We start from the raw sequence: 70,963 nt of genomic DNA, 5'->3' as shown, positions 1-70,963 counted from the left end.
GTGAGTCTGTTTCTGCTTCGTAGATAGGTTTATTTATGTCATATTTTAGATTCCATATATAAGTGATATCATACGGTATTTGTCTTTTTCTTACTGACTTACTTCACTTAGTATGATAATCTCTAGTTGCATCCATGTTGCTGCAAAAGGCATTATTTCATTCTTTTTTATGGCTGAGTAGTATTTCTGTACATATATAAGCACCACATCTTCTTTATCCATTCATCTGTCGATGGACATTTAGGTTGCTTCCATGTCCTGGCTATCGTAAATAGTACTGCAATGAACATAGAGGTGCATGTATCCTTTTTTTTTTTTTTTTTTTAATTAATTTATTTTTGGCTGTGTTGGGTCTTCGTTTCTGTGTGAGGGCTCTCTCTAGTTGTGGCAAGCGGGGGCCACTCTTCATCACGGAGCACGGGCCTCTCACTATCGCAGCCTCTCTTGTTGCAGAGCACAGGCTCCAGACACGCAGGCTCAGTAGTTGTGGCTCACGGGCTTAGTTGCTCTGCGGCATATGGGATCTTCCCAGACCAGGGCTCAAACCCATGTCCCCTGCATTAGCAGGCAGATTCTCAACGACTGCGCCACCACGGAAGCCCGCATGTATCCTTTTGAATTAGAGCTTTGTCTACATATATGCCCAGGAGTGGGATTGCTGGATCATATGGTAATTCTGTTTTTAGTTTTTTCTGAGGAACCTCCATACTGTTCTCCATAGTGGCTGCACCAACTTACCTTCCCACCAACAGTGTAGGAGGGTTCCCTCTTCTCCACACCCTCTCCAGCATTTGTTATTTGTAAACTTTTTAATGATGGCCATTCAGACTGTTGTGGGTTAGTTTTGATTTGCATTTCTCTAAGAGTTAGCAATGTTGAGCATAAGATGTTATTTTAAAGAACACAGTTCAGCAAAGTGTAAAAGAGAGCAAAAGTATGAAAAATAACTCACTATCCTAAATGAAAAAAATTAGGGAACTATGGAGATCCTTTCCATTTTAGCCAAAAAGCCACTGACAGTTAAAGTAACTCAGTGACTTAATCTTAGGTGCCTAATGGAATCCCTAACGTTTTTAAAGGTTTTAAAAAATGATCCTGCTTTAGACATAAAAAGATGTCACAGGACAGCATTCTGGGAAAAGTGAGGACCTGTAGCATACGTCCAAAAACATGCTTCATATTGAATGGAGAAGGAATCCACCAAGGGTTATCCAGGGCTGTATAGACATTGGCTTATGAGCCTTTTCTACATTTGATAAAAAAAAAAAACGTGTCCACCCATTAGAAACACTAAACATTTTGCTCCTTCCCTGTCTTAGGTCAGGTTCTCTGGAAACAGACTCTGAGCTAGAGATCTGAGTGCAGGTTTCCTGGGAAGAGCTCCTGGGGACAGCATCTGTCGGGGAGGGAAGGAGGCAGGATTGGGCAGAGGGAGAAACTGGGCTGCGATGCGGTCACAGCAAAGGCCCAAGCCACCCCACGGGGACTGTGGAGCAGGGATGGCCCTGCAGGCAGCCCCACAGGAGCCAGGGGGGTCAAGGGGACTGGGCAGATTGAGTATTCGCAGCCTACGCGCCTGGCAGCTGGGCGAGGAGAGCCTGGGACTTGAGCGGGACCTGGGAGGCGTGGGGTATCCATGGACTACCTTTCTTCCTCCACACTCTTGCTTTTCTCCTCTCATCCTCTTTCTTCAGCTCCTTTGATTAGAAAACAAATCATGAACATGTTTTCTCTGGCTTCCTCTTTATGTTCTCCTCTGAGGACCTTAACAACTTCAGTGAGAGTATTTCTGACATCTGCATGCCAACTCCACATCCCTGAAATGAAGGGAGCTTTCCGAGTGCCTGGAGGGGTGAGAAAGAGACCTGAGTGGGTGTGATTCCCGTCCCTTCTGAGTGGCTGGGGAAGAGGGGCGTCCCTGCCTGAGGGAGCCCCCAGGGCTGAGTGGAGCCACCGGACAGATATTGAAAACCCCTCAAAACACAAAAAACAACTGAAATCTGAAAGCATCAATTCTTCATGACTATTTTGCTCACAGCCTTAAATTTCTAAGAATGTTTTTCTTTTTTGGCTGTGTTGGGTCTTCGTTGTTGCACATGGGCTTTCTCTAGTTGTGGCGAGCGGGGGATACTCTTTGTCGCAGTGCACGGACTTCTCATTGCAGTGGGTTCTCTTGTTTTGGGGCACGGGCTCTAGGGGCGCAGGCTTCAGTAGTTGCAGCATGCAGGCTCAGTAGTTGTGGCTCACGGGCTCTAGAGCACAGTCTCAGTAGTTGTGGCACACGGGCTAGGTTGCTCTGTGGCATGTGGGATCTTCCTGGACCAGGGCTCAAACCCGTGTCCCTTGCATTGGCAGATAGATTCTTAACCACTGCGCCACCAGGGAAGTCCCTCTGAGAATTTTTGAAAGAGAGAACTGTATTCAGTCTTAGAAAACAATGACTTTTGTACCTTAAGCACATGGATAAAAGTCCACTCCATTGCTTCTATCTTCTGGCATCTGGCTTTGACTGCAAAAAGGAACTGTATCCTTTGAATGCTCAAGTCTCGATTTACACACAATATTCTGAGATGAATATAAACACTTTGGAGTCATGCTCAAGAATGAAAATGTTTTTCGTCTACCCTGAATCAATACCAGCTCCTTAGAAGCTGTTGGTTTATAGCAGATTCTCCCAACCTGTTCCTTTCCCCCCAAAAGGAGCCAGGGAACAGTGGGACTCATACTGCTTCATCCCCTGGTGCTTGTATAACCACCCTTGCTGGGAGTGTGGGATGTGGCAGGCTGACAGGGTTACAGTTGTTTCTTTATAAACAGTTTTAATTGAACAGGTGTCCTCAGGGAGCAGGGAAATTCCTCCTCACTTCACACGTGTCGTGCTGGCAGCTCCCTGCCTTTCCCGGCAGAAGCTGCCTCTCCTCTCATTTTCACTCAGGCTGGGGCTGATTAATTAAAGCACCTCCTCTCCATTTCCAGGCAAAATCCTCATTTGACGCAGGGCAGAATGTTCGATGCTTAAGCCTCTAATTTCCTGGCACCTTCACAGCCTCTTCAAGATGGTGTTTATGAAAGGGGGGCTCTCTTCCCATCTCCCAACTGACAGATTCACAGGTGTTTCTGTCACTGAGACCCCAGCCCCCCACAGACATGTGATCAGGGACTTCAGCCCGGGTCTGAGGGGTCAGGATATCCGTCTGTCATTTGCGGTTTCCACATATTCCTTCCTGATTATGCAAATCCTCCCTCTTTCTATTTGTTCCTCTCCTATTGTCCCCGCAAAGGACATCCAGTGTCCATCATGATGAGAACCTGAATGAGAGGTGGCCAGACAAATAGAAAATACTCCTATTAGTCCCTCTCTCCCTCCCTCTTTTTCTCTTTCTCTCTCTCCCACTTTCTCTCCAGAGCTAAGAACCAACCGTTAGGCATTTAGCTAGACCACGTCAGAAGCTTTGCCTGTTATGTGTCACCCCCTCTCTTGGGGAAAGCAGTCACTTTTAGTTTTTTTCCATGTTTATGGAATTTTTTTAGAGGATAGACTTGCCCTTTCTGCCTAGTCTGCTTTCTCCAGAAGCCCAAGCCCGTCCCTGGCTGCTGGCAGTCAGCTGGCACAACCAGTGGCACTCCCTGGCGGATTCCGGATCCGACAGCACCCCCAGGTCCCTCCCCTGCTCACGGAACCCTGTGGGACAGCTGGCCCGGGGGATGAGCAGATGCAATTCCTCTTCTGGCCTTGTCCTTGCCTCTCACGTACCTGCTCTGCCTTCCAGGCTCCTTAGAGGGCAGGGACTGACACCCTCAGAAGGAAGGTGGTGCTCACACTCATTTGCTCACATTACCTGCTCCGGGGGTCATGCCAGGGGAGGCCACCGCTCGCGGGTCTGTCTCTTCCCCTCAGCCTGGAGGAGGGCATGGGTGGGAAGGAGCCAGAGTGCTGCCTGACATCTTCTAAGAGCCCCAGAAAGGCTCTGGAGCCAATGGCAAAGTGGCAGCAGCCTTCCATACCACGTGTCCCCGAAACAAATGATGTGAGCATTTCCCCTCTTCTGGGGAAAAGCCTGGGCTCTTTTAAAGTTGTCTTGATTAGAGTAGTCTTTTCTTCCAGCATCTTTTTGGGAAACTCCAACTTGACCGACACATGATGTGCAGATATCCGCTACGTCCAGCCATGAGGAGGTCCTGCAGGTCCTCACGCCATGCTTGTCCAAGGGAGTGAGAGTGTGTGTCTCTAGGTCAATTTATGTATTAATTTGTCACTTGGTGCATAATATTTAGCACTGTGATACAAAAAACAAATAAGCCAATCCTATGAGGAATTGATTTTCCCTTCCACATCTGTTCACGGAGACATATATCTAAAGTTTTGCTATTTTAAAAGCCTTCCATACAAACATAATCTAAAATTGCTAGGCTTTGAAGTTTGGGGCTTTTCTGTCGAATGATGTTTATGGACCTGCTCCCTGGAGCCGGGCCACTCATCTTCTGCCTCCAGGCCCCAAAGACATTGATCACCTCTTGAGTCCTTTTCAACTCATTGCAAATTAACATGATGATTTTGAGCACCTTTTGCGCACAAGCTCCATGCTAACCCTCAGCTAAGATGCGAGAGGGACCCTGTCCCCAGGCGTGTGCCGTAGCAGAGGACACAAACTCTGCACAGAAACAGTCCCGATGCAGCCAGAGAGCGATCACGGTCAAAGGTCAAGTGGGCGTGGGAGCGCAGAGGAGAGAGACTGGGCTTTTCAAGTCAAGGGTTGGGCAAGGCCCTTGGAGGAAGTAGAATTTAGGCTGAGCCATGAAGGATGGATGGGATTTGGCCAAAGGAAATAAAAGAGAAGAGCGTTTTAGGGGAAGGGCACAGCAGGAGCAAAGGCCAGATGTGGATGAAGGCAGGCCGACAACGTGACAGCAACCATGACAACAGATCCGGGTTGGCTGCAGCCCAGGACACTTGAGGACAGCTGGGGGGGGGGGGGACCAGGGAGGGTCAAGAAAGTTGTGAGAATGACCGTGAATTTTCCTCATGTCTAGGCTTTGCAGTTTGCGATGCTCTTAACACGTGTGTCCTCTCATCTGATCTTCGCAACAGTCCTATAGGTGGGCAACGGCAAGGATGATGAGGAAGCTGAGACGCAGAGAGCTGAGGCCATCTGCTTTAGGGGACAAAGGAAAATAGCAGAAGAACCAGGGTGAGAGCCCAGGACTTCCCACGCCTGACCGGGGCTTTTCCCCTAAACCAGGCAGTAGTAGGGAGCCTGCAAGGGAACTTGCTCCTCAGTGCCTGATGGTACTGTACGTTCGTGGAACTTTTGTTTGTTGGTTTGCTTTTCAGGTTTAATTCACTGACTTTTCTTGTGTAAAAGCACCATGAGGTGGCCACCCCCGGATACTCTGGTGTGGGTAAGTGAGTTCCTGAATGGGAGACGTAGGGAACAGTCTCTTTCCAGAGGTCACAGCTATGGCTCTTGGGTGTGATATTGAAGGGGCCTCGGCAAAGCTGACAGAGCTGGCAAAGACCTGCCATCAACAGCAGCTTCCTGGACACGGGCCGAGACAATGCCCAGGGCAGGGCGGAGCAGGGCGGGCAGGGATGAGGCTCGTTAGCACAGAGCCGCAGTGTCGTGGCATGTGTGGGGCTTGCTGATCTCCTTCCCCCAGCAATCCCGCCGCACCAGGATTACGAAAACCGTGGTCAGGATGAAGGCCCTGTGGATGGCAGTGGGTACCTCTTGGGCCACCTGACATCCAGCCCGACAGGACTGCTGTAGTCCCCGATGCTTACAATCACCTTGAACATGGTCTACTGGCCAGCCTAGGTCTGCTTTTGAACGAGCATGATCTTTAGAACCTTGTTCTTGAAGGGCATCCCCAGAAAAGTGTCAAAGATCTCAAACTCCTCGAAGGACAGAGAGAAGAGACTTGATGTTCGTGTCCTGGACACAGGCAACCTGGCTTGATGATGTGGACACACTCCTTGTCCTCGATTTGCCTTCACAAGCTCAGGGGCCTTAACCCTGGTGTTGACCACACTGAGACTGCAGCCCAGCTGCTGCCGAAGCCTCCATAGCCTCCCGTTCCAGGACCCCTGGGCCCTCCAGCCCCTCCTGTAGCACCAGCATCAGCTTTTGTCTCGGAGAAGTGTTTGTGCCTTTTTCTATGGCCAAAGTGCCATGCTTGAAATTAATTCTGTGAGCCCATCTCCCCACCCCGAGGAGCTCCGCCTGAGAGCACCTGGGTGGTGGAGGATTGGACGTCTGAGCCATTAGGTGCCGGATAGTCCCATCAGATTTGTTTGCCATCCCGTTTAGCAAATGAGCCAGAAACCAGAGCATGATTGAGTGCATGGAGAGTGAGAGCTTTCAGAACAGGGAAGGAAGTGACTCTTGGCCTCAGGAGGGAAAAAATGAAATAGACTGGGTCCTCAGAAAACGTCACCTGCCGGGCCAAGTCACAGGTCCACTTGAGGCCGGGTCTAGAGATCAGGCCACAACAAGAGAGGGAGACTGTGAGCTTCCTCCAACCATAGGCCAGTCTCGAATCCTGAAGTGTTATCGTGTCACTCGTCAGAGCTAAGAGAAACGACCAGTAATGGGAGCAGAAATTTCTGGGCTATGATCCTGCGGAGGTGCAGGAGACATCGGCCGGGTCAGAGGTCCTACAGTCCTGCAGGCCCAGGTGGCTGCAGCCACTTTAAGCTGGATCCCAGGTGTGACCTGTGAGGTCCGAGTCGAGTCGGCACTCAGAGAGTCAAGGCGTGGTGGTGCGGGTTGCTGGGAGGAGCCGGCCCGGAGACTTTTGGGTTTTCCCTTTTGCATTTGTTTTCTGTTATTCAGGAGAAGGGCGTGAGTGGGTACCACATTCCTATCATGCAAAACTGAGGGCGATGAGTGTGTCAGAGAGCGTGCGATCCAGAAGGCTCCGGGTAAGAGTCGGGCGATTGCTCGTCCTTCCCTGCTTTGGGGGACTCTGCCAGGATTTACGGTGACCTTGACTCAGCCCTGGAGGTGATCCTGGCTCCTGAAAGCCAGTGGCAGCTTCCCCACCCCAGCGTGGAGCCATTCTTTTCAGAGAGAACTTGTGGGGCCTGCAGGTCCCTCCACGGAGCATTTCCTGCCCCGGTCTTTGAGGCCCATGACTGGCTGGTTTGAAGGATGCTACGAGAGGGGACCAGCTGGGGAGAGTTTCTAAGAAAGAGGCTGTTGCCCATGGGCCGGGTAGCCTGTCAGCTGGGGACACCTCTTATTTTAGACCTGGGTTGACAGTTTCATTTCTCATTTTGGTCACAGTGGGTTTCTCCACCATGACGCCATGATGAGGCGCTGAAAGGCTACGGTGAGAAGGCCTGTGTGATGCTTCCTGTTCACTTGATTTCCAAACATGTGAAGTTTGGCACGTTTCCTCTTTTCCTGCAGAGCTTTAATTCTGTGAAGGGGCAGTGTGGGCTCTGTCATAACCTACCCCCCCTACCCCACCTTCTCTCCGGAGAAAAGGCAAACAGGTGGGAACAGCTGTGGGCGAAGGCGAGAGAGAGATGGATAAGGACAAACAAGAGCCACGGCCACAGCATCCAGAATCCCCTTTGCGATGCTGCCATCCACCGACGAAGGGGAGGAAGAGATGGGCCCAGAGTGAGGGGTCTCATTCACCTACTCACAGCCACAAAGAGGGGACCTCCACAAGGCCTCTGCCTGGACTAACCAGCCCTGACCCCAGGGGCACACGCCGGCTGTGTCTGTCGGGTAGATTAACTGCGGTGACAGTTAGCTCCCCAGTCTCAGTGGCTTAACACCATGCAATCCAGGGCAGGTCAGCAGGAAACTCTGCTCCATGCTGTCATCCAGGGACCCAGGCTCCTTCTGTCTTGTGGGCCTTGGAATTCTCCACTGGATCATCTGTGTCCAGCTGGTTGATGGGGGAGGAGAGGGTGTGGAGGATTGTGTGGGAGGTTTTATGGGCCAAACCTGGAGAGAACCTATACCACTTTCCTCCACAATCCCCTGGCCGCACGAAACACCAAGGGAGACTGGGAAATGTGGTCTCCGTGTGTTATAGTTTGAATGGTGTCCCCCTGCAAAAGGTATCTCCAAGTCCTAATGCTCAGTACCTTAGAATGTGACCTTGTTTGGAAATAGGGTCTTTACAGAGGTAATCAAGTTAAAATGAGGTCATTAAGGAGGACCCTAATCCAATATGACCAGCATCCTTATACAAAAGGGAAATTTGGACACAGAGACATGTACACAGAGGGAAGACAATGTGAAGACACGGGGAGAATGCCATCAACAAGCCAAGGATGCCTGAGGCTACCAGAAGCGGGGAGAGGGGCCTGGAGCAGATTCTCCCTCTGAACTCTCAGAAGGAACCAACCCCAACGACACCTTGATTTCAGACTTCCAGCCTCCAGAACTGTGAGACAATACATTTCTATTGTTTAAGCCACCTAGTTTGTGGTGCTTTGTTATAGCAGCCCCAGGAAACAAACACACACCAGATTTGGGGAGCATCCAGCCAGCTCTGCTACGCAATCTTCTTGTTAAAAGGAAGGGGACAGATGGCTCCTAGGGCAACACCTGCCCCCTCACTGGTTCTGCCACTCTCACTAAGCCCCCCTCTGCACGACCCTCTCCCTCTCCTGGGTTTTCTCTCACCTGCTTCCCACTGCTGACACTAATCCCTCCCAGGGGAGACAGAAGGAGCCCCAGTCATTTCTGGCCGGAGTCCCCAAGTGGAGGAGAGAGAGGAATTTTGCTGTTCTCACCTCAATTGCTTTCTCTTCCTTGCTCCACTAACCCTGCCCGCACTTTGCTGAGTGACCTCAAGCAAATCCCCTGACTCTTGTGGGACTCAGTTTCCCTCCCTGTAAAGTGGGAGCAATCACACTGACTTCTCCCTCAACAGAAGAGTCAGTTAGGAAACCGATGCTGTGATACTTGGTGCTGCATCCGCCCAAGAGAGCAATAATCACTGTAGCTCAAGAGGCTATAAATCCTCCCCAGCTGACTGCCAGAGCTGAACAGGACCCAGCACCTGGGAGGCTCGGCTGGGCTGGAGGATGGGGGCCAGCGATAGAGGCACTGCACAGGGGGGAAGGGCCTCTTGGATCCAGCTAGCCTCCCCCCTCCCCCAGACCTGGGGGACTGTGCTGTAGCCACTTGGACCGGGAAGGGATGGACTGAGCTGGAGCCCTGGGCATTAGCAGCCATACCTGCTGCCTTGCTGAGACCTGGCTCAGCTGGGGCAGTGACAGCTGGGAAGATGGAGGGCCATGGGGAATAACAGTGGTGGCAGCGTTAACACTGCCATTTGCCAAGGACTTAGGAGCGCCAGATTCTGGGCAAGTGCTGCTTCTGATCGTCCAACAATCCTGTGAGGTGTGACTGTGGTTGTGCAATCAGTGTGCGAGGTCTGGGAGGGTCGCATCCAGGCTCTCTCGGGCTATCTTGACCTATCTTGGGTTAGTTACTCCACTGCTTTGCACTTTGGGGTCCTCCGTTGTAAAATGGGGAGAAAAATGATCTCACTTCACAACCCAGGGTTGTGGAGCAGAGGACAGGGTTGCAACAAGAGAAGCAGGAAGTGGAGGGGTGGAGCCCTTGCCTCGGGGCATCCCTTGGTGACATTCTCCTTCACTCCGGGAGCTGCTGACAGCCACATTCCCCTGGCTCCTGGCAGAACAGATTCCTGGGCCTGCTCCTGTGGTCTCTGTCTCCTCCTGGCAAACCTTCAGACTCTCCAGGCGATGACTAGGGTGAGGGCGATGGTGAGCATTAAATGGAATAACACTCACGAGGCTCCTGGAACACTGCCCGGCTCAAGGCAAGTACTCAGTAAACATTGGCCTTTATTATTATCCCCATTTTACAGACTGTGAGACCAAGGCTCAGAGATGTTCAGTGAGTGATTGAGCTGGATTTGAACCCAGGACTGACAGAGCTTAAGATCTGTGTGTAGGTGTGTTTGTGTGTGTGTCTGTGTGTCTGTGTGCGCGCGCGCATGTGTATTTATACTAGGCTAGAAGATTTTGGCTCTTTCCTCATCTGGTCCACCAGAATGGGGATATGGTCTTGAACTTTGGAAAATAAACAAGCTTCTTAGGAACCTGGAGCTTGGAAAGGAACCTGAACTATATGGACAAGAGACACCTGTCCTTCTTAGCAGTTCTTTCTTTTCTCCCCATCCCACCCTCTTTTTCCCCTCTACTTAGCCCCTCCCTCCCTCCTCACCCTTCCCCCAAGTGAAAGACTCCTTTCTGCCCACTGGCCAGGCCTTCCCACTGAGGAGAGGGTCCCCTCATCCAGGAGCAAAGGAGGTGGGGGGGCCTGCTCTGGGGTCTGTCTCCACAGGTCCAGGGCCTTTACAGCATCTTTTCCTCAGGTGCTCCCATTCCCATTTCTGAAAATAACCTGAAAACCAAGTTCTCTTAGCGGAAGCTGAGGGTACCCCACTTTAGGGCCATGGGAGAAGCTTTGGGCATAGGGGTTAGCAGCCAGACCCAGAGGTCTGGGCTGAGGAGGAAGGAGCCACAGGGGAGGTGCTCCCAAGACGGGCTGGCAGAGCTGGAGCCTGTCCCCTCTCCTGCACCAGCCTTTGGGGCAGGTGGACCTGGGGTGAAAGCCAGCATTGCTCTCTGAGAAGCTCATTTGTTATCCCTGAGCCTCAGTCTCCTCATTCATAAAACGGGTATAATAGTACTTGGTCATCAGACTTGAGGAGATCAGGGCACACTAAGCATTCGGCAGCACCTGGCCCAGAGAGGGAACTCAGTACGTGGTACTGATAGCTATTGATTTTGTTCATGGTTAGTGTTAGTCTAGAGAGCGGTATTCCAGCCCTTCCATTCCTATCCCTCTGAGGATACAAACTGCATCACCACTTTTTGCCCAGGACCTAGTTCAGTGTGTGGCTCATGGCAGGTGTTCAACTGATATTTATTAAGTGCAATTTGGAGGTTGATAATTTCATGGTAAAGACTCAGTTCTAGCCCCTTATTTTCCTCTCTCCTCTCCTCTTCTCCCCAACCCCCAGCCCTCATATAGCAGAGCCTGCAAGTCATTTGTCTATCTATCTGTCTATCTATCTATCTATCTATCTGGTTATCTGTCTGTCTGTCTGTCTGTCTATCTATCTATCTTGCCTTCTTCTAGAGTAATAAAAGCCCTAATATTTAACCTTGCCAGTGACTGTTTGGAATTAAGGGTACTCTCCCAGCCTCCTTCAAAGCTAACTGTGCCCATGTGTCTGAGTGGGGACCATGGGGTGCGGAATTGATGGCTGCCTCTTTCAGGATGTGTCCTTACTGGTGGAGGTGCACCCATCTTCCCTTTACTCCTTCCTGCTGGCTGGAATTTGAATATCATGGCCAGAGTTGGAGCAGCCACCTTGGATCATTAGATTGAAGCCCTGAACCATGAGAATGGTGGAAACTGAAAGAGCTGGAGACCCTAATGGTCAGGGAGCCTTTGCTCCAGCCCTGGGCTGAACCTCTGGCCTTGCTTTACATAACAGAGCCCTTGGTTATGCCACTGTTATTAGGGGTTTTCTGTCCCTCGAAGCCTAAGTGGCACATAAGGTGACTGTTAGACTGACTTCTGGGTAGAGGAGGGAACAAATGACTCTCAGGTAGTGAGAGGGAGCTTGCAGGACAGGAAGACCTCTCTTGGCAAATGGGAGCCCCTGGTTCCTCCCACTGGAGGCCTCCTCCCCCCTCCCCCTCCCCCTTCCTCCCCTCCTCGGTGCTCTGAGATTTGAGAAGTCCTGTTCTCTCCCTGAGGAGCAGCCACTCCAACAGCTGCTCCCTTTCCCTTTGGAATGGTCCAGACATGCCCCGTGGTAGGTCAAAGCTGAGTGCTGCTGCCCCCCCACTTCCTAATAGTGACATCAAAGTTCTTTTGGGAGAGGGGTGTAATTCCCTTTTCCCACTGGCACTCCACACTGGCTTTACGGAACAGAAAGTCAGTGCCTTCTTAGCACTGTCTTCCACAGCCCGGGTGAGGGTGAACCTGTGTCCCACCCTACTCCCTGGCCTGCACTGCGTTGGGGGTTGAGGGGGGTGTTACAAAGGCAGGTATAATACAGAGCCTCCACGAAGCAGGGAGACAGAGACGCAGGAGGCACAGAGGACAGCCTTGGGCACACGTTATCCCAGGGACACAGGGATTATAAGAGCCCCAGTGATTCAGAGCAGGGGCCACGGGGGCTGCGGGAGTCGGGGGACCTTCTAGACCCTCCCCACCGGCAGGGCTCCATTGATCCATTCATTTGTCATTGTCCCCCCAACCTTGGTTGTCCCAGGGCTGCCTTCGGGACAGAACCCGGGAATGAGGAGAGGTCTTGGGGACCGGGTAACCCCTCCGGGTGGATCTGTCTTACTCGCCACTCGCAGCTCTTGGGGTTACACTTTTCGGAAGGGGTTTGACTGGCGGCGTGACCTTGGCCAAGTCCCGTGCGCTTCTCCACCTCAGTTCCCTACGGGGTATCCTGGACAGCTGGGGGGTGGTTTGGCTTTCTTTAGCGGGGGGATCCGGGAGGAAGGCCGGCTGTGGGGTGGGGGCGGCCCGGGTCCTGCACTGCCCGAACTCGAGCGGCGCCAGTCCGGAGCGCAGGGCCCGGGACCTCCGGTCCGGAGGTGGCCGGGCCCAGGGGCCTCCGCGGGCGGGGGCGGAAAGCCGGGACCCACCCGGCCCCTCCTGCGGGCGGGGCAGCCCAGCGCCGGCTCCTCCCCCGCGCCCGCGCCGCCCCGGCTCAGTGGCGCGCGCGGTGCCGCAGGTGGCAGCGATGGCCCAGTCCTGAAAGCCCCGCCATGGCCGGCGCCCCCGGGCCGCTCCGCCTGGCGCTGCTGCTGCTCGGGGCGGTGGGCAGGGCCGGCCCCCGCCCCCAGGTGAGACCCGCGGGCCCCGGGGCGGGGGAGGCGGCGGCGTGGGCTGCTGCGGGCGCGGCGTCCGGGCAGCGGCGGCCGCGACTTGAGCGAAACTCCGCGACCGCGGGCGGCGGGAACCCAAGCCTCGGGCAGTGGGACCTGGAGACTTGGGTGTTGGAGGTGGGGGCTCGGACGGCGGACGCCTCCCGCAGCCCCAGCCAGGCGCCCCCTTCCTGGCCGCCCGGGCCCCTCTGCCGGGCCACCGGCTGTCCCGCGGCCGCCGTGCGCTGACTTCTGCGCCGCATCTCCCCCCGACCACTTTCCCAACTCCGTATGCCGCAAACCCGTGCCAGCGGCCCGGCCACAGGCCGAGCTCCCCGACCTCCCCTTTTCCACTGTGCCCCAGACCCCTCCCCGCCGTGCCCCGCTCACTATCAAAGACCCCCTGGGAAGGCAGAGAGGCCTGGGCGTGGACCCCCAGCTCTATCCCTCCCCACCAGCCCCCCAGCACAGCCTTTGACTCATAGCCCCAGGTACCCTGCGGTGGCAACTTGCTGTCCTTCCCCCTGACCTCCCAGCTGGAACTCGAGAACCACCCCTGTTCCCAGCTCCGCGCCAAGGCAAACGCTAGAAGGCTCCCTGCTCCTCTAGAAGCAGGCAGGCCTCCCCTCACACACTCGCCTGACACACCCCCATTTTGACCCCCTTGGTGGTCAACATGCACCAGAGCCCATACTGGGACACTTGGAGACACCTTGGCCTCCTGGATGCCCTTGGAGGGCTGACCACAGGTGGACCCCTGCAGCCCCTCTCTGCCTTTCCTGCCTCCAGGCTCCTGGGCTGGGGGCTTTGGTCAGCCTGCTTTAGGAGAGAGGAGTTGTCCAGAGATGCTGTGAGAGGCTTGAGCAGAGAGGAGGTGCAGGCTTTCCTATGCCAGAGAGCCGTGTCTTCCCGTGACCTCCCACTCTTACCCCCAGACCTGAAGAGCTTTGGGGAGGGGGCTTTCACAGGCCTTGAAATTTGTCCCAGCGCAGGTGGAAGGCGGGAGGAGGGGTCTTTGATGAGTGCCGACTCCACCCCTGGCTGAGAATCCAGATGTGGACAGATATGCCTCCCAGCTAAGGTGCCAGCCCTTCTTCAGCCCCCACGTTTTTTTCCAGACTCATTCCCTCCCTCTCCCTGTCCCCAGCCCAGCTACTGCCCCAGCTGCAGGAGGCATCTCCTTCCACACCACTGTCCCCCCGACGCTCAACCAGACTTTGGCCTCCCTGGTGTGCGTGGGATCTTTTGGGAGCCAGAACTGCAGACCCACTACCTGCTTCTCTCTCACCTCCTCCTCCGGCTGGGGCGGGGCTGGGGCCGAAGGCTCTGCTGCCTGCTCCCATCCTGCTCCAGGCCATTTGCAGACTGGCTTTGGATTAAGGGAAGAGGAGAGGTTCTGAATGCTGCCTGTATTCTCCCCAGAGTTCCTTTGCCCAGAGGAGTCAGGCTCCTTGAACCTGCCCTTTCTTCCCACCCCTCATTCCTCAGCCCTGGGCCAAAAGCCCAATATCCTGGGGCCATAACAGTCCTGGGGTGACAGAGAAGGGCAGGATGAGCCAGGCTGTGAGCAGAGAGGGGGAGCTTCGGGGGTTGCCCTGCTGTGAGCATCCCTGACCCGTGGAGATCTGAGTGACAGGCTTTGAGGTCAGACTGCAGTAATTGCGACACAACCTCATGCCCACGTGTGACTCTAAACAATGGTGAATTCTGTAATCTATTTTCTGTTCATGAGATCAGCAAGACTAGGTTGCTCCCTTCATGTCACTGCCGGTGGGGACGAATCTCAGAAAAGGAGGGTTCCCTGTGTAAGGTGAACCCAGCAGTCCAGGAACAGAGAGGGCAAAGGGGTGCGGGGCTGGGCTGGTGCCTAATACCTGCTCACCCAAGTGGGACTGAAGGGAAAATGGAGTGAGCTGCCCACAGTCAGGCTGGCCAGGCTGGAAGGGAGTGCCGGCAGGAGGGTGGCAGAACTGACCTCTGAAGAAGGGGACCTAGGTTACTCCTTCATTGTTGCTGGGAAGGACCACCCCCTCCCCTATAATTTTCCTCCGCAAGACCCCTGTGAGGGAGCTGGTCTACTGAGGAGACGGGCAAGACTTTGACACTCCAAATTAGAACCAGACAAAACCGGGTTCAGATATCAGGTCTGCGGTTAGCTGGTGATCTTGGGCAGGACATCTGACCATCCGGAACCTGTTTCCTCATCTGTAAATAGGGATCACCAGCCCTGCCCCATGGGGTAATGGAGAGGGTTGGGACGCTGGTGCCCAGAAATGGCAGCTTTAGTCACTTGGGGGATCTGACCCACTTGTCCTCGGGAATCTGGAAGCCTTCTCCAGGGCAGGGGAAGAGGGCTGGGAGGGGGGCTGTCAGAGGCCCCGTGCCTCTGCACTCTAGTGAAGGGTGGACGGAGTCCAGGGTGCACGGCGGTCACCGTGGACTTTGTCCTGAGCTGGGCTCCCTCCCAGACATGGAGTCTGGTGGGGGCCAGGGCAGAGCAACCAAGAAACCACATCCTGCCCTTGGATGCCTTGCTCTGAGGAAGAACAGGCTGCTCCTTAGCTGCAGCCTGCCCCTGAACAGATTCCTCTGTGTGCGTGTGAGATAGAGAGATACAGAGATACAGGATAGAGACAGGTAGAGAGAGAGACAAAGAGAGAGGGACCAGGGGGAGAGGGGTGTGGGCTGTATGAACCCCTGTTTCTCCTCTGTACTTGTATGTGACCCTCTGTATGACAGCCTGCCTGTGAGTCCCCGTGTATGAAACATCTCAGCATGTCATTGTGTGTCTGACAGTGTGTATGTGTTTGTGACTCCAAGTGTGATACTGCATCTATGGGAAGTCTGTGTGTGTATGAGAGAGACATCTTAGTGTGTGAATGAGTGTCTGCCAGTGTGTGTCTGTGTGTGGGTGAGAAAAGTGTGCTTGTGACAGAATGTGTGTCTGTTTCTCTGTACTTATGCATGTGACAGTGTGACTTTAGTATATGTCAGTCAAGGGGTGTGTGTGTGTGTGTGTGTGTGTGTGTGTACGTACCTGACAGTCTATGTGTTCATGTGTGGGAGAGAGACTCCGTGTCATATCTTAGTATGTAAGCGTGTGCTCCACACACGTGTGGTAATGTGTGTGACAGTGTATCCATGTGAGGGGTCTGGTGCACGTGAGAATGAATGTGTGTGTGGTCTTCCTTTCCCTGCCCTTCTGCTCATGTATCTGGAGTCTATAAGGAAAAAAAATGGGGCCAAGAGCCCAGGGTCCAGCAGCACCATCCCTCCAGGTCTCAGAGGGCCTCGGGGATGGTTGGGCTCTGGAAGTTGGGCAGAGAAGAAGGAGGCAGGGGTCCTGGGAGGAGCTGCAGGGAAGATGCAGGGCTGCATCTGTTGGGAGGCGCCAGAGTTGTCATGGGAGCCCTCTTTTTCCTTTGGGGAGGCCCTCTCCCATTTTTCCCACCTTAGTGGCCTCTCTTTCCTCCTTCCCCTCTATCAGAAAGGTTCCCAGAAAAGGAAAGAATCTGGTGCACTTATTCACACTGAGAAATGAAACTGCCGGAGGAATTCTTCACATTAGCAGCCAGTGTTTGGAGAAAGCATGCCGTCCTGGGGTGTTGGAAAGCCCCTCACCCTCTCCACATCCTTCTCTTCCTGCTCTTCTTCCTTAGAACACTGCTCACTCGTACAGGGCTGGATAATTCCTAAAGGTTTCCACTACTTTATCTTGCTGGATCTGTACAGGAACTCTTTGAAAAGAACGATATGCCCATTTTACAGATAAGGAAACTGAGGTCCCAGAAGATTAAAATTTGTCCCATCAGTCCCACGTTAACAGACAGAGCTGGAATTTAAACCAAGGACGTGTGACTCTCTGTCCAGTGCTCTCTTCTGCCCACCACTCCTTCCTGGCATCTTCTTTGTCACCTCCTGCTTCCTTCCCAAACACCTGGATCTAAGAGACGCCCTCTCCTTACTGTAAACTCCGCCCCAGGCGTTGTCCCCCTTTGCCTTTACCCCCGCATCAGAGAACTCCCATGAAGCCTGGTGAGTCCTGATTCTAAAAACTGCCAAGCTGCCCTCACCCTGGTCCGCTGGGCCCCCCACTGCTGCCCTGATCTCCCGGCCAGCTCTGCTGCCTCTGAGGGGCAGGGGCCTCCACCACTGCATCCTCCCCACCACTTACCACCCCCAGCCCCTCCTCACCAGGCCTGGAGCGGGGACTCACATCACAGGAGGATGAAATGGGTCCGAGGCTGGTGGGCAGGGCCTTGCCCCTCCTCACAGTTCCTTGCCCTCGGGCATGGAGGCTTTGCTAATGGCTATGTTGCAGCTGGAAGATGCCACAAATTAAGCAGGATGATCGGTCGTTGGCAGGAAAATATGCTCCTTTCCTCCTGCTGGGAGTTTGTTGTTCCTAGAAATGAGGGAGGGGTGGGACCCGGACTCCCCAGGAAACCTGGCCGCCCAGTCTGCTCTGCCGTCTCCTGTCAACAGCAGAAATCGAAGACAGCTGCCGTTGACTGTGGATTTTCCACGTGCCAGGGGCCCTTCTAAGCATTAACTCACTTAATGCTCACGGGGAGGCAGAGACTATCATTATTCCCAATTTGTGCAGGTGTGAGCTCAGGCTAGAAGTTAAAACTCTTGCGCAAGGTCACAAACTTAATTTACGGGAGAGCCAGGGTCAGGCCTGGCTCTGAGCCCAAAGCCAGGGCTATTCACGCTTCTCTGTGTAACTGTGTTCCCCTGAACCCCTGGCCCCTGCTGCACCGGGTGACCCCAGCCTCGTTCCAGACCGGAGCCTCACATCTGTCCCAGGTCCTGCCTACTGCTCTCTCCCTGGCCCAGAAAATTCTCCTGAACATCAGTCCAAGGCTGTCTTCTGCTTGCTCACCAGAGCACCGACGTCCCCACTTCTGCCCCTTCGTTCCTGCTGGGTCCTCCTGCTGAAATGCCCACCCTCTGCCCTTGCTGGTCCCAGTCTCTCCCTACACCCCTTCCCTTCGCCAACCCCAGCTCACAATCCCCGGCGTCCCCCAGGGCTCTCAAGTCTTCACCGAGCCCTGCCCCAGCCATTCCCTGAGCACTTTCACCGCTGCCTTCTCTGCTGTGTCCTGAAGAGCATTTGCTCCCACCCCACCCCCGAGTAGCCTGGGGACTGTCTCAGGCCAAGGCTCTGGCCTTCATCTCTGCGCTCCCCATGTCCCCCCAGTCCGTCCCCCCACCCAGAGCCTGGTACAGTATTCCTTCCATAAACGCCAGGTGGGGAGAGGCCAGAGGTCTGGTAGTTCGTGTGTTTGGGCAGGGCGGGTGCGGTGAGCAGTATTTGGAGAACTTCAGCTGGGGCAGGAGGCAGACGGTGGACCCCTGTTGTCAGGAAGCTGTCTCAGGGGGGACACAACCCCTGTTCTTAAGGAGCCCCAGCCTGAGGGCGACACAGCCCTGCCCTCAGGGAGCCCCCGTCTGAAGATGGTTTCTTGTCCGAGGCTCTGCTCCGAGCAGGCGACAGGGCTGCCTCTGTCTCGAGGCTCTCCGGGGCGCTGGTGGCCAGGCTGGCTTCGCGGTGCTGTCCTTTGCCTTTCTCTCCACCCTGAGACTTCTGGTTCCCATGGGCTTCCTAGTCCGCACTCCCTGCCCCAGACACACCTTCTGCCCCAGTTCCCAGCAGCGACCTTGCTTGCTGCCTGCTTTCCTCCATTCCGGGGAGGAGAAGGAAAGCGGGCGGGGGTCGGGGGGTGGATCCCCCAGGACTGGCACTAGTGAAAACTGTGCTGACCCCTCAGTTGTAGCTAAAATTGACACTGCCTTCGCTGTTGGGTTTGATTCCTTACTTATTTGTTTAACAAATGCACTTGACCTTTGCGCTCAGAAGAGCACTGTCTTTCAGGTAGCTCTGCCTGTGGCCTCAGCACACTTACTCCAAGACTGTCCCCTTGCTTGTCAGGCAAGCTTTGTCCCCTCCCTAGGGCTTCCTGTGCCGCCAGGGATGAGCCCAAGGCAACCTGTGTCTTTACGGGAAGCGTCTTGTAAGCCCCAGCACAGCCTAAACCTGGGCAGGATTACCCGGAAACCAGATCCAGTGTGCTTAGGGTACCACGCGTCAAGGGTGGTGCAAACTCCCCAAATGAAGCTGTTTTAATTTCAGCACGCATGTATATTTTTGTGATTTCAAAGAGTGAAATTTTGTTTTAAATTATGTATAGGTCCTAAATTTTATACAAGGGGCTCCCTGGTCATCTGTGTGTCTGCAGGCTCTAAAGGAGGAATATTTATAATCTTAAGCCTGTTCAGGAAAAAATACAAATAAAAAAGAAACATAGTCCCAAGACGTATCTAAAGAAGTACACTAAAAGGTCTGGGCGTGGATAATTCTCACTTGGGTGCATCTGCTTGGGTCTCTGCTAAAAAGCCAGTTCTGTTACCTTATCTATTCACAGAGAGGGGGACCCCTCCCATTGCAGACCCAATCTCTGTGTTCTGGAACTTTTCTGACCCCTTCACCCCATGTCCTCAGGACTTCTCCTGCACCTGATAGAGCTGAATATTTGATCTGTGGTGTTATGCTACAAGGAGACGGTGGGGGTCATGTTGACCTCCCAGGTAACATGACTGCATTTTGCAGGAGGGATGCTAGTGGTCAGCATTACCAGCGCTGAATCCCACCTCAGCCCACACCTTCCACTGCTGCGTCACACTCACTGATCTGGGAGACTCCAGGTCCTAGCCTTAGCTCTGCTCCTTGGGGTGCTGTGTGACCTTGACTGAGCCCCTCTCCCACTCTGGGCCTGCGTGTTGCCTTCAAGACTGGTGGATGAAAGTGTGAGAACCTCGCAGGAAGGCTGACTGGGTGCTGGAAAGGAGCCCGTGGCAGTCACAAAGCCCAGGGCCCTCAGGAACGCTCTCTGCTGGGTGAGGGCAGATGAAACCATGAATGAGACACACACCCAGCCAGTGGCCCTTCCCCCGCTCACCCCCAACAGTGTCCTTTCAGTAGCCACTGGCTGGACATTTACTACACCCCAGGCTGTGCCCTGGGAGGGATAAAGATATAAAAACATCCACCTGGAGCCCCTCTTTGTGTTGTCACCCTCTTTCAGAGATGGCCAAAGCCTGTGGAGTTTGGGGCTCTAAGGTCCCCTGGACATCAAGAAACCAAGTGTGTGTGTGGGGTTGGGCATAAAAGAGAGGTTGGTTGGACCTAAGGGGCCCCCTTTTCTTCTCCCCAGGGTGCCACCGTGTCCCTCTCAGAGACAGTGGAGAAATGGCGAGAATACCGACGCCAGTGCCAGCGCTTCCTGACCGAGGCTCCGCCCCCAGCCACAGGTGAGTGCACCCAACCAGCTCTCCACGGCGTTGGGAGGCCCCACGCCTGGCTGGGCATCATTTGCCTCTCTAGGACCCCTCATCTACCCTATGCCTTGGGGTGCGGCCTCGTAGCTGCTGTGTTCCCCCCCGCCCCTGACTGGGGCCCCTCAGGAGCAGACACCTGGCCTTTCTATTCTGCGCCCTCCTCAGCACTTCCCAGCCTGTGCCAGGGCAGGAGGCCCAACCCACGTACTTATAGTAATAAACGTTTAGGGGGAGTGACATACAGAATGGACTTGAGGACGCGGGGAGCGGGAAGGGTAAGCTGTGACGAAGTGAGAGAGTGGCATGGACATATATACACAGGGAGATCAGCTCGGTGCTTTGTGAACACCTGGAGGGGTGGGATAGGGAGAGTGGGAGGGAGATGCAAGAGGGAGGGGATATGGGGATATATGTATACATATAGCTGATTCACTTCATCGTACAGCAGAAACTAACACACCACGTAAAGCAATTATACTCCAATAAAGATGTTAAAAAAAAGAAAAAAAAGAGCGGAGGATTGATAGGCCTGTGTTCCAGTCCTGACCTGCAGTCATGACCCAGTCACCTGAGGAGGGTTCTCTTAGCCTGGAGAGCTACCGTCCCCCTCATCCGTGGTGTGTAATTTAATAACAGGCCCACGAGGATCGTTTATTGAGCACTTACTATGCTCAGTTATCTATGCTAGCTATGCTGTTTGTCCCCACAAAGCCCTGTGGGCTGGGGATCAACCCCATTTTCCAGGTGAGAAAACAGAGACCTTAAGTACTTTGCTGCAAGTCCCACTGCTGATAAGTGGCACCTGCTGGGTGGGAATGTGCTGGGTGGGTAGGAAGCCTCAGTGGAGGTGAGCCGAGCACAGGTTTCTGCCGGGCAGCCTCCCCGGTGGGGAACTTTGGGGGGAAGTGCCCCAGCCAGGCTGGGACTCAGATGCCATCGTCCCGCTGCACCAGGCCTGTTCTGCAACCGGACCTTTGATGACTATGCCTGCTGGCCGGATGGGCCGCCGGGCTCCTTCGTGAACGTCAGCTGCCCCTGGTACCTGCCCTGGGCCAGCAGTGGTGAGTTCCCTCCCCCACCCTGTGCCCAGGAGGCTGGGGTGGGAGTGGAGTTGGCACGGGGTTCATGCCGCCTCCTTTCCCCTGAGACGCAGCCTCCCTGCTCCAGGAGGTCTTTGGGCCTCCTCCTGGTGGTCTGCCTTTCTTTCCCTGGGGGTGGGGAGCAGTAGGGGGTGGCATCCGGTGTAACCTGGGCCTGAGGCCCATCTGGCAGGTGGGGTCTGCGGGGAAATCGTGGCGTCTGACTTAAGAAAGAAATGAGCACCCTCCTGCATCAGGAAAGGAGTCAGGTAGGAACAGTTCCTGGGGGTTCGGTGTGGGGTAGGGTTACTCAGAGGTGTCATTGCTCTGATGCGTGTGTGTGTGTGTGTGTGTGTGTGTGCGTAATGTGTGTGTTTGTAGGTGCCGCCCACCTGGTAGTGGCCTGTAGCCACCTCCTGACTCTTCAGGGGTTCACTGCTCAGATGAACCCAGACGGGAGTAGTGATCGGGGGCTTGGTAAAGTTGCCCCCCAGACCCTCCCCGGCTCACTCCTGTCTGCAGGGGACAGCCTGCACTGGGAAAGCTGAGACTCTTTGGAGTACAGAGATCTGCAGGGGGAGCTCTGACTGGAGGGGGAGTTAATGTGCCCCCCAACACCCACCCACCTGTCCCAGGCACCAGGGAGGCTAACAGGAGACAAGCGCCCTTGCCTCAAAGAGCTCACAGTCTCGGGACGGGAGAAAGGGTACTACTTTATAATAATGGTGTTAAGTACCTGCTATGTGCCCAGTCCTGCCCTAAAAGCCGAGTATTCAATTAATCTTTACAACTACCCCGTGGGTATGATTGTTTTGTACAGATAGGGAAACTGAGGCCCCAGAAAGCTTAAGTCACTCGCTCCAGATGACGTGGTAAATGGCAGGGCCAGGATTTGAAGCCAGCCTGTGCTCTTAATTACAGTGCACCGAAGGGGCCTGAGACCAAGCAGAAACTGGCCCGGAAGCAAGTGTGATTGAGGTCATACTCTGGGAAGCTAGAGGGCTTCCTGGGAGAGGCAGCCCCTTAGCGGAACATCAGGGCACCTGGCAGGGCCCGGTGTGAGCCTCACCTCAGAACACAGGACTGGAGTCAGTGAAGCCCAGGCAGGAGTCCTGAGGAGACTCTCTCCTGCTGTTCCCTCCCAGTGTACCCACCCCACCCTGAGGTGCACAGGGAGAGCCTGGGCCTGGAAAGAGGCAGGCGCCTGCGTAAGACACAGAGCGGATCAGTGCCCTTCACGCAGCATTTCTGCGGCCAGCTGTAAGCACTTTACACACCTACACTCATTTAATCCTCACACAACCCTGCGAGGCAAGCACTCTGGTGACCCTCCCCTTTTACAGAGGAGGAAACTGAGGCACAGAGATGCTAAGTGACTTTTCCAAGCTCACACAGCAAGTGAGTAGCAGACCCAGGAATAAGCCGAGGAGTCTGGTTTAGAGTAAGCATGTTTCACTGCTACACCAGGCTTCCTCCAGTGTGCAGGCATGTATGTGTGCATGTGTGTGTGTTCCTGTGCACGTGGCTCTGGGTATGGGGACAGGCGAGTGGCCTGGGCCTCTGCTGGCTGGGCACACCCCGAGGGAGAGCGGTGAGCTGCCTGCCCTCCCCCCGGAGATGAAAACGTCGAGTTGTACAATCTTATGGTTCTGCCTGATGCTGCTCTGAGTGGCTGTGTGAGCTTGAGTGAATTTCTAGACCTCTCTGTGCCTCAGCTTGCCATGTGGGAGATGGGATAAAGCCAGGTGATGGGGGTGTTGGGAGGATTGTAGGTTCTTGAAAAATGGTTGCTGTTAATTTCTTCCACCTACCTGACTTACCTCGTCCACTTCCCGCAATACGCACACTTTCCTTGCTCCCCAGTGGTTTGGGACTGGCTGTCTGTCCAGCTGGGGCCGGGCCTCTAGACCCCAGGGAGCCAGGCGCAGGACAGGGCCCATCACTCAGCACTAAGCTGTCCCCAGCTCTGCCTGCCGCTCGCGGCTCCATCCATCACCTTTAATTTTATTTGAGCAGGAAATAGGTCCTGGTGGTGCCCGTTTATGAGCGAACACGGTTTTATTGCTTTCTCTGTGAAGATAGCAGCCACTGTGCAGGCCCCCTGCCAGCCCCCGCCCCACTCCCCTGACTCACCAAGCTAATTCACTCCCTTTTCTGACACGTGGCATCACAGACTCTGCCTCCCTCTCCCCTCTCTCTGAGTTAGGGACCTGCAGAGACACCCACCGTGGGCTCCTGCAGCATAATTGCTGTCTCTGGCCTGTCCTGGCTGTTCCGCTTGGCAGAAGCTGGCACTAGGGGCTCCCCTCACCCCTTCCCAGAGCATGGGGGAGCAGGAAGGGGGCAGTTCTGGAACTTTCTTGGGCTGATCAAGGGGGTAGACTGTGGAAAAACGTCGTAGTGGGAGTTCGAAGTGGGGAGAAACAAGGGGGACGGGTCTCAGGCAGGGTCCTGGCAGAAAACACACTCAGCTGGGAATTTGAAAAGAATTTAATGGAGGGGCCACTTCAGAGGCTGGCAGGGTTAAGGGGCCAGAGAGGTACATAAAGCACCAAGGACCACAACAGTGGGAAGCTTTAGCATCCCTAGATCCGCGTGGGGCAGGAACAGCTGGAGGTCGTGGTGATGCAGAGGCCGCCAGCAGGGCAGGGCCTTGGCCACAGAGGGGCAATGCCACTGCCAGAACCTCAGAATCAAGGCAAGAAGGGAGCAAGGGAGAAATACCCCAGCCTCTCTCTCCTTCCACCCTCCTACCTTCTGCTGGTGCCTCCCATTGGCCAAACCCAGCAGAGGGCAAAGAGCCCAAGTGATGCTGTCCACAGGGGTCAGCCTTCTGGGGTGCAGAGCAGGGAAGAAGAATGAGTGACTAGAGAAAGAATTAAATTCAGAACAATTCCCCGGGGCAGGTCTGTGTCAGGAGCTGGGGATGTCAGTGAGACCTTAGGGGTGTGTGAGTATGTGGGTGTTGGGGAGAAGGGGTGACCTTCCCCATGGGGCTGAAGAGGTCACCTCAGGGGCCTGGGAAGTGGTGCTGAGGGAGGTCAGGGCCACCTCTTCTGCCTGGGGTGTGGCACCAGGAAGGCTTCCAGAGGGAGGTGATATCGGGGCCAGGCCTGGAAGAACAGGCAGATGGAGAAGGGGGAAAAAGTGCCCTCCAGGGAGGGAGGATGTCAGGCTCAGAGATGGGGCCAGGCCAGGCCTCAGAACTATACAGTATCCCAGGGAAGCCAGCCAAGTCCTTGAATTCTGACCCCTCTAATTCAGAACTGGGGATTGCACAGAGAGGGTGGGAACAGGTGAGTCAAGGAAGGAAGGCGTTCAAAGGAGATGCCTCGCGTCCACAAGATTTTCTCTGTAAACCAGAAGGCTGGAGTGGCTTCAGAGAGCCTGTTGCCACCCGAGCGCCCTCCAGCAGCCTTGTTTAACCACAAACAGCTGATCTGCTCATTACAAATCATTCCAGTCTCATTAGCTGCACCCCCTTCTGATCCCTACCTGTTAGCTTGGTTCTAATTATAGGAGAGTCATAAAATGTTTTAAAAATTGTCTATAACTCACAGTTCTTGGAAACTCTGACAGGTGCTTCCCTTGAGCTTTTACAGCAGGCCCGGGTTGCCAGAGGGAAACCGAGGCCCCAGCTTGGCCCTGGAGGAGCTCCGGCTGAGGCTGTGTCCTAAGCTCCAGCCCGCCCCCAGTGAAGGGGTGCTCTTTTGAGGAATTGGTGGGGGCAGGGGGGGTGGCAGCAGGTCTTTCACTGTGACTCTGTTTTGAAGACCAACCAGGTACCAGGCACTTCACATGCTTTATCTCCTAATCCTCACACCACAGACCTGGGAAGTTATCAGGGTTCCCATTTTACAGATGAGGAAACTGAGACCTGGGGAGGTCTGCCCAAGGTCCCATAGCTGGTTGAGGGCAGAACCAGGATTGACCTTGAGTCTGTCGTTCAGCACCCGAGCTCCTTCTCCTAGGCTGTGATGTGATGCGTTGCCCCTCACCCCCACCCCAAGCGGACACCTTCAGTTCGAGCCCTGCCTTTGACCCTCATTCCAGCACTCTGGGGAGGGCCTATGACTGCCCGCTTTGAATCTTGGCTTCCCGGCCCAGGAGATGATGGGGGCCCAGGAGCCCATGCTGGCCATTGCTGTTGCCAGGATGCAGGAGCTAATGGATTCATGAGCGGCTCTCCACAGCCCTGAGTGCCCGCGTCCACGTGGAAGGGCGGCTGTTAGCTTGATTACAGACGCTGCTGCGGTTTCCGGGAGGGGAAGTGTTTAATTGGGGGTTTTAGTTCCAGCACCAGGGTCTGACTTAATGAAATATCCCTAGGCCTCCTGGCATGCGGCTGGCTGCCTCCTGGTGTTGACAAGACCAGAGCCAAGCCTCTGGCTATGATTTATCAGCAGCACCTGGGCCAGATAAAGCTGGGCTGATAAGCCGGACAGTGCCCATACCCACCCCATCTCCAGCCAACACGGGCACCTGGGGACCACAGCCCGGCCAGGAACCAGCCCTGGCTTTTAATATTTGCTGCTAATGAAGGATAATTGACAGACGCACTCGTATAGGCTCACTGAGCTTCACAGGGACGCGGTGATCCCTTGACACTGTTCCAGTAACACATACATCTGTGCACACACTGCCTCCCTACCCTCCCAGCTTGCCCTGAGCAGAGGGCCCAGGAATGGCAGGGTGCCGGGGACGCAAACTGGCAAGAGGACCTGCTGGGAGGATGCTGAATGTTGGCAAGTCCAAGCCTGGAGGAAGGGCAGATAAATGGCACATGGCCATTGCTGACTGTTAGCAGTGAATTTGGCTGCTGACTTTTGGCCTCTGGAGGCCAAGAGCTGAGGGCTGCAGCCTTTTTTTTTTTTTTTTTTTGCGGTATGCGGGCCTCTCACTGTCGTGGCGTCTCCCGTTGCGGAGCACAGGCTCTGGACGCGCAGGCTCAGTGGCCATGGCTCACGGGCCCAGCCACTCCGCGGCACGTGGGATCTTCCTGGACCGGAGCACGAACCCGTGTCCCCTGCATCGGCAGGTGGACTCTCAACCACTGCGCCACCAGGGAAGCCCCATGAGGGCTGCAATCTTGATTCTGCCGCTTCCTGGCTGGATGACCTTGGGCAAGTCACGTGGCCTCTCAGAGGCTCAGTTGCTTCATCTGTAAAGTGGGATTTGCTGTGCCTACCTTGTAAGATGGTCGTGATGTTCAAAGGTGTCAGGCATACAGCAGGTGTTCAAAACCTGATTCTATGAGTTAGCAGCCTGCAGAGAGGGTTCGAAAGGAGCAGGTAGGAAGGAAAACATCAATTCGAGTGCCTCCTGTATGCCAGACCCTGTGCCAGCTGTGGCAAGTGGCTGTTATTAGGGTCACACTGCTGCGGGCTGCGTCCTGGGTACATGGCGCTTCGACAGTTTGGGCCCCTTTGCGATGTCCTCTCCCTTCCCCTGGCCCCTCTGCCTCCTCTTTTCTCCCCATTTCCTCCCATCTAAATGGGTTTCCAGAGAAGGTTCTGATATAAGTCTCACTCTCCATGGAGTCAGCCCAGATCACCATAACTGCTCTGGGGTCATCGACTCCTGAAGACTGGGTTTGCTCTTATATCAGAAGACTCAACCCCTGGTGAAGAATTCCAGGCATCCATGCAGCAGATAAGAGAGACATTTGGGGGCCCTTCTAGTTGCTTAAATCAGACCTGGTGCCTCCCGTTCTCTGCCTTTGTCCTTTCCTGATTTTGTTCATAAATAAGCCAGGGGGCTATTGGGACACTGCTCCTCCCACTGCCCAAAGTCCCATCATTACATTTTCAGGCTTTTGTTTCTCTTCCTGGGGAAGTCTCTTAAAATGCAGTTTCTTCTAGAAGCAGTGATGCCGCAAGCTGACTCACCCCACAGTATTACCAGATAACTTCTGTCTCCTGAAGCGGGTCAGGGTCTCTGAAAGGGAGTGGAGAAAGGGGAGAGTGGGCTGGGAGCCAGGGACCGGCTCAGGGAGGACAAGGGTCCCACTGGCAGGCCCTGCAGGTGCCTGACTGTGCAGGCAGAGAGCTGTCCCTGGCTCCTAAAGTGAAGGTGTCCTGGCATATGGCAGCAGTGGGCGGGTTGATGGTTTGTGAACTGTGAAATACAGCCCCGTCCTAGAGGGTGCGTCCCTTCCCGGCCCTGGTGGTGTGGGCCCTGGGGTTGATGCTGCCGCCATCAGGCACTCATGTTAATGATCCTTTTCCACAGACCTGTCCTTACTGCTGCCTCCCCACCTGGAAACTTCTGAGCAGCCACTGCCAGCCAGGGCCTTGTGGCTTCTCCATGCTCCCTCCTTCACGCTGAGCCTTCTTCCCACAGCTGGGAGGCTGGTCTTTGAAATCTTTTGTCTTTTAGAATTTTTAAATCTTTTAAAATTCGTCCTGGCTCCAGCTCCCCTCCTTGATCCCCCCTGTGCTAAATCTCTCCCCACTTTTGTCCCCAGTTTCCTGGCCCTGGGGTCAGACTTACATTTCCTCTCAGACACAAGTAATCCCCTGTCCCCTCTTGTGATCTCACTGCAAACTTGGGGCTGCAAGCCACCCCCTCCCTGGGTGGGCAGACAGTGAGGCACGGCAGGGTGGTCTCCTCAGCGCCAGCTGCCCAGGTGGGATGTGAGTGGACACAGGGACATCCCACCCCCAGCCCTGCTGGGCCTGTGTTTGCTCTCTCTCGGTTTGCATTTATGTTATTCCTTTCTGCACTTTTTGGTTTTTGTTTTCCGTGAGAGTCTTGATTCTCTGAAGCCAGGGACTGTGCTTCCTCCCTCCTTCAGACTGGGAGCTCCTTGAGGCCAGGGGCTGGATGTCTCCCTACTCTCAGCCTGGGGGGTCTCCAAGGACAGCCTCCATCTCCAGCTACTTGGAGCTACTTGAAGGGAAGAGCTGGTCTTCCCTCCCCGCACCACTACCCCTTGGAACAGAGTGTCTCTAAGGGCTATGTCTCTGCCATTGACTATGTGTTCCTTTTAAATCAGATGATCTTTGGGAATAGGACTGGGTCTCCTCCATCAGATTAGAGCTTCTTAAGGGCAGGGCTGCGTCTCCCCTCAGACCGGGGCTCCCTGAGCATGAGGCTGGGTCTCCTTCTTTCTCTCAAGAGCTCTTCGTTCCTGGGGTCTGCTCTGCCCAGGAAGGCGGGGCTTGAGTTCTGTGAATCAGCAGTCTCAGAGGGTGGCTGTGGGTCTGTTGGGGCCACTGCTCGTCAGCACCAAACCTTGTCCGTAGCACGATTTGAGGCAGGGGTGTGGAAATGGGCTAGCGCGGTCTCATCTCAATAGTGTGAATTCATCAAGCTGCATTCCAGGGTGGCTGAGAGGAAAGGCCGAGGGTGGGTCAAACAGGCACATGGCAGGAGAGGAAGGCCCGAGGGTGTGTGTGTGTGTGTGTGTGTGTGTGTGTGTGTGGTGTGTGTGTGTGTAGAGGGGTCAGTTCTGGGGTAGCTGGGGTGACCCCCAGGGTGGAGAGGGGTGAGGGGCAGGTGGCCTTGGGCCGAGGCTCAGCTCCTGCGTGTCTCCGCCCCAGTGCTACAGGGTCACGTGTACCGGTTCTGCACCACCGATGGCCTGTGGCTGCACGAGGACAACTCGAGCCTGCCCTGGAGGGACCTGTCCGAGTGCGAGGAGTCCAAGCGAGGGGACCAAGTGAGTTGAGCCGGCGAGCTAGGGGGCAGCAGGGTGCCAGCTGCATGGGAGCAGGGACCTGGGCATCTGGCGAGTTGGTCTGTGGCCATCTGCCCATCCCCCTGCCTCCTGGGCTTTGCACACCATGCTTTCTGGACAGAGCTGGTGTGCGTTCACCTCTCTGGCCTTGGAACAGGGCCCTAGAAATCCGAGGACCATCACCGTAGGTTATTCTTTTTCTTAGTTCCAGGATCCCAGTGGGGCTGCGTTGGGGCCCCACCTCTGCCCCTGTCCCGTGGGAAAGGAGACTGTGGGAGAGGAGGGTTGTGGGCCACCCCTTGTACACTGTGTCCCCCGTGTGCACACAGAACTCCCCGGAGCAGCAGCTCCTGTCCCTTTACATCATCTACACAGTGGGCTACACACTCTCCTTCTCTGCACTGGTCATCGCCTCGGCCATCCTCCTGGGCTTCAGGTAAGGGCGCTGCTTCGGCCTTACCTGCCGTTCTGTCCCCAAATAGAGGAGGGGGCACCAAGCTGAAACAGCAGTGCAGCCGGTTCCTCTCCTAAGAGATGTCCAGAGAGCCCACACCATCTATGTGGTAGACTTACGAGGCTGAAAACACAGGCTACGACACTGTGTACTTAGTCTAATCTGTGCTGTGTAAATGCGTGCGTATAATACTGCAAAAAAGGAAAAACAAACACTACACACGCACACACAAAGCACGTGCTCCACACCTTAACAGTGGGTGATAGGAGTGGGGGAAGTCCTCTCCGGTGAGTGTATGTAACAAATCATCGGGAATTCAGTATGATTTTAGACAAGACCTCAGGGGGTTAGAGATTCTGCTCTCTTTGGAGCTTGTCAGCTCCCATGGAAAATTTCTTTCCTAGGTCTAACCTAGATGAGCCATTCCTTCCAGAGTACCAGGCTCTTCCCATGCCCTCTGCACTGATGGCGGTGGGCCAGGAGGGCTGGGTTCAAGGGCAGGAGGGATTCCAAGGGTAGGGAGCTCAGGGCACCAGCCAGCAGGAACAGGAGAGGTGACATTCCTCCTGTGGTCCCCGTGGCTTCTGGCACAGTCAGGGCTGGGCACACAGTCAGTGCTTAATAAATGCACTCACTGAGAATATTCTCCCCGTTTATTATGAAATGTTCAGAGATCTGAAAATACAGTGGCTGATACTGTGATCACCTGTGCACACACACCATCCAGCCCAAGAACTAAAGCCCACCGCGCGGTTAAGCTTCCCCGAGTAACGCTCCCTCCTCACCAGAGGGAACCCCTGAGGGGCCACTTATAATTCCCACGCATCTCTCTGTACTTTTACCACATTTCTAAGTATCTATACAAATATATAGTGTGGGGTTTGCATATTTTAATGGCATGTTGGACGTATTCTTCAGCAGTTATTTTTGGCCTGACATTATGTTTTTGTGAGGTTCATTCACATTGATACAGGCAGTTCTGTTTCATTCATTTTAAGTGTCACTCCATTGTATGATATATTACAGTTTATTTGTTATCCTTTTAATGGACATTTGAGGTGTTTCTCTTTTTTTTCTTCTCTGAATTATAAACCTTGCTACAATGAACATTCTTACCCATGACCCCTTGTGCATTTCTCCAGGGGCACATGCTTCTGAGTAGAATTGCCTGGTCTGAATACAGCGTGCTGTTGCAAATTTATTAGGCGTTGTGAAGTTGTTCTCCAAAGTGGTCATGCCAGTTTGCCCTCTTACTGGTCGTACATGAGAGTTCCCTTGGCTTCACATCCTCACCAATATTTCCTATTTTCAGACCTAATTCTTGCTAACCTGAAGTGTGTGAAATATCTCACTATGATTTTAATTTGCATATCACTGATTCCTGGAGAGATCTAGCATACTTTTTATGTTTCATTCTGTGAATTGCTTGTTCATATCCTTTGCTCACTTTTTTATTGGATTATTTGGCTTTTTCTTTTTCTTTTAGGCATTCCTTGTATATTCTGGATAGTAACCCAGGATATATCCCCTCAGCCTGGGGTTTATTTTTTCACTCGCTTTATGGTGCCTTTTATGCACAGAAGTCCTTAATTTTAATGGAATGAAATATATCAATGTATCTGGCTTTATTGATAAAATAAATTTATCAGTAAGTGTTATCAATTGATAAAAATTCATTTTTCCAATTGATAAAAAAATTTATCAATTTTTTTTTCCCAAGGCCAAATTTCTTTATGATCTTGTTTAAGAAACCTTTCCTTATCCCAGGGTCATAAGTTTTGCACATCCCTTATGGCTGTTTGGTGAACCTGGGATTTATTTTTGTCTGTAGTGAAAACAAGAGATTTAATTTCATTTTCCCATGTATGCATATTACATGTATACATGTTGATTGCATCAGGACCATTTATTGATAGCAGTGCCTGCTCTGCCATGCAGCAAGCATCATCTGTGCCTGAGTCGGTCTCTGTCACGTGAATTGTTTTCCATTGGTCTAGTTATCTGTCCCTTTGCCTGTGCTACGGTGCCTTAACCACTATAGATTCGTCAGAAACCTTGGTTTTCTTGGGACTTCCCTGGCGGTCCAGTGGTTAAGACTGCACGCTTCCACGACAGGGGGCATGGGTTCAAACCCTGGTCGGGGAACTAAGATCCCGCATGTCATGCGGTATGGCCAAAAAGTAAAAACAACTTGGTTTTCTTATAGCAAGGGCCCCTACATTGTGGTTCCTTAGGAGTGTCTGGAATATTCTTGGCCCTTGACTCTTCTTTATAATAAGTTTTAAAATTTTCCATCAAAAAACTGTTGGAATTTTTATTATCGCTATATCGAATTTATTGGTTATTGTGAAGAGAATAGACACTTTCAAGATAGTCTTTCTATCCATGAATCTGGTGAATCTTCCGTTAATTTGCATCTTCTTTAATAATTTTAAGCAAGTTTTACTGTATTCTCCATAGAAATGGTGCCTTCTTCTGTTAGACTTATCTCTAGGTAGCCAATTAAAAATAGTGCAAATGAATTTTTTAAATTTACTTTAATTGTTTATTGCTGATGTACGTAAACATACATATCAGCAACCTTACTGAATGGACTCTGATTAGTTCTAATAATTTGTGTGTTGATTCTCTTGGATTTCCTGTGAAGATCGTCTGTCATCTACAAATGATGACAGTTTTGTGTCTTTATTTCCAGTTCTTATGCATTTTTCTCCTTGCATTCTGACAGTGGCTAGGATCTGTAGTACAAAGTTGAGTAGATGTGATGTAAGTAGATCTTACAGCTGGATAATCCTAATTTTGTTCCTGATTTTAAAGGGAATCTTTCTAAAAATTTTCAGGTGAGAATGATGTTTGCTCCTGTTTGGCTAGATAGCCCTTACTGGGTTAAGAAATGCCCTCATATTTCCAGTTTGCTATGTGTTTTTGCATGAAAGGATGTTGAAGTTGTATCCAATACTTTTTGAATTCCTGCCGTATGCTTAGCCTCACTCTGCCTCTGTAAGGCAGCCTGGAGGCATATTAGACATGGGCCGTCATCAAGAAGCCAAGCAAGTCCCCAGTGGGGACAGTGGTCCTCACACAAATCACTTGGGTTACATGTGACTTTGTAGAAGAGAAGATGCAGCAGAGAAAAGATAGAGTGTGGACGGGGTTGGGGGTGGCAGTAACCACACAGCTGAAGACTTCATGGCCAGGCAGGATTTGAGTTGGACCCAAAGGATTTTCAAGGTTATGGGGAAGAAAGGCATCCAGAGGAAGAAAGACAGGAGCATGGTCCCAGAGCTGGACACATGCCTGAGGTGTACTTTGGCCTGAGAACCGGGGGTTGCGGAGCAGAAGTGTCGGCCATTGTGCCAGGGCGGGCCCTGCTTTCTCCTGCAGACACCTGCACTGTACCCGAAACTACATCCACCTGAACCTGTTTGCATCCTTCATCCTCCGAGCACTGTCCGTCTTCATCAAGGATGCAGCCCTCAAGTGGATGTACAGCACGGCCACCCAGCAGCACCGGTGGGATGGGCTCCTTTCCTACCAGGTATGTGGTGTGTCCATGGAGGGCCTGGGGAGGGGGTGGACAGTCCATGAAAGTCTGTCTCCCCCACCCCACCCAGGCCTGGTACAAAGAAAGGCAAGAGCTTCCCAGGCCTGGTCCTCAGGGAGCCCCCAGTGTGATGGGAGAGGCAGGGAGAGGCTGTCCACGCTGGGGAGCCCCCAGCCTAAGAAGGGAGTTAACTGCCCTGCGCTTAGGGAGTTCTGTTTGATTCAGGCGAGTGGTTTTTGGAGACAGACCTGGGTTTGAATTCCAGGTCTGCCATTTAACTAGCTAACTTTTAGGCAAGTGATTTAACTTCTCTGGACTCCAGTTTTCTCACCTGTATGGGGATAATATTAGTTTCCTCCATCCAGGATAGTGAGGATCCGATGAGCTAAAGCAGGTCAAGTTCTTAACACTGGCTCCGGCTGGAGGTTGTCAGCTCTGTCACCCTGCATTCACCACGGCAGGACTGCAGCTGGGGCGACTGGGAGCGGGGTCAAGAGAGGCAGGGGCAGAGCTGTTGGCCCCTGGGGACCCTTCCTCTGCCCCCAGGACTCTCTGGGCTGCCGCCTGGCGTTCCTGCTCATGCAGTACTGCGTGGCGGCCAACTACTACTGGCTCCTGGTGGAGGGGGTGTACCTGTACACGCTGCTGGCCTTCGCTGTCTTCTCCGAGCAGCGCATCTTCAGGCTCTACCTGAGCATAGGCTGGGGTAAGGCCAGCTGTCATTCATTTCACTCCCCCGCCCCGACTGAGCATGGGGGGTGGGGGGGTGGGGGGGTGGGGGGGTGGGAGACCCTGACCCCTCTTGGAATTGCTGCCTTCAGGCTACCCCAGGAGGCCAACTTGGTACTCAGAACACACTGCTGGGCCAAGGTATGGGGCCCACTGGAGAACCCCCTCCTGGGCACAGGACTCGCTGCCCATGGCGCTGTCAAGCCATTGTCCCCCATCCCCACGCCTTTGCCTGACTCTCCTCCCTTAAAGGAAGCAGAGGCCTTCACCCGATCTGGCCAAATACACGATGCACACTATTGGCTGTCATGGCACCGGCCTCAAAGATCCCCGCTGCCAAGACTCTTTGGGGATAGAGCCCCACATCCCGTCCTGGGCAACGCAGCCCCTGAGGGAAATGGAGGGTCCTGAGCCTCATGGCGGGGAGTCCCTGGGGGTGCGGGCTGAGGGGCTATGGCTCTGTCACGTGATGATGAGAGGATGGCTCAGAGGAGAGCCGAGTAAGGGAGGGGGGTCGGCCGGAAGCCAGCTGAGGAAAGGGTGGACCCTGGATGTGCCTGGAGCCCAGCTGGAAATGTTCTAGCCGAAAAAGTCTGCCAAGAACCATTGTGTCTTTTTTTTTGCTGGAACATTTCTGGTTGTGCTTCTGCCTCTCGCCATGTGGGATTCCAATGAGAACGGGTAGGATGGGGCAAGAGCTGAGACACCCACCCTAGCGGCCCCTCACCTCCACTTCCTACCCCGGAAACAGATGCAACAGCGCTTCCTCTCGAGGGGCCCACGGTGCCCACCCAGGATGGAACCAGGAACGGGCCTGTCTCTGGGCCTCCCACACCACAGGACCTGCCTTCCTCCTCCCACTTGCCACACACTCACTCACTCCTCTTGCCTGCCTCGGGCTGCCCCCTGACCTCTGGGGACTTCCATGCTCCTCCCTTGATGTCCCCTCCTGCCCCTGAGCCTCTGCAAGGCTGTGCCCGGTCCAGCCCGCCTCCTTGGGAAGCTGCCTCGGGTTGCCTGGCCCCTGGCTCTGTGCTCTGTCTGGCCCTCTCGGTCTCCCTGTCCCTGTCCTCACACTTCATCCCTTGTTGCTGGTGCTCTTAGGCTACTTCATACTGTACGGCCCCGTTTAGAGTACCTTGAAAGGGGCTTTAACGTGATCAGTGTCCTGAGGGCAGGGCCTTACAGACAGAGCAGGCATTGGAACCAGGCCTCCTGACTCCCAGGCCCTGGGCCCCATCGTCTGTCACACAGGGTTCTCTGGCCTGCACTGCATCTCTTTAGCCCCTGAGGGCCTGGCCGAGCCATCTCAGGCCGCTGCACAGGTGGGCAGGTGGGCCTGGCCTCTGCACACAGCTTCCTGCTCCTACCCTTCCTCCCTCCTCCGCCAGGGCCCAGCCCTTCCCTGCTTGGCCTTCCTCCCCTCCCAGGGCTCTTCATCCTGCTAGGGCCGTCAAACAGGCAGTGGGCAGCTGGAGAGCCCTGCAGCTAGCTAGGGGTGGGGGCGGAGTTAGGCCACTGAGGGGAGCCCTGGGAAGGCTGTCCTCAGGGTGGGGGAGCATGTCTGTCCATTCTGGGAAGCAGCATCAGCACTGTAGTGCTGTCACCATGGTGACCCGAGGGCAGGAACAATCTAAGGGATGGTGCGATGTGTGCAGAGGCATGTGGGTGGTTGGTGGGGGGGTGCAGTGTCTCTGAGTAGGAAATGGGAAAGGGGGTGCCAGTCCTTTCCCACCACTTCACGCCCCAGCTTGGGGCTCAGAGTCTGAGGAGGCAAAAAAGGGCAGGACCCAGGGGACACCCCACTTCCCAATCATAACGTCCTTTTCTTGAGGAATTGGGATGGGGAGATACAGACAGAGGGACAAAGACAGAAGGACAGAGAGAGAGACTCACAGAGAGCCCAGAACTCTGTTGTGATGTCAAGAGGCTTGGCCCATGTTGGGATGCTCAGGAAACAACTTTTAGCTTCATATGCAAATGTAAGAATTAAAATTAGGACTCTGACACGTTGGGGGAATCCCCGAAAGGCATGTCAGCTTCTGCTGCTGTCCACGGGCGGCCGGGTGCCCCCATAACCCACCACAAGGAGGCTGCACAGGAGGGAGGCAAGTGATGGACGAGGGAATCATTACTTCTCAGAGCCAGTTCTGTGTGTCTTAGTTCAAGCTTTTTACTCCAGCCTGTCATGTTGATTTTCTAAACAGGAAAAGGATGAACCCAGAAGGGAGTGTGTCATGTTTGCAGGCGGCAGAGTGGTGCCTGCATTTTTTTTTTTTTTTTTTTTTTTTTTTGGCTGTGTTGGGCCCTCGCTGCTGCACGCAGGCTTTCTCTAGTTGCGGTGAGCGGGGGCTACTCTTCGTTGCGGTGCGCGGGGTTCTTGTTGCGGTGGCTTCTCTTGTTGTGGAGCACGGGCTCTAGGCGCGCGGGCTTCAGTAGTTGTGGCACGTGGGCTCAGTAGCTGTGGCTCGTGGGCTCTAGAGCGCAGGCTCAGTAGTTGTGGCGCATGGGCTTAGTTGCTCCGCGGCATGTGGGATCTGCCCGGACCAGGGATTGAATCCATGTCTCCTGCGTTGGCAGGTGGATTCTTAACCACTGTACCACCAGGGAAGCCCTGTACCTGCATTTTAAAAGACTTTGTTAAGGAGATGCTGATGAATGAATGAAGTTCACCAGGTCTGGCTGATAACATGAGTGTGCTCCCCAGTCCTGGAGTGGGGTCTCAGAGGAAGGCCAGCAGGTGCCTGGGGATGTCTAAGATGGAGGTTTCTGGACATGTGTGTGGCTCAGGGTGTTGGCATGTTCTTGCCTGGACAGCTTCCCTTCTCTCATTGATACACTGACCCACTCACTCATTTGTTCATGCATTCCGTTCTTACTGGGCCTCTTCTATGTGGCAGGCTCTGCGCTACGTGCTGGAGCCTTTGGAGGCCATCTGCCTCTTGCCCAATCTCATGAAGGCCTGTTACTAAAGCATCATGGATGCTGAGAGGTCAGGGTTACATAAAAATAAATGGCCAAGGAGAGAGCTATCTGATGACAGCGCTGGTCAGCCGTGAGCCGCTCTGCTTCCCCCAGCTGTCTGCACCGTCGAGCACAGTAGCTCCGGGCGTACGAGCTGCTCCGTAGCTGCTGTGGAGTGACATCCGTGTGCTGAGGGTGTGGGTGATGGTGATGGGAAAGGCAGTGAAGTGGGTTCTGCCCTGGAAATGTGCTCCTGGGGGAGACCCCTGAAGCCACACATGTATACACATGGACCCCCACCACCACCACACACACATCGTGTCCACACCCCTTAATATGCACGCTCTTACTAGTCTCAGACACCCACATCTCCATCCCTGAGAGGCACTGATAGAGACAGGCTGGAGAGAGTTGGTGTGGAATGCCATCGAGGGTGGTGGCATTGTGGTCCTGTGTTCTAGTGCCACCCGTGTCCTCCTAAGCCGCCTATCCATCTTCTTATCTGTCACACGAGGATGGACAATCCAATTTTAAGTCAACAAACACATATTGAGCTCCCAGGTGAGATGGGCGCTGAGGCTCTGGAGGTGAATGAGGCTTTGTCCTCAAGGAACTGGAAACCAGTGTATTAGTTACCTATGCTGTGTAACAAATGACCCCACACTTAGCTGCTTAAGACAACAATTATGTCTCCCAGTTTCTATGGTCAGAATTCTGGGTTTAACTGAGATGTGTGCCTCGGGCTCAGGATCTCTAAGAGAGGTGCAGTTCAGCTGTCAGCCAGGGTAGCTGTCATCCCAAGGCTTAACAGGTTGGAGAATCCACTTCCAAGCTCACTGTCGAGTTTGTTGGCAGGAAGCTCAGGTCCAGGCTGGCTGTTGGCTGGAGGCCTCCCTCCCTCACCACAGGGGGCTCTCTGAGTGCCCTCATGACACAGCAACTGGTGTCCCCCAGGGCAAGTGATCAAATTAAGAGAGAAAGAGCCCAAGACATGCCTTTTATAACCTTTGAAGACCGTCTTTTATAGCCTAACCTCAGAAGTGACATGCCATCACTTCTGCTGTACGACATTGGTCACATAGACCAATCTGGATACAGTGTGGACCGCACCTGGGTGGGAATACCAGGGGTGGGGTGGTTGGAGGCCATCCTAGAGGGTGCCCACCACACCATCCAGCCTCAGCCATGTGGGCAGTGTTGTGGTAGCTGTTGTTACTGTGGCCAGTGTGCAGTCAGTTGGGCTGTCAGCGTCAAGGACAGGGCTCCTGTCCAGGCTTCTGCCCAGCCACGTGCAGGGGCGTGGGGGTAGGGGAGGAGTTGGCTGAGATGGACAGGTGGGCCGATGCAGGGGTGGGTGGCCTCAGAGATTTGGCCTGTTCCCACCTCGTCCAGCATGTCCTCCCTACCCCACTCTTTGGCCCCGTCTCTCACTACTTTGGTGTCTTTGTCCTTGTGTCTCAGCCAGGACCCTGGGGGCCAGCCCTGACAGTGTGCCTGGCCCGCGGGAGGCGGAGGGCTGTGAGGACTGTGACGTAGCCCCAGCGTGGTGGGGACCTCTAAGGAAGACTCTGGGGTGTTGGGGTGGGTGGTTCCTGCCGCCTCTTCTCCGAAGCACCCAGACCAGCCTAGTTCCATACCTGCCAGAAAGCGTGGCTTGGGGCCAGGCAAGGAGAGGGGCTGGAGGCGGGAGAGGCCCTGGTAGGAGAGGCCTCTGGGTGTGCCTAGCGGTGGCTCTGGCCTGCCAGCCCCTCTCCCCTCTCTCTCTTTCCCTCTCTCCTCTTAGGTGTTCCCCTGCTGTTTGTTATCCCCTGGGGCATTGTCAAGTACCTCTATGAGGATGAGGGGTGAGTGTCCTTCCTGCTCTAAGGGGGTGATGGGTATGCTGAGGTCCCTGTCCTCAAACCCCATGGGCTTCCTTGGCCCCCGGCGTGTGCAGCTGCTGTCCGTTGGGAGGGTAAACTGAGGGACCAGGAGCTAAATTTATGAATTTAGTTCTCTAGTCCCCCTCCCTCCCCCTCCCCGGATGGTATGACGCCAAGAGTGCTGGGTCTGTGGGGTCCATGGTACCCCCTGCAGGTTCTTCTGTAATAAGTGTGAGTGAAACGTTTCTGTTATTTTGTGTTTGATGCTGAATACGCACACGAGTGTGACTGTAGGTTAATGAAGGGGCTGTGCGTATCTCTGTGTGTGAACGTGTATTCAGGACTCGGTGTGTGTGTGAGTCCTGGGACTGGTTGTCGGGTAGCTCCTGATGGCAGTGTCTGTGTGGGTCTGTGTGCGTCACTTTGCATGCCCACGTGTCTTTGTGTGCCCTGTGCCTGCACTGGGAGCTGGGGGGGGTCTGTGTGTCCGTCTCTCCTCTCCAGCTGCTGGACCAGGAACTCCAACATGAACTACTGGCTCATCGTCCGGCTGCCCATTCTCTTTGCCATCGGGGTGAGTGACGCTGTGGGCTGGGAGTGGGAGCTGCTGTGGGCCCAGGTGGCACTGGGCGGAGGAGGGGGGAGAGAGGGTGTCTTGAGAGGGCCTCCAGCCGCCCTTCCCTCTGCCCTGCAGGTGAACTTCCTCATCTTTGTCCGGGTTATCTGCATTGTGGTGTCCAAACTGAAGACCAATCTCATGTGCAAGACAGACACCAAGTGCAGGTGACGTAACTGAGCTGCCTTTGCTGGGCACCCTCAGCCCTTCCTTCCGGCAGAGTCAGAGATCCTGGGGTGCTGAGCCTGGATCCCTACATGATCTTTCTTCCTCCACCCAGGCCTGGCCTGGGACCCCAAACCTTGCCCTCACCTCTGTACCTGGGCAGCTCCTGGGCTTCTGGGGGTCTCCACCTCTACTTCCTCCCCTCCAGGCAGCCTGTCCCAGGGTATTCGGTGGGGGAGGATGTCTGTGACCGAGATACCAGGGCTTGGTGGGGGTTGGGGGCACAGAACAGGGAGAAGAGTCCACGGGAGAGGTCCGGAATGCCACCTCCACCCTGCCCCCAGGCTCGCCAAGTCCACGTTGACGCTCATCCCCCTGCTGGGGACCCACGAGGTCATCTTCGCCTTCGTGATGGACGAGCACGCCCGGGGCATGCTGCGTTTCATCAAGCTGTTCACAGAGCTCTCCTTCACCTCCTTCCAGGTGACCTCGAGCCTGGGGCCTCCCTCGAGCAGTCCCAGGGTGGGGATGGAGCGGGGACCAGCCTGTATCATGCAGATAGGCAGCCTGAGGCCTGGGGGGAAAGTGGCCCTTATGCAAGTTATGTGGTTGGAGCAGAGCCAGAGTCCCCAGGTATGCTGACACCCAGGACAGTCTTCTCTATGAGCACATTGGACAAGAAATCTTCCCGGATGTTGCCGAGGGCACCCAGCCTGACATGGCAACTGCTGTCCACTGGGCTGCCAGCTGGCGGCAGGTACCCTGCCAGGTGCTTTACACACATTGTGCAGCTAATCCTAGCAGAATCCCAGGAGGTGTGCAGGATTATCCCATTTTCCAAAGGAGGAAACTGAGGCTCAGAGATGTTAAAATGAGATTTTCCAGGTCACATAGTTTCCAAAGCCAAGAATTGAGCCTCTCCACTAGTATTAGATGATGCTGAGGGGGTGCGAATGGCAATGGGGGTGTAGGAATATAAGAAACTGGCCCCAGCTCCTCAAATGTCTTATGGGATGGCCACGAGCATGTGGGTCCACGCATGTGCACTTACACACATGTGCACACACACAAATAGATCACAGGCCTGGAGCACTGGGGCTCCTGAGTGAACGAATAGGGCCAGGCAGGGAAAATTCCGTGTGATCAGAGGCGTACTTTCTCAGCTCAGGCCTCCTCCAGGAGCGGGTGGTCGAAGAACTTCCGCAGTTTCTGAGCAAGGGGTCTTCTCATTCCTCCAGAAAGGAAAGGAGAAGGAATCCACCACCCCCATTTCTGGGCCTGACTGGGCTGCCCAGTCTAAGGAGGGAGATGTTTGGGGCAGAGCCCCAAGGAGCTTCAGACTAGGCCTGCCTGCCGGGCGCCTCCCTCCCCTCCCTCCTGCTGACACGACTCTTGCTTCCAGGGGCTGATGGTGGCCATCTTGTACTGCTTTGTCAACAATGAGGTAAGGCCTGCGGAGGGACGTGGAGCCCTGGTGGGCTGCTACCAATGGCCGTCCTGTGGTTGTGCAGTGGGGTTCTTCAGTCTTTTCAGCTGAAATCCCTACTCACTCCACTGAGGCACTGGAGTGGAGGAGGCACCTTATCCCTGTATGGTTTCCTGTGCCTGGGTCTCTCCATCTCTCTCTCTCTCTCTCTCTCTCTCTCTCTCTCTCTCTGTCTCACACACACACACACACACATATGTGTGCAGGATGCCCTAACCATATATGAACTTGGGGAAGACCCAGCCTCATGTTAAGAGGGTCTTGAGTGAACAAGTGGTGGTGACTGTTACAAGTCACATGCTTGGGGCTTTGAAAATCACCATCTCATGTACTTGTCCCTGCCTCCCCGCAAAAAATATCGCTGCCAAAATTCTGGTTTCGATATTCTCATTTCTCACACATGAGAACGTTAAAGATCAGAGAGTCAGAGACACACCCCAGGTTTGGCCTGGAAATAGTGAAGAGTCAGGATTGAAATGAATTCTGACTGGAAGGAGAAAGCTCCCTTCTGTGCGTGCAGGCAAGGACCCTGTCCACCACGGGAAAGGGACCCTGTCCACCATGGGAAGCCACCCGTGGCTTCCTGGTGGCTGGGGTCGGGGGAGGGGGTTCTTGCTGAGCAGATCCCCAGCTGGCCTCTCCCCTCGGGCTCTCCCAGGAGACCCCGCTCGGAGCGCCCAGAGAGCCTGCCTTGTTCAGGCACATTGCCCGGTTCCTTTCAACCCTCCGCAGACGCCTCAGGCCCTGGCTCCTCCAGGCCCACGGACAGACATGTCACCATCACTGGGTCACAAAAACACACGTGGCTCCTGGGCTGAGACCTCTGTCCATAAGAGCTGTTCTCCAGGCCCAGGGTTGCCTTGGCAATGCGGGGTACTTGTGACCCAAGGAGAAAAGATGGCCCTGGCATTGGTCCTGCGTGGCTGCCAAGGCCTGCGCCAGCTGCCAGTGGGCAGGGAGTGGGCACAGGGGAGGGGAGGCCCGGGGGGTGGCTTTGCTGTGGCTCTTGTGACTCAGGAGCCTGAGTGCTGGTCCTGAGTTCTGCTCCTGCCCGGCTGTGCGACCGGGGCAGTCACCGCTTCTCTCCCCAAGTGTAAATGCAGGTGAATGAGCTTTAGCAACTCAGCCCAAATCCCAGAGCCTGGCGTGGTGCCCGGCCCGAGGACATCAGAGGCAGGAATGAGGGTAAACTGAGGGTGAGGAGGCATGCTGACAGGAGTGCTAGGACAGGGGTCGTCTTTGTTGTTTCACTGTGAGAGCTCAGTAATAGAAGAAACCCAATGGCAGGTGCTCGTTTAGTCAGTCATTTATTCATTTGGCTCATTTAAAACAACACGTATCGGGAGTACCTGATATATGCTGGGCACTGTGCGAGGTCCAGGAAGGAAGGTGTGGTCCCGGCCCTCGTGGTGCACCTCCCAAGTGTGGGGGAGAGGGGGAGACATGGCCAGAAACAAACGTGGCCTAGAGTCATGGGCGGGGACTTCCCTGGCGGTCCAGTGGTTAGGACTCCGCGCTTCCAGTGCAAGGGGTGTGGGTTTGATCCCTGGTCAGGGAGCTAAGATCCCACCCGCCGCAGGGCATGGCCAAAAAAAAAGTTAAAAGAGTCATGGACGGCAGGAGACCAAGGGTTAGGACACCGGCTTTGGAGTCAGCCCAGATCTAGGTTCAGGTCCTGGCTGAGATTGGGAGAAATACTTAAATCTCTGCACCTCAGTTTCCTTACCTTTAAGCAGGTTGCTGTGAAAGTCAGTAATCTATGGAGAGTGCTGGGCATATTGTAAGCGCCCTGTGAATGATGGTTTCTAATGACAATTGTCATTACGGGGGCCACAGCAGAGGTTCAGGAAAAGTGCTGAGGGAGAGGGAGGCAGAAGGGGGGACAGTCCTGGTCCTGTCCGACTTCTTGCTGGTATCCGTGAGACCTCTCCAGTCCCCGAGGTGGCTTCCCATGGGCGTGCCTCGGTTTACCATCTCTCTCCCCACCTCCCCAGTGAAGGGCTGTGCCACAGGACTGGCCTGCCTGCTGCTTCACAGGCAGAGGCCACCACCGGCCTCGGGTGTCCTCATCCCAGCTGTCAACACACGTGTCACACACTCAGCCGGGTATCGAACCGGCACGGAGCAGGGGGGCCATGGGTGGTGTCTACTCAGCCTCCCTCCCTCACCCAAGCCTGGGCTTGGCGACGCTGCCTGGGATACTGGGGCCGTCCTGGCAGGCAGGCTCTGGGCCATCTCAGCTTCACTCAGTTCAGAGAAAGTTCTTTTAAGGAAAGGCATGTGGCCACAGCAGGCACCCTGCTGGGCTTAGCTAGATGGATGGCAGCCCTGCAGGAAGAGAAGCGGGGTGTTTGCACAGGGACTGATGGGGCGTTGGCAGTGAGCCTCTTACCCACAGCTGCTGACAGCTGGCCGTCCTGGTGGCTTGGGCCTGAGAGGGAGAGCCCAGGCCCCAGAAACCCTGATGTGGGGAGGCCTGGTGGCAAGGCGGCGGGGGTCGGGGTGAGGGGGGGCATCAGAGAAGCTCTGGAAAGCAAACATATGGGCACATCCCCTGGTAGGGCACTCCAGATGCCCTGGGCTGGCTGTGCAGGTTCCAGCAGCCTGTCTGGGGGACCAGAATCATGGGCCATCACAAGGAACCACGGCATCGCCACAAGCCCTCAAGTGACTTGGGCTCTGCAGCGTTACTTGGTTTGTATCCTTCTGCTCCCACAACCTGGTCCCCAAGCATCAGCTCTCTTGAGAAGGCTTTTCCTGATGGGGACGCTAAGCCCAGCAAAGCAGGGATTCTGGTTGGTTGAACTCACCTGGGCAGCACCCACCGTGGGTTGGGACCAGTTCCTGGATGGGATTAGTGCAAATCCAGGCCCTTGTCCACAGCCCCCTCGTCACTGCTACTACTAGTTCCAGCCTCATTCTCCCCGTCTCCTCTTCCTCCCCCACGAGGCACTGGGGCCTGGATAAAAGCCCTCAGGGAGTTTAGAAAGGTCTGGTGTGGACGCCATGAGGGACAGGGACGGCTGTCCCTCTTCTCAGTCACCCAAACTGAAATCGGCAGAGTGCTTGCTCTGAAGTCAGATTCTCTCTTTTCCTTTTCTTCTCTCTCCCATCTTCCGTCTCCCCGCATCTCTCTGTCACTCCTTCTCTTCCGTTAAATAATACTGTGATGGATTGTAAAAGGTACTTAGCCGAGTCACAGAGTTTAGAGATGGAAGAGACCAATTAGATCATCAAGCCCGGCTCTTTCCCGAGAAGAAGCAGAAAATAGGAGACAACAATAAACAATTTTATTGGGATATTAATTTAGGCGCCCGGAGGCCTTGACTTGTGTCTCTTAATATAATGCGGTGGATTTTTTCTCTTCCCTGCTAATGTAATAATGAGGCCATATTGTGGGCAGTTGGTTTGCATGATGGCTTTTTCTTCCCTCCTTCTCCCACGGAAGGTCCAGATGGAGTTTCGGAAGACCTGGGAGCGCTGGCGGCTCGAGCACCTGCACATCCAGAGGGAGAGCAGCATGAAGCCCTTCAAGTGTCCCACCAGCAGCCTGAGCTGTGAGGGCACAGTGGGCAGCAGTGTGTACGCAGCCTCCTGCCAGGCCTCCTGCAGCTGAGACTCCAGCACCTGCCCTCCCTGTGGTCTCGCCGCCGGCTGGGCAGCCATCCCAGGTGGGAGAGACCCTCCCGGGGAACGGGGGAAGGGGGTGCAGGGGGAGCTGCACATGGCACACACACGTACTTCCCTGCCTTCCCTCCCTAAGCCCACCAGACAGGCAAATGGGACCTGTGGACACATTTTCTCCGGGGAGAAGCGGCCTGTTAATTTGATCACTGTGGCGGGCAGAGGAGAAAAAACGATTGCTGCTAAAACGAGGAGGATTTCTTCCTGTTAAGTCACAAGGCCCCTGGGGTTCCCCCGGACTCAAACTCAAGGTCAATGGCTTATTAGTGGGACTGGGGCTTGTAAGAGGACATGGCGCCGAATGAGGCGGATGTAACCTCAGCCAAGCACGGAGCTTGGGTAACGCCAGCCACCCCCGACCTGCCTCCTCGTTAAGGGAGCCTGGGCACATGTCCGGGTTGCTCGTTTCCCTCATCTGGGCCCTCATCTCTCACCATCCACTGCCCCAGCGGGTGGTGTTGAGAATGAACATTGAGAAGGTGTCTGAAAGTTTTCTTTTCTGGTCCTTCCTTCTTCCCTGGATATTTGAGTTGCTTTGTTGCCTGCGCCCACCACGCCCAGGAAATCAAGGCAGGGCCGCCGCCCAGGAGTCCAGCCCTGGGTATGAGCTCTGAATACTATTCTAGAGATGCTCAGGAATCCTGTGGGGCTCATCTAGGGGACTTCAGGAATGTCCATGCTGGGGGTGTAGACTACTTGCTACTGTTGGGAACCCGGAAGGCAGAGAGAGATTGCCTCCACCTCTCCATGGACGTGCTTTTTACTTGTGAACAGATAATGTATCTCGCATGGGTGTTTGGGTGCGCCCTCTTAACTTTAGGGGATGTGACCAAGAAGAGACTCTTCTGGGGACTCTAGCAGTCCCCACTGTGACCGTGCAGGCGGGCTTCCCCTGCCCTTTGAAATTCCCCCACTTGGGAGCTTGTATGTACTTTGCTTATTTTTCTCTGTTGCTGTGAATAGTCTGTATGTGCACATGTGCAACTCTGATTTCTCCCACTACATACTAAATCACTAAGTCCTAAGTCACTGTGGTGGTTTTGATGTTGCTTGGGGTTGTGGGATAGATAATGATTTGACTCATCCATGCTTTGAGCTACTGAATGTTTGCCCTGCCTCCAGCCTCATCCCATAAATAATGAGCATCAGAGAGGCTAGAGGGAGAAAACCTAGCAATCCTGCCCCAGCCACAGGGGAAAAGCAGACATGTAGCACCACTGCAGAGACCGAGACAAAAGGGGAACAGCCGTACCGCAGAGGTTGGCAATGGAGTTCATGGATATGGAACTCAGAACAGAAGAGAACTCTTGGGAGTCCAGACCTTCTGGGAGGGCAGAAGGAGAATCTCTGGATGAATTCCTTTATGAATTGATCTTTCCCTCCTTTTTGAGTGGCGGGGACCCTCCCCCAAAGCCTTGTGCCAGACACATTCTCCTCTGCCCCTCAGAGAGGCATGTGATGTGCAGGGAAAATAATAATGGGACATAAAACACATCAAGCAGAAAATTTCTTATACTCCAGCTTCAGTGAAGTGTTGTGTCTCCGTTAATAGGGAAGTGGAACCTCAGGCTAAAGAAAGGATTTGTGAAGACTGCCTCCTTGACTGAGAAAATGTAGACAGGTGGGGGCAAGGGCAGTCCTGCTTCCCCAGAATAAGGGCAAACTCCCTGACAGGCATCTTGCATTTGCTTTTCTCTTCGGGGTGGCGAGTGCGGGGGGAGAAAAGTGCTGGTGGGTTGATTGGGGGGAATACAGCTCTGGTGCCAGTGTTTCCATTTTGGATAAAGTGAAAACATTTGAGAATCATTAATACGCTACACAGCAACAAAGAAAGGGACCGATTGATATTATCTTCAAGAAATAAATTTTTGAGGGGAAGAATTGTGGGGAGAAGGTACTTAGTTAGGCGCTTGGGACGCTCAGACCATTTGGTTTACACTGTAAGTTCTTTTTCCAATTGGTACTGATTCCTGGTTTCAGAATGCTCATCACACCCCCCTGCCCCAAGCCTTTTAACACCGAGGAACGGTTTCCTTATCGGATACATACCAGATGCTGAATTGAAGAAATATTTTCTTTGCTCCAAGACCTGCGCTATTAATATTCATTTGGGTGGCAGTGCACTCCCTCCAAGGCTATTCCCAAACTCTCCTAAGCTAAATACAGCACTCTAACAGATCTGGGAACTATCGAATGCAAGGTACTAAGAAATTGCACTAGCTGTTTCCATGCCTGGTGCCGTAAGTCTGGAGCTTGCTGAGAACACTCTTGCTTGCCTCTGCCCTGGGGGTACTGTCACTGACCCGCAGGATTAGGTGTCTTGTGAGTTGTGCAGTCTGGTCGCATTACTGTCATGAAGAGAGGCTGAGTTCAGCACTCTGGCCAGCTCCCCCCGAACTTAAAATCATGTCAACTCGTCTTTTCATATGAATCTTTGGAGCCACTAAATCACAGAACTGAGACAAACCACTTACAATGCAAAGTTGCCTTCCCTTTAAAACAACTTTCCTGATTTGCAGTTGCCTCAATGCAATTCATGCTGAAGACTACAGCAGTGGAGTTCTCAGAGACTCAGAGCGGGGAAAGATCTTGGAGATCGCTCTGCTCTGGTCTAGAGAATTGAGGAGGGTAGCTTGCAGAGGTGATCTGCCCAAGGTCACAGTGCTAGATGGTGGCTGAGCTGGGCTAGGACCCAGGCCAACTTCCACCTCCCGGTCCAGTGAAGCCTCTGGAAAGAATAGGTGAAAAGTATAAATGGCCATTCAAGACACTCGAAGTGAAAGTTGGCAGTGTTATCTGGAGTTGCAGTTAAAGAGAAAACACAGCAGCAGAAATAGACAAGTCAGATGGCACAGGTGCCATCTCCTCAATGATTTATACCGCTGAGAACAGGGGGAGGGTGTGCTTTACTACCTACTCTAGTACCTCATTCATCCTTGTCTTAAAATTAAGAAATGAAATGCATCAGAGCACATGTATACATAGAAACAGCAAGTGAGCTTTTTTTTAAACATCTTGAGGTATAATTGCTTTACAATGTTGTGTTAGTTGCTGCTGTATAAAGAAGTGAGTCAGCAACATGTATACATATATCCCCATATCCCTCCCTCTTGCGTCTCCCTCCCACCCTCCCTATCCCACCCCTCTAGGTGGCCACAAAGCACCGAGCTGATCTCCCTGTGCTACACAATATAAATGAACATTGTGGTACATGACTTTTTTTTTTTTTAACATGACTCTTTTTGAATTATGGTTTTTTCAGGGTGTATGCCCAGTAGTGGGATTGCTGGGTCGTATGGTAGTTCTATTTTTAGTTTTTTAAGGAACCTCCATACTGTTCTCCATAGTGGCTGTATCAATTTACATTCCCACCAACAGTGCAAGAGTGTTCCCTCTTCTCCACACCCTCTCCAGCATCTACTGTTTGTAGATTTTTGGATGATGGCCATTCTGACTGGTGTGAGGTGATACCTCATTGTAGTTTTGATTTCCATTTCTCTAATGATTAGTGATGTTGAGCATCCTTTCATGGGTTTGTTGGCAATCTGTATGTCTTCTTTGGAGAAATGTCTATTTAGGTCTTCTGCCCATTTTTGGATTGGGTTTTTTTTTTTTTTTTTTTGATATTGAGCTGCATGAGCTGCTTGTATATTTTGGAGATTAATCCAGGTGAGCCATTTTTGACAGCAAATCCAGCACTCTTTTAATGGGTTGGTTTAATGTTTCTCTGATGCATCTGTGCTTGTTTGGGAAGTTGTACTGATAGCCACACATAGTGGACAAAAAGAACCTAGAAACCTGACCCTCTTCTTTGCCTCTCTAGTGCTCCCTGAAGTTGGAGAAGACTAGCAAACTGGGCAACTTTAGCCTAGCAAAGACGGCACAGCCGCCACGGAGCGCAGACACAGTCAGTGCACATGCAAGTCCCGAAAGGCTTGGTCCCCTCATCGGTGTGGGCCATGTTTCAGCCGCTGCTGTCCCCATTCCCTCCTGTTTCTTCCAGAAGCAAAGAACACGTGTGTGTGCGTGTGTGTGTGTGCGTGCGTGCGTGTGTGCATAGCAGCATAAAGTTAGGAGATGATGAATCCAGAATCATCCCACCCACTGTGAAGGTCAGGGGACTGCACAGCCTGGGGCAAGGATGGGTGGGAGCCTGAACGATAGATGCTTCCTCTCCATGCACAGACAGGGCTCCCATTATTGCTAATGCCTGCGACGTGCTCAGGGAAGGCAAGATACACTCCAAAGGGTTATTTTCCCTCCACTGAATTGATTCTAATCTACAGCGCTGACCCTGCTTTTGGTTCCTAAGAGCCAAACTGTAAAAAAATATGTCAGCTTACTCTGCTAAGACAGCTATGTGAATGACATGCTAAAACTCAACAGAAACCAAATTAGTATCAACTCTTTTTTTTCCTTTTCACGGCTGCAGCAAATTTTCTTGAGGGGAGAAAAATGACCCAATGTGAGAAACTCCTGCAAACGACATCACCTTGTCCCTACAGTGTTACCTGCTGGCTCAAACCAGCTCTCCGGCCCCATGCCGAGGGCCGTATCAAGGAAGTGTTGTTAAGCAGTATAATTTCAAACACTTAAAGCCACAGTGTGTCCACAGTGTCTATAATTATTTCTGCTCTGGATACAGATTGGCAGGAAGCAGATAAGCATAATCATTTTCCAATTAACTCCCCAAAGTCTTTTGGACTTGGCCTATATCTGAATTTATCAGAGGAGAGAGTTTTCTCTCTTCCCCTTCTCCCATTCCAACCAGTTTTTCGGGATCTCATCCAGCAGGGGTGCATTTTTCCCCTGAGGCATCTGACCTCCTCCCCAGCCCCACATTTACCCCCGCTCACCTCCCATCCCTGAGGTGAGCTTCCCACACTTCTCCCCCAGCTGCCTCAGTAAGAGGTGACCCTGCCAGCTGTGCTGGGAATGCCGTGCTCTTGGCTGTGACCAATTTCGGGGTGCAGCTGAGAGGGAGGCGTTGCCGGCACTGAAGTGATGCCCCACATCCCACACTCTGGCACAGCGAGGAGCATTGCAGCCAGCAGCGTGGATCCTAACTTACATTGGGGTTATGCAACCCTTCGGGTGGGGCCTGTCAAAACTGTCAGTCATCAGTCAACCCCGACAATCTAGCGTGACTAATTATCTCTGTGTCAGAGCAATCCAGGAGAAGAAAAACATATATAAATGAGAGTGTTTGGATTTGGTGGAAAAAGAAGCGCTCCCAGCAAAGTTTGGAACATAAAACAAGTTAGGGTCTAGGCTTTCCTGCAAGGGGAACCAGTGGGGGTGGTCAGGAAGGGGCAAGATTCGCAGCAGACAGACAGCGCTGGATCTTGCCAAATGGTTCACGCTTTACTTCCAAATCTGCAGTTCCTCTAAACGCCTCCCACTAAAAATAATCACACCCTCAGAGCAGATAAACCTGAACATTAGTTTTGGAGGGGGGTTGATGCAGAGCTTAGATGCACCAAGAGAGACGTGAGCCAAGCTCTCAGGAGGGACAAAGCTGAATTTTATCTTCAGTGCTCTCGGGGGATGTCTGCGCTCCATGAATGTTTAAACAAGATAATCTTCATGTGATTTCCTAATGCATAAATTCACGTAAAATATGACCTGCGTCTATAGGTAGCAAATGTGTATGGTGTATAATTCCTTGTACAGATGTGAATGGATTCGGGCTCTTTCCTAATTTGCCTTGTAAGTCAAATAAAAGCCTGTCGTTACTGTGTCTCTCCTGCTCTTCCTTGGGAGGAGGTTTTCTGCAATGTTGACCCAGGTGACTCATGGTGCAGTGGGAAAACACAAAAGATGCCGTTTCCAGCCCAAGGGGGGGAAGAATCCTTGCTCATTACTCATATCGTGATTTTCACCTTCAAAGCACTTACCAAGTACTAACTTATCCATCGCAGCCTTTGTGCAGGGACTGCACTGTCATTTAATTAGGGAAGACGGTGGTCGAGTGGCTTACACAATGACTGAAAGCCATATATGGATGGGTATTTAATTCCACTCATTCATTTGATCTCCTGTCTAAATGAACTCAGTCCATTAAATCCATCTTTTAAAAAATGCTATAAAAGCACGAACCTTGTGTGCAAAGCAGCCACAGAATCTGAATGGAGCTGCCACTAAGAGATTCATCTTCAGAAAAATGAACTTTTCTCCAGTTTTAATAATCGCACGCTCTCCGGATTTGCAACTCACTCTCACGGAAGAGCAGAGGAATTGCAGATTCTCCCTAGTCCCTCCACCATTTCAGCCACCCCTGTTTGAAGATCACTGTACTGTTCTTACCTGAATGTCTCCTTAAACACACCTCTTTTTTAGACAAGCTGTGGGAATTGTTCCTTTCAGACATAAGAATCATAATTCTTTCTCTGAGAGCAAACTACAAATACAGCCAATTCCTGAGACGTGCAGACAGAACATCTGCATTTTGGTTTATCTGTACCCATCCTGCTTTCAGCTTCATTCACTCCCCTGTTGACAGTCTCGCCTTTCTGGGTCCTCATTCTCCCACTCAGCAGGAGCAGGATGGAGCCAGGAGGTTTCTTCTCCCTTCCCCACCTCCAGGAAAACACCTGCCCAAACCAGTAACGACCGCCACGTTTGTACAACATATGAGTCAGATAGAGGCGACCTCAGGGAAAAAGGTGCACTGTGGCTTAATGGGGCTTAGCCCCAGCCTGAAGAAAGGGTAAGCGGAGCTGCCTTCTCTGCTGAGGGCCAGCCACGGAGGAAATAAATGAGAATTGCTGGCCTCCAAACTCACCCATGTTCACACGCATTGTAAAGCCACATTCCAGGGACTGATGCCCCACCGGTGTGAAGGATCTCACTCATATGCCATGTGTGTTGACATTCCCAAGGGGTCGGAATCTCCCCCCAACCCAAAATCTTCAGTCACTCTCCTCTCAAAAGCCTATGCCATAAATGTGCTATTCAGTATCTTTCGATCTCTCTCCACCCTCCTTTCCCTCCCTCTCTCTCTTACACACACATTTCTCTACAGAGAAATACTGAAAACAGGTCTCCCTTACCAGAAATAGTGGGGAAAAAACCCCAGCAGTACAAACTGGAATAGATGACAAATGTAGCCGGAGAGTTGGAGAACATAGGAAAATAGATTCAATATGGGGACAAGGAAGGAGTAGGAACTGAGTGTCCTCAAAGGTGGGAAGGATAGGTGGGAAAGAGACGATGAAGAGGCCAGAACATAAGCAAAGTGAATAACGAAAAACAGCAGGCTCTTTAAATGTGAAAAAGAGCTGTAGTGAAAGAGGGGAGGAAATTGCAGAGGTAGAAAAAAAGAATGAGAATTACAAGTGGCGAGCCATAGCGGGCCAAGTTGGGAGCCTGTCTCTAGTCAATGTTATTAACTCCTTCTTCCATAAATCTGAGCTCTTCCCCTGGAGAGTTCTCTAATCCCAAGCTGTGATAGATTATTTTCTTTGGTACAAAGGCTCATTTTAACTAACATAATGATTTTAGAAAGAGAAGAAGACCCACAGCCTAGAGCAAATCCAATAAAAAAAAATTTTTTTCCCCACTGATAACAGGACTCCAGTGTTAGAATGAATTAATGTGGCTCTTCCTCATGTAGGACCAATAGTCCTCAGAATTTATCGGTGTTACAACCTCCAAGAATAAAATCAATAGCTGAGAATTATAAATGCTGAGCAGTCCCATGCCAAGGGATGGGAAGCTCTTTGGGGCTGAAGTAGGCTGGTAACACCTGGAGGGGATTGGTAAGCAGTTTTTTGTTTTTTTTTTAACTTTCCGTATCTCTAGGGTGAAAGAACAAGGACTTGAAATAATGTTTACAGAAGCTTTTCAGTGCCAATGACCTAAGGTGCAATTAGAAACACAGTTCAGGACTTGGAAACATAACTACACAAGTTTAATAGCTACAACAAAAAGACCATGGCTACTCTGCCTTTTAGGTCCAGTCTTCAACAATCTATGACCATTTACATACGTACATTTCTGGCTTAAAAAGACAAGTGTTTTAATGCCATATATTTTGCCCTCCAGAAAGTTTCAGAACCTTCAAAATTCCTAGTAACTTGAATTTACACTTATATTGAACCCCACTGGTACCCGCCAATTAGATGCCACTTTACAATGAAATTACCTTCAAGGTCTTTCATCTTTCAAATCCTGGTATGGGAGGCAGAGAGTAGAGAACCAAAACGCAGGAGACACATACCCAAGTAAAGGCATCTCACTCTGGTTATGCTAAATCAATGTCCTTCCAACAACATCCTTTGGAAGGATAGTTAAAAGTACAGTTGAAAAGACATCTTATGTGCATTCATATTATATAAGTGAATCATGTTACATTAAGAACACAGTATAATTCTTCAGTATAATTTCTTGGCAATCAAGAAAAACATCCTTAACACCACACTTTACATGAGGTATTTACAAAAACACCTTCTTTTAGAAACTGGTAAAGATCATGAAACCTGCCAACCAAAGCATGATGGAGCCACAAGTCCAGAAAAGATGCCACATCATAGAGTCTTAGCATCAGCTGCCACCACAAGTCTTTCACATTCTCCTGGCCTTGAACTCTGCCTGCTTCTCACATACAGCCCCTCTTCTAGCAGGAGGGGTCCCTTGCCTTTCAGGCACCTTCACTGGGTTAGTTTTAGTGTCACTCTTTACATCAGAAATGCAACAGCTCTTGAGATACTTTGCATCCATGGTGTAGGCCCCTTGAGAACACGCCAAGTCACCCAAATTCCAGTACTGGAGCCACCTCCATGACATGCGGCACACACTCTCTGCACCAGCCACCCACATGGAGAGGCCTTGCTCAGCTGCACTCAAAGTGGTGCACTAAAGCAGATTTCCTAAGGTTACAGCAGGGAGGTCACGGACGCCTGGTGTGGACTCTTCAGGATCTGAGCCCTCTCTCCTCCCTCCAAAGCCATCAGATCCTGACATGAATTTCCTATCTGATCATATCCCAATTCCCAGCCTTGCACTGACCAGCCTTGTGGCTTCCTCTGCTTCTGGGAAACAGGTAAATCGTCTAGGAAATTCTCTTTCCATAAATAGTTCTTTGAAAATTACATATGGGGCAGAACTTATAATCTATATGAAGAGCCAAATACATTATTTTTTTCATGGATGGGGATCTAGAACAAAGCAATTCTTTCATATCGCCCTGTGCCAATCCAACATACAATACATTTGGCACTGCCAAACTCAGTCTAAATCTCAGGGGAAAAGTCATGAGAGGAATACAATAAAAACAAACTCTGCATAATAAAGCTATTTTGAGGGCTTCCCTGGTGGCGCAGTGGTTGAGAATCTGCCTGCTAATGCAGGGGACACTGGTTCGAGCCCTGGTCTGGGAAGATCCCACATGCCGCGGAGCACCGAGGCCCCTGAGCCACAACTACTGAGCCTGCGCGTCTGGAGCCTGTGCTCCGCAACAAGAGAGGCCGCGACAGTGAGAGGCCCACGCACTGCGATGAAGAGTGGCCCCCGCTCGCTGCAACTAGAGAAAGCCCTCGCACAGAAACGAAGACCCAACACAGCCAAAAATAAATAAATTTAAAAAATAAAGCTATTTCTGTCCATAGAGATTGTCCACTGTAAATGGACTGCTACATGTATAAAAAAATATTCTGTCTATAAACACATATGCTTTTCTCTAGGAGTTACCAAAATGTGATCAATATTATTAGTAAAGCAACTAAATGAAGTATTTACCATAGGAGAGAGGAGGAGAAAAAATGGAGATATGGGAGCAGAGCTCTGTTTTAGATTGGGTTGTCAGGGAAGGCCTTTCTGATGACATAACATGAGAGACCTGAACGGAGTGGGGGAACAAGTCCTAGGATCATCTGGGGAAGTGAGTTCTAAGCAAAAACCCTAAAGCAGAAGCCTATTTGGTGTGTTAGAGAAGGAGTCAGTAAACTATGGCCCACTACCTGGTTTTATAAATAAAGTTTTATTGGCACACTCATTTATTCACAGCATTCAATGGCTGCTTTTGCTCCACAATGGTGAAGCTGAGTAGTCATGACAGGGACAGTATGCCAACAAAGACTATTTACAGGCCCTTTACAGAAAAAGTATGCCAAACCCCCATGTAGAATGAACATGAAGGAGGCGAATGTGACTGGGAGAGGCAGGCAGGGGCCAAGATCACTTAGGGTCTGGTAGGATAAACCCACCTAAACAACCACCCACCAAACAAAAGACATGTCTCCAAGGGTTAGGAGTGCAGATATCACTGACAAATTGGGGTTCAAAGGCTTCTCTTCACCAATTCATCCCAGGGTAGGATCTGACTTCTGCTTAATTGCTGGTCCCCAGGTTCTCAATTTTTTTTTCCCATGTGAAAGTAATGTGCATATCTGAGAGGCTCCTGTGGACACATCCAGAGTAGGCCCAGGCAAGTGAGGAGATTTACAGCATAAGGGTAACCTTGCAGTTGCACTAATAAAATTGCACATGAACATTCACAGATAATGATGATTTGCTACAAATTACTCTGATATGAACCTAATATTTTAGAGTGTGTGAACAATGAGAATCTCTGCTACAGAGTACGTTTCCTAGCACTTTATTCATTCAAGCAAAATTCCACAGATATAAAATGTATTCAAAGACCTTGCTACTCAAAGTGTGGTCGGAAGACCTACAGCATCAGCATCACCTGGGAGCTTGCTTGAAACGCAGAATCTCAGGCTCTGGCCTGAGAATCAGAATCTGAATCTGCATTTAACAAGATCCCCAGGAGACGTGGATGGTCACTAAGGTCTGAGACCACTGTCCTGATAGGAACTGGCCTCTAATTACTCTTTTCCAAGAGTTGGAAATACAGAGTTTTAAACTGCAAAGAGGTTAGCCTGGTTTATACTATTCATACCAGTGAAAACTGAATACAACTTACATGTTCAATAATAGGGGATTGGCTAAATAAATGATGATACATTTATCCATACAAAAATATTATGCAGCTGTCAAAATCAATACTATAGAAGAACAACATGAGACTATGTTCATAGTTTATCACTAAGAGAAAAAAAATTATAGGTAGGACTAATACTAAATCAAATGTAGAAATTTTAACTAAAGAAAGGAAAAGGGACAGGGGGAGTAAAGAGGTGTTGGTATGATGATTTCCTCATCTTTCATAACCACAGGTAAAAAAATGTCATTTAAGGGTAATAAATCAAGTAATCAGTTATAAATATATTTAAAGATGTAAAATCAACCAACCAATCTGTCAATATAATTGATTATTGAGGGATGAAGAGAAGTAGGGAGAGGTGGAAATATAAATTTATTACATTCGCTCTCCCTCCATGAACCAGGAAGTGGGTACCAGACACCACATCTGCTAGTGCCTTGATCTTGGACTTCCCAGTCACCAGAACTAAGCAAGTCCAGACCAGAGGGCAGACAGCAGCAGCAAGAAGAACTACAATCCTGCAGCCAGTGGAAAAAAAACCACATTCACAGAAAGATAGACAAGATGAAAAGGCAGAGGGCTATGTACCAGATGAAGGAACAAGATAAAACCCCAGAACAACAACTAAATGAAGTGGAGATAGGCAACCTTCCAGAAAAAGAGTTCAGAATAATGATAGTGAAGATGATCCAGGACCTCAGAAAAGAATGGAGGCAAAGATCGAGAAGATGCAAGAAATGTTTAACAAAGACCTAGAAGAATTAAAGAACAAACAAACAGAGATGAACCACACAATAACTGAAATGAAAAATACACTAGAAGGAATCAATAGCAGAATAACTGAGGCAGAAGAATGGCTAAGTGACCTGGAAGACAGAATGGTGGAATTCACTGCTGCAGAACAGAATAAAGAAAAAACAATGAAAAGAAATGAAGACAGCCTAAGAGACCTCTGGGACAACATTAAGCACAACAACATTCGCATTATAGGGGTCCCAAAAGGAGAAGAGAGAGAGAAAGGACCCGAGAAAATATCTGAAGAGATTATAGCCAAAAACTTCCCTAACATGGGAAGGAAAATAGCTACCCAAGTCCAGGAAGTGCAGAGAGTCCCATACAGGATAAATCCAATGAGAAACACGCAGAGACACATAGTGATCAAACTGGCAAAAATTAAAGACAAAGAAAAATTATTGAAAGCAGCAAGGGAAAAACGACAAATAACATACAAAGGAACTCCCATAAGGTTAACAGCTGATTTCTCAGCAGAAACTCTACAAGCCAGAAGGGAGTGGCATGATATACTTAAAGTGATGAAAGGGAAGAAACTACAACCGAGATTACTCTACCTAACAAGGATCTCATTCAGATTCAATGGAGAAATCAAATGCTTTACAGACTAGCAAAAGCTAAGAGAATTCAGCACCACCAAACCAGCTCTACAACAAATGCTAAAATAACTTCTCTAAGTGGGAAACACAAGAGAAGAAAAGGACCTACAAAAACAAACCCAAAACAATTAAGAAAATGGCAATAGGAACATCCATATCGATAATTACCTTAAACATGAATGGATTAAATGCTCCAACCGAAGACACAAAATGGATACAAAAGCAAGGCTTGCTGAATGGATACAAAAACAAGACCCATATATATGCTGAATGGATACAAAAACAAGACCCATATATATGCTGTCTACAAGAGACCCACTTCAGACCTAGGGACACATTCAGACTGAAAGTGAAGAGATGAAAAAAGATACTCCATGCTAATGGAAATCAAATCAAGTAGCAATACTCATATCAGATAAAATAGACTTTAAAATAAAGAATGTTACAAGAGATAAGGAAAGACACTACATAATGATCAAGGGATCAATCCAAGAAGAAGATATAACAATTATAAATATATACGCACCCAACATAGGAGCACCTCAATACATAAGGCAAATGCTAACAGCTATAAAAGAGGAAATCGACAGTAACACAATAATAGTGGGGGACTTTAACACCTCACACCAATGGACAGATCATCCAAACAGAAAATTAATAAGGAAACACAAGCTTTAAATGACACAACAGACCAGATAGATTTCATTGATATTTATAGGACATTCCATCCAAAAACAGCAGATTACAGTTTCTTCTCAAGTGCGCATGGAACATTCTCCAGGATAGATCACATCTTGGGTCACAAATCAAGCCTCAGTACATTTAAGAAAACTGAAATCATATCAAGCATCTCTTCTGACCACAATGCTATGAGATTAGAAATCAATTACAGGGAAAAAAATGTAAAAACACAAAACACATGGAGGCTAAACAATACGTTACTAAATAACCAAGAGATCACTGAAGAAATCAAAGAGGAAATCAAAAAATACCTAGAGACAAATGACAATGAAAACACGATGATCCAAAGCCTATGGCATGCAGCAAAAGCAGTTCTAAGAGGGAAGTTTATAGCTATACAAGCCTACCTCAAGAAACAAGAAAAATCTCAAATAAACAATCTAACCTTACAACTAAAGGAACTAGAGAAAGAAGAACAAACAAAACCCAAAGTTAGCAGAAGGAAAGAAATCATAAAGATCAGAGCAGAAATAAATGAAATAGAAACAAAGAAAACAATAGCAAAGATCAATAAAATTAAAAGCTGGTTCTTTGAGAAGATAAACAAAATTGATAAACCATTAGCCAGACGCATCAAGAAAAAGAGGGAGAGGACTCAAATCAATAAAATTAGAAATGAAAAAGGAGAGGTTACAACAGACACTGCAGAAATACAAAGCATCCTAGGAGACTACTACAAGCAACTCTATGCCAATAAAATGGACAACCTGGAAGAAATGGACAAATTCTTAGAAAGGTATAACATTCCAAGACTGAACCAGGAAGAAATAGAAAATATGAACAGACCAATCACAAGCACTGAAATTGAAACTGTGATTAAAAATCTTCCATCACACAAAAGTCCAGGACCAGAAGGCTTCACAGGTGAATTCTATCAAACATTTAGAGAAGAGCTAACACCCATCCTTCTCAAACTCTTCCAAAAAACTGCAGAGGAAGGAACACTCCCAAACTCATTCTATGAGGCCACCATCACCCTGATACCAAAACCAGACAAAGATACTACAAAAAAAGAAAATTACAGACCAATATCACTGATGAATATAGATGCAAAAATCCTCAACAAAATACTAGCAAACAGAATCCAACAACACATTAAAAGGATCATACACCATGATCAAGTGGGATTTATCCCAGGGATGCAAGGATTCTTCAATATACGCAAATCAATCAATGTGATACACCATATTAACAAATTGAAGAATAAAAAACATATGATCATCTCAATAGATGCAGAAAAAGCTTTTGACAAAATTCAACACCCATTTATAATAAAAACTCTCTAGAAAGTGGGCATAGAGGGAACCTACCTCAACATAATAAAGGCCATATACAACAAACCCACAGCAAACTTCATTCTCAACGGTAAAAAACTGAAAGCATTACCTCTAAGATCAGGAACAAGGATGTCCACTCTGGCCACTATTATTCAACATCGTTTTGGAAGTCCTAGCCACGGCAATCAGAGAAGAAAAAGAAATAAAAGGAATACAAATTGGAAAAGAAGAAGTAAAACTGTCACTGTTTGCAGATGACATGATACTATACATAGAGAATCTTAAAGATGCCACCAGAAAACTACTAGAGCTAATCAATGAATTTGGTAAAGTTGCAGGATACAAAATTAATGCACAGAAATCTCTTGCATTCCTATACACTAATGATGAAAAATCTGAAAGAGAAATTATGGAAACACTCCCATTTACCACTGCAACAAAAAGAATAAAATACCTAGGAATAAACCTACCCAGGGAGACAAAAGACCTGTATGCAGAAAACTATAAGACACTGATGAAAGAAATTAATGATGATACCAACAGTTGGAGAGATATACCATGTTCTTGGATTGGAAGAATTAATATTGTGAAAATGACTACATTACCCAAAGCAATCTACAGATTCAATGCAATCCCTATCAAGTTACCAATGGCATTTTTTACAGAACTAGAACAAAAAATTTCACAATTTGTATGGAGACACAAAAGACCCCGAATAGCCAAAGCAGTCTTGAGGGGAAAAAATGGAGCTGGAGGAATCAGACTCCCTGACTTCAGACTATACTACAAAGCTACAGTAAATCAAGACAATATGGTACTGGCACAAAAACAGAAATATAGATCAATGGAACAAGATTGAAAGCCCAGAGATAAACCCACACACCTACGGTCAACTAATCTATGACAAAGGAGGCAAGGATATACAATGGAGAAAAGACAGACTCTTCAATAAGTGGTGCTGGGAAAACTGGACAGCTACACGTAAAAGAATGAAATTAGAACACTCCCTAACACCATACACAAAAAATAAACTCAAAATGAATTAGAGACCTAAATGCAAGACTGGACACTATAAAACTCTTAGAGGAAAACACAAGAAGAACACTCTTTGACATAAATCACAGTAAGATCTTTTTTGATCCACCTCCTAGAGTAATGGAAATAAAAACAAAAATAAACAAATGGGACCTAATGAAACTTAAAATCTTTTGCAAAGCAAAGGATACTACAAACAAGACAAAAAGGCAACCCTCAGAGTGGGAAAAAATATTTGCAAACGAATCAACAGACAAAAGATTAATCTACAAAATATATAAACAGCTCATGCAGCTCAATATTAAAAAAACAAACAACCCGATCAAAAAATGGGCAGAAGACCTAAATGGACATTTCTCCAAAGAGGACATACAGATGGCCAAGAAGCACATGAAAAGCCACTAAACATCACTAATTATTAGAGAAATGCAAATCAAAACGACAATGAGGTATCACCTCACACCAGTTAGAATGGGCATCATCAGAAAATCTACAAACAACAAATGCTGGAGAGGGTGTGGAGAAAAGGGAACCCTCTTGCACTGCTGGTAGGAATGTAAATTGATAAAGCCACTATGGAGAACAGTATGGAGGTTCCTTAAAAAACTAAAAATAGAATTACCATATGACCCAGCCATCCCACTACCGGGCATATACCCAGAGAAAACCATAATTCAAAAAGACACATGCATCCCAATGTTCACTGCTGCGCTACTTACAATAGCAGGTCATGGAAGCAACCTAAATGCCCATCCACAGATGAATGGATAAAGAAGATGTGGTACATATATACAATGGAATATTACTCAGCCATAAAAAGGAACAAAACTGGGTCATTTGTAGAGACGTGGATGAATCTAGAGACTGTCATACAGAGTGAAGTAAGTCAGAAAGAGAAAAACAAATATCGTATATTAATGCATATATGTGGAACCTAGAAAAATGGTGCAGATGAACCGGTTTGCAGGGCAGAAATAGAGACACAGATGTAGAGAACAAATGTATCGACACCAAGCGGGGGGGGAGCAGCAGGGGATGGGGGTGGTGGTGTGATGAACTGGGAGATTGGGATTGACATGTATACACTGATGTGTATAAAATCGATGACTAATAGAAACCTGCTGTATAAAAAAATAAATAAAATAAAATTCAAAGAAAAAAACAAAAACTTATTACATTCAATTTTTATAGGATATTAATAAATACTGCCCCAAAATATGAAGGATTAAGTAATTAATTTAAAGTTAAAAGACAACTTTGGAACAGATATTTAAACTCTCCAAATTATCCAAAGAAACACACATAAAAAAGAGAAGCCATATGGTAAAAGAAGCAACGTAAACAGAAAGTGTAACAAAACATGTGAGAAGATAAATAAGATTTCAATAAATATGACTGAGCTAAACTCACCTATTAAAAGAAAAATATTCTCATAGTGGATGATAAAGCAAAACCCAATTATTCTCTATATACAAGCAACACACCTACTAAAAATAACTCAGGCTGAAAACCAACGTATGGACAGAGGCATACTTAGCAAATGCAAACAAAAAAGTAGGTGAGCCAGTCTTAATATCAGATAAGGGTGAATTCAAGGCAAAAATCAATAAAGAAAACAAAGATGGCTTTCTATAATGGTAAAAGAGGACAATCTGTAATAAAGACCTAAAATAATGCTTTTATGTATTCCAAAATCTGAATTTTAGAAAATTGCTCAAAACTCTTAAAACTTGGTCAAAAATACTATAATCTCATGAAAATTATTGAAAATTTCATGAAAATATTAGCAACAGACCCTATCAGCACATTAAAAGAATAGTACATTATAATAAAGGATCATTTATTCTAGGAATAAAAGGATGGTTCAGCATGAGTAAATCTATAACATAATTGATTACATTAATTGACCAAAGAGAAAAATCACATAATCAAGTCTCTACTATACTGGATTTCTTAAAATCCAACACCCATTTTTATTTTAAGGAAAAAAAAGATTAACAACCTAAGTACAGATGAATAATTCCTTGAGATATAAGTCTGTCTATCCATGCATCCACTTACCCCGAAGCCAGCAGTATGTTTAACGGGAAACTACTAAAGCATACTCATTGAAGTCAAGAACAAGATATCACTGACTCTTATTCTGATTTAACATTTTTCTGGACGTTCTAGCCAATGTCATTAGACAAAGAGAAAAAACAAGAAGTATAAAAATTGGGAAAAGAGGAGCTAAACTTTACATTATCTGAAAAGAAAATAATTATCTAACTATTTATGTGGAAAGTCCAGGAGAACCAACTGAAAATTATAATTAGTAAGAAAATTCAGTAAAGGGCAAGAGCTGGTACAAAATTAATACAACAAAATCAATAGCTTTCATACTTATGTAACAACTAGTTGGAAGAAATAATGGAAGTCCTCAGGATGCATCACTTTTTCCCAAGCATGCTCTTCTCCTTCATGAGTATCACCTTTTTCCCAGGTGGTTTCCTGTGACTGAAATGCTACCTCCTTTCCCCTCCCTTTTTCCCTGCAGAGTACCTGATGCTCCTTCAAATTCAGCACCATGTCACCACTTCCAGGAAGCCCTCCCTGCTTCTATAAGTGTTTTGATATCCCTTTTCTATGCTTTGGCCCTTCTTTAAATAGCACACTCTCAAAGGGCTCGCCACGCAGTACTGTAACTGTCTGATTATTGGCTGCCTCCCCGCTTTGACTGTGAGCTCCTTGAGAAAAGGAACTTTGTCTGCATTGTCTGTGTGCTGAGAGCCCAGCACCAGGCCTGCAAAAATAAGGTATTCCATCAAAGTCACAGCAGATACTGTGTTAGGCTTTTGATTCTCTTCATAAGAAATCATGACCCCCACAACTATAGAGCCCACGCACTCTGGAGCCTGCACGCCACAACCGGAGAGAAGCCTGCACGCCGCAATGGAAGATCCTGCATGCCACAGCGAAAGATCCCGCATGCCACAGCGAAAGATCCCGTACGCATGCCGCAACTAAGACCTGACACAGCCATAAATAAATAAATAAATAAATATTAAAAAAAAAAAAAAGAAATCATGACCTGAAGACAGACAAACAGCTAAATGGAAGGTAGACAGATGGACAGATGGATAAACAGATTAGGAGAGATATGATAGATTCACATAAATTGAAAAAGCAGGTGCTGGTTAGTAGGTTGTTAGGCCGGATTTGGTCACATTTGTGAACTGTAATTCTTTCACTGAGGGGAAAAAAAAAATTTTATTCAGTAAAATGCTGTCCAAAACTGTTAAATCAATGAATGCATAAGTGTATCTGTTCTAGAAACAAATGGTTACTGATAGCATTTGGTCCCTTTTCTAAAATATTTGTAATTTTTGTTGTGTTGATTTTTAGGATATTATGCTTTAGTTTTTAATTATCATGATAATTAATATTATTGGTTTCCCCCAATTAAATCTTCCACTTAAAAAAACTAATGAAATGAAATTTTTAAAATGTATCTCAATAAAATAAAATGTATCTAAAAAAAAATCTTCCACTTAACCATAAAAAGTAGAATGTATGAACATATTTCGTAAGCCAATCATTTTGCCATAACGTCAATATTTGTTAAGAAAATCTTAAAAGACGACTGAATAAAACATTATGTAAATGTTTTCACCAATAGGAAAAAAAAAAAAGATAAGGTGCTCCGGAAATGAATGGATGGATGGACGAGTGGGTGGACAGATGGACGAATGAATGAATGACACAGAAAATCCCGTCTCCACATGATAGCCCAGGTGACCTTTTAAAAATGGATATTGGATCATGCCATTCTCTTACATAAAACTTCAAATGCATGTAAATAAAAGCCAAACTCCTAAAAAGGAAAGCGAAGGGCAGAATCGTTTGTAGAGTGTGCTATCAAGTGTGGGCTTGAGAAAGAACAAACATGATGGAGGGAGGGAGGCTTTCTCATTGTATATCCTGTGGACCTCTTGAATTCTGGAACACATACATATAAGTACAGAAATTAAATACTTTGTTCCTTTTTATATTTTGAAAGTGCTCTAAAATAAGCATGTGCTTCATTCTGTAATAACTTTTTAAAACTTCAAAAAATAAAGCACCTTTAATTATTATATAGTCTTGGGAGTTAATTCCTAATCGTTTAAAAGCCGTATGTGTGTTTTTCTCTACTTTTGCTTTCCAATGAACAGTTCAAAAAAATGGCAAGCCTGTTGCCCCCTTTTAAAATACACACCCATCTGTCTTTGCTTCATTCTAATAATCACTAAGTTTTCTTCCTATTTTAACATTTATGATTTATTTCATTGGCTCTTGATCTTTAGTAAGCTGGAGATAACCCCAGGGAGGCTGCTGAAATGAAAATTCTTGGGGTCCTACCCCCAAACATTGAGTCATGAGTCTGGTTGGGGCCCTAGAATCTGCATTTTAACATTACCACAGGAGATTCCAATACAGGTGGTCCACAGACCACACTTTCCGAAACATTCATTCATGACTTGAGGAAACGTAGTATTTTTCATAAAAAGTGATAATCCTACGTAGTGTAGAAGTCAGATTTGAAAGTGGTCTCTCCTTTTGATGACTATTCCCCCAACACACACATACACATACTTATACCTTTATAAACATCTGTATTATGTTATATGCCTTATAATGTGGCTCTCCGTGTACTCACCTTGTCTTCTTTCCAGCTTTTTGAGAGTGAGATCCAAGTCTTTATCCACCCAATGCTCCAATGCTGCGAAATAAAAGTACGTGTGACAGAAACCAAAGCATACAGTTCAAATTTGACTTCCTTTGGCTTAGGGATCGAGTTTCTCTGCCAGCTGTATAAGTTCCTAGTCTTTTTCCCCCTACAAAGCTTAGATGTGGAAAAGCCCAGCGCTGACCCCCTCAACTGCAATGCTGCCTGCTGAGTGTAGAGAGGGGATGTTTTATTTTAAAGTATGCGTATAAATCACTCTGATAGCTTTCTCTGCCTTTCCCAGGACCTTTGAAGAGCCCCTTCCTCCGTGAATCTTAAAGTGAAAAGAAAGTCTGAAAAAGCAGTGCAAACGGTTCAGATAAATATCCCAATGGGTTTTCTACATTACATAAATTGTGAGGTAAAGGGACCGACTTAGAGCAGCAGCTCTATGCTACCCCCTGGTGGCACGACGCTCCATGGCATCCCAGCTCCACCCTGCATCTTGGCTCTTACAGTGAACACAGATTGGAGAGGCTCATCTACGTGTCCCCAGCAGCACCAGGCTCAGAGCGCCTACACATATTTGCTGATAAATAGGTTAATAGTGTGAGTGGCAGGAAACAAAAACACACAGTTAGAATTTTACTTTCTTCTGCCCAACTGAGGATCACTGATTCTGCCAATTGTGTAACTTCCTAGTTTTTTTGTTTTTTTAGCACAGAGCCTGTGAGCCTAATCTTAATGCACAGATCAGTCAAAAGGAAAATGTGGAGAACACTAGACTCACAGCACAATTCCAATAGCACAAAATATACATGCATAAATTATCACTGGTAAAAAGCCAGAGGTTTTGAGAAAAGTCACTGTACCCACCAACTGGGACACTTACTGCCACCCAGACCTTGCACCTGCAGAACGGGTCAGGGCTAGCTTGAAAGTGATTGTCCCAGAGGTACAACTGGATGATTTAGCCTAAAGAACAGAGAGGACTAAGTGAGAACTGAGTAACGGTTTACCAGTCCAGAGGATGCTCTGTGTCCACTGAGATTAGAATAAGAAAAAATAACCTGGGGTGGCCTGAGTTCTTTCAGTAAAGGACTTCCTAAGAAGTGCCTGAACCTTGTACCTGGATTCTTCTTTAGGGATCACTAGGGAAAAAAATTTTAGTCAGCAATAAATGCAGACCTGCCTAAGGGGGGGAGTACATTTGATGGCATTTTGGGGGGTCTTCTAGCCCTATAAGTAGTTAGAGGCTCATTTAAAAGTCCCTGTGATTAGTCAAGATGGGATAATGTAAATAAAAGCAAAAAAGTTTACTTGCAAGACTCAGAGACAACCTCATCTGTGTACACAGCTGTCATAGAGACTGAATGCATCTCTGGGGTCTCTGTTCCCTGATGACAAAGTAGCCTTCAATGGAAGCTGCTTGCTGGGCTAATGGTCAGGCCCTGAGTAGAAATTCTGAGATCAATCGGCCTTTCTAAATTCAGGAAATTGGGGCTTCCCTGGTGGCGCAGTGGTTGAGAATCTACCTGCTAATGCAGGGGATGCGGGTTCGAGCCCTGGTCTGGGAGGATCCCACATGCCGTGGAGCAACTAGGCCCGTGAGCCACAACTACTGAGCCTGTGCATCTGGAGCCTGTGCTCCGCCACGAGAGGCCGCAATAGTGATAGGCCCGCACACCGCGATGAAGAGTGGTCCCCGCTTGCCACAACTAGAGAAAGCCCTCGCACAGAAACGAAGACCCAACACAGCAAAAATAAATTAATTAATTAAATCCAGGAAATCAAGACTCTGCACCTAAAGCTTAATGGGCTGATGAGAACCGCAAATACATACCATCCTTTCCTTTCCTCCCTGTCAGGCATTTAACTGGTTCACACCCCACTTTTCCTAGAAGTTAATGCTGTCCTTACATGCAACCTCTGGTAAGAGGTGAGCAAGGAGAGTTGACAAATCACTCACAGAAAATCCCATGAAAGGTGGGCTTAAGGCAATCCAGGCTCCACCTTGTTATAAATGGCTACATTTTCAAAGAATGCTAGAGAGGTCTGCTCCTAAATTGAGTCTCTTCTGTCCTTAAGAGAAGTCTCTACTTTGCTGGGATTAATAATTGGACCAAATGTTCCTAATTCAGAGTTACGGGCACTTCGTTTTAGGTAAAAGTTTGAATTGTACATTTTTTAAAATACAAATTAATTCTTTCCTAGTACGGTATTTATTGCCCTAGGCTTTGCAGTGAACCTTGATCAGGGAAGGATATTTCTTCTTGGTATCTGGCTTTTATGAAATGGAAAAGTCCAAGTAAAATATCAAGGAGATGGAGAAAGCCTTAAGAAAATAAATCAGGAGACAAAATCATGTATCGCAAATACAATAGAAACTTGCACGTTTAATAGAGATTCATCTGTTTCCCATACTTTCTACAGGTCCAGTTCACACAGGAGTCACAGAAGAAAAGACTTCTTTATGAGCTACAGGAAACTTCAGCTCAAGGGATGACTCTGAAAGACAGTCAAACTCCCAATCAGAAAGGGGCTAGAGAGGAGCAATGCATGTAAATTTTCAACATGGGCTGAAACACATGGGGTTAGTTGTCTACAAAGTGTGATTCATGAGAACATCTGCTCTGCAGGCCTTCTACTGATACAACTAAAACATCTCACTTAATTACTGGCATTGCTTGTTTTATTGTGTCCACCACCCCATTCCCAGTTAGACTATATGCTCCAAGAACTGGGAAAATGTCTGCTTTTTTAAATTATTATATCTCAAGCACCTAGAAGAGTGTTGGCATTCAATGAATAAAAGTTAAATTTAAATTAAGATTTTACTATAAGTAAATCAGGCAAGAATAAAAAAAGAAAATAGACCACCATTATTTAGTAACATCTCCTAGACAATAAAGTTACTTTCACAGCATAAGAATTAATAACTGAATTCTAGAGCTGAAAACCTACTGAGGAGACATTAATTTCTTAAAATCTGAAATTTGGAAAAAAAACTATTGCTTTAAAGCTTGAGTCCTCTTACTAATCAGTATGACTAGTGAAAAAAAAAAAAAAGTATTCAATGGTTTGCTTTGCCCAATTTTAATGAGCCCAAACTCTAACTTCACACTGGAAGAGGCAGGAACACGAAGCGTGGCTGATTACCACTATTTACATAACTTCCCACCAGAGGCCCACGGTCAAAGGCACTGCTCACTCTAAAGTCTTTAGAATATAAGAAACAACTCAAGCAGCCAATAAATCAGGAGTTCCACTTCCAGAGCTCCCCTTTGTACATACTCAAGAATTTCTTCTTGCTGAATTCATCATTAGTAGCCACTTACCATATCTACCAATGGTGACTTTGTGAAATCACTCCCCACACTTGGCACTTAGAACCCTGCCTTCTCTAATCTTCCTTCACTGCGTGGCGGCAGAATAACTGAGGAGCATGGAAAATAGGGATGGGCGATGGGGGCCTGTTTCTGAAAAGCAGATGTTTCAATAGCACTGATGACCAAAAAAGCAAGACTTCCGGCAGAAAGAAAAAAAAACCCCAAACCCAAAAATCCCAGACACTTCCAACTTAAACTTTTCAGGAAAAATAAATATGATATGAAAAGACTTAAAGAGGGACAAGATGGCAGAGTAGAAGGACTTTGAGCTTACCTCCTCTCACAAGCATACCAAAATCACAACTAACTGCTGAACAACTATCGATAAAATAGACTGGATTCTACCAAAAAAAGATGCTCTACATCCAAAGACATAAAGAAGAAACCACGAGATGGTAGGAGGGGTGCCCTCACAATGTAATCAAATCCCATACCACCCGGGAAGGCGACACAGAGACTGGAGAATAATTATATCACAGAAGTTCTCCAGTGGGAGTGAGAGCTCTGAGCACCATGCCAGGCTCCACAGCCTAAAGGTCAAGCATTGGGAGGAGGAGCCCCCAGAGCATTTGGCTTTGAAGGCCAGCGGGGCTTGATTGCAGGAGCGCCACAGGACTGGGAGAAACAGAGACTCCATTCTTGGAGGGTGCATAAAAGGTCTTGTCATACCGGGACCCAAGGCAAAGGCAGTGACTTCATAGGAGCCTGGGCCAGACCTACCTGCTCGTCTTGGAGGTCTCCTGAAGAAGTGGGGTAGGAGGGTGTGGCTGTGGCTCACTGTGAGAACAAGGACACTGGTGGTGGAGGTACCAGGGACTATTCATCAGTGTGAGCTCTCCTGGAAGCCACCATTTTTGCACCAAGACCTGACCCCACCCAACAGCCTGTAGGCTCCAGTGCTGAGACACCTCAGGCCAAACAACCAACAGGGCAGGAACACAGCTCCACCCATCAGCAGACAGGCTGCCTAAAGACTTCCTGAACCCACAGCAACCTCTAGACACACCCCTTGACACAGCCCTGCCCACCAGAGGGCCAAGACCCAGCTCTACCCACCATTGGGCAGGCACCGGCCCCTTCCACCAGGAAGCCTACACAAGCCTCTAGAGCAGCCTCACCCACTAGGGGGCAGACACCAGAAGAAAGAATACTACAGTCTGGCAGCCTATTGAACTGAGTCCACAAACACAGAAATTCAGACGAAACAAGATGGCAGAGGAATATGCTCCAGATGAGGGAAGAAGACAAAACCCCAGAAGAACAACTAAGTGAAGTGGAGACAGGCAACCTTCCAGAGAAAGACTTCACAGTAATTCTCATAAAGATGATCCAAGACCCTGGAAAAGGAATGGATGCACGGTGTGAGAAGTTACAAGAAAATTTTAACAAAGAATTAGAAAATATAAAGAACAACCAAAGAGAGTTGAAGAATACAATAACTGAAATGAAAAATACACTAGAAGGAGTCAACAGCAGAATAAATGAGGCAGAAGAACAGATAAGTGAGCTGGAAGACAAAATGGGGGGAAATCACTGCCACAGAACAAAAGAAAGAGAAAAGAATGAAAAGAAATGAGGACAGTTTAAGAGACCTCTGGGACAATATTAAACATACCAACATTCACGTTATAGGGATCCCAGAAGAATAAGAGAGAGAGAAAGGGCCTGAGAAAATATTTGACGAGATAATAGCTGAAAACTTCCCTAACATGGGAAAGGAAACAGTCAACTAAGTCCAGGAGGTGCAGAGAGTCCCAGGCAGGATTAACTCAAGGAGGAACATGCTGAGACACATAGTAATCAAACTGACAAAAATTAAAGACAAAGAGAAAATAATAAGAGCAATAAGGGAAAGACAACAAATAACATACAAAGGAATCCCCATGAGGTTATCAGCTGATTTTTCAGCAGAATCTCTGCAGGTCAGAAAGAAGTGGCACGATATATTTAAAGTGATAAAAGGAAAAAATCTACAACCAAGAATACTCTACCCAGCAAGGCTCTCATTTGGATTGGTGGAGAAATCAAAAGCTTTACAGATAAGCAAAAGTTAAAAGAATTCAGCACCACCAAACCAGCTTTAAAACAAATGCTAAAGGAACTTCTCTAGGTAGAAAAGGCCGCAACTGGAAACAAGAAAATTACGAAACGGGAGAGCTCACTGGTAAAGGCAAACATACAGTAAAGGCCGGAAATTATCCACACACAAACATGATATCAAAGCCAGCAATCATGAGAGGAACAGAGTACAAATGCAGGGTATTTGAAATGCATTTGAAATTAAGAGATCAGCAACTTAAAACATCATGTATTTATACAGACTTCTATATCAAAACCTCATGGTAACTGCAAACCAATAATCTGTAATATACACACAAAAAAGAAAAAGGAATCCAAACACAACACTGAAAATAATTATCAAATCACAAGAGAAGAGAGCAAAAGAGGAAAGGGAGAAAAAAGACCTACAAAAACAAATCCAAAACAATTAACAAAATGGCAATAAGAACATACATATCGGGCTTCCCTGGTGGCGCAGTGGTTGGGAGTCCGCCTGCCAATGCAGGGGGCGCGGGTTTGTGCCCTGGTCTGGGAGGATCCCACGTGCCGCGGAGCGGCTGAGCACATGGGCCGTGGCCGCTAGGCCTGCATGTCTGGAGCCTGTGCTCCGAAGCGGGAGAGGCCGCAGCAGTGAAAGGCCCGCGTACAGCAAACAAAACAAAACAAAACAAACATACATATCGATAATTACCTTAAATGTAAACAGATTAAATGCTCCTACCAAAAGATATAGACTGGCTGAATGGATACAAAAACAAGACCCTTATACATGCTGTTTACAAGAGCTCCCCTTCAGATCTAGAAACACATACAGACTGAAAGTGAGGGGATGGAAAAAGGTATTCCACGCAAATGGAAACCAAAAGAGTAGCAATACTCATATCAGACAAAAAAGCCTTCAAAATAAAGACCGTTACAAGAGACAAAGAAG

At 49.7% G+C, this 70,963-nt stretch overlaps 1 protein-coding gene across 3 annotated transcripts; it reads left to right on the top strand.

The window, feature by feature from the left end:
* The first annotated feature begins 12,732 nt into the window (after positions 1–12,732).
* Positions 12,733–50,237, top strand: GLP1R (glucagon like peptide 1 receptor). 3 transcript variants are annotated; one of them, XM_029243164.1, is made up of 15 exons: positions 12,733–12,877; positions 20,116–20,212; positions 21,193–21,300; positions 21,576–21,587; positions 28,863–28,981; positions 29,329–29,435; positions 32,838–32,991; positions 33,544–33,703; positions 38,474–38,534; positions 39,057–39,126; positions 39,247–39,335; positions 39,678–39,816; positions 40,736–40,777; positions 44,268–44,490; positions 48,327–50,237. In XM_029243164.1, exons 1-14 carry the CDS (start codon positions 12,800–12,802, stop codon positions 44,433–44,435), a joined length of 1,404 nt encoding a protein of 467 aa, XP_029098997.1. In that variant the 5' UTR covers positions 12,733–12,799; the 3' UTR covers positions 44,436–44,490; positions 48,327–50,237. The 3 variants fall into 3 exon arrangements, with proteins under 3 accessions (XP_029098997.1, XP_029098996.1, XP_029098998.1); XM_029243163.1 differs by lacking the exon at positions 48,327–50,237 and adding an exon at positions 44,583–47,604; XM_029243165.1 differs by lacking the exons at positions 21,576–21,587; positions 48,327–50,237 and adding an exon at positions 44,583–47,604.
* Positions 50,238–70,963: the final 20,726 nt, after the last annotated feature.

The sequence above is a fragment of the Monodon monoceros genome, unplaced genomic scaffold (genome assembly GCF_005190385.1).
Source record: "Monodon monoceros isolate NGI ecotype Baffin Bay Population unplaced genomic scaffold, NGI_Narwhal_1 Super_Scaffold_3, whole genome shotgun sequence".
Lineage (NCBI taxonomy): Eukaryota > Metazoa > Chordata > Mammalia > Artiodactyla > Monodontidae > Monodon > Monodon monoceros.
This window is presented reverse-complemented; position numbering and strand designations above follow the sequence as displayed.

Excerpts from the sequence above, each read along its gene's own strand:
- GLP1R (XM_029243164.1), top strand. The coding sequence starts at position 12,800 with ATGGCCGGCGCCCCCGGGCCGCTCCGCCTGGCGCTGCTGCTGCTCGGG. Across the intron at positions 28,982-29,328 it reads AGTCCAAGCGAGGGGACCAA|AACTCCCCGGAGCAGCAGCT; the intron begins GTGAGTTGAGCC and ends GTGTGCACACAG. Across the intron at positions 39,336-39,677 it reads AAGACAGACACCAAGTGCAG|GCTCGCCAAGTCCACGTTGA; the intron begins GTGACGTAACTG and ends CCCTGCCCCCAG.